Source organism: Pleurodeles waltl, chromosome 2_2, assembly GCF_031143425.1.
Source record: "Pleurodeles waltl isolate 20211129_DDA chromosome 2_2, aPleWal1.hap1.20221129, whole genome shotgun sequence".
NCBI classification, from domain to species: domain Eukaryota; kingdom Metazoa; phylum Chordata; class Amphibia; order Caudata; family Salamandridae; genus Pleurodeles; species Pleurodeles waltl.
Genome location: NC_090439.1, coordinates 992602204 through 992674292, shown reverse-complemented (window position 1 = coordinate 992674292; position 72089 = coordinate 992602204). Strand labels below are relative to the sequence as shown.

General features: G+C 43.9%; 1 long non-coding RNA gene across 1 annotated transcript; it reads left to right on the top strand.

The window, feature by feature from the left end:
* The first annotated feature begins 40605 nt into the window (after positions 1 to 40605).
* On the top strand, positions 40606 to 44232 carry LOC138282808 (uncharacterized). The gene is made up of 2 exons (XR_011201003.1): positions 40606 to 41814; positions 43255 to 44232. It is a non-coding gene; the product is annotated as an uncharacterized lncRNA (long non-coding RNA).
* The last annotated feature ends 27857 nt before the right edge of the window (positions 44233 to 72089 follow it).

Genomic DNA, 72089 nt, shown 5'->3' with positions numbered 1-72089 from the left:
AGAACCATAAAAAGGCTCACAGTTTAGTCACTTAGTAGTATCATTCTGTGTCTATGCATTACAACTGAAAATGCATAGAAGCTCTTTACATTGCTCTAGCCTTCAGGTTCCTGTAGTGCTTCACTGCCTTCCTCTGGGCGTGATGCTGAGGCAGACTGCTTCCTTGGAGTAGGTAGCTTTTTAGGGAACTGCAGTGCACTCCTGGGGTCAGCGAATATGTTTGTCTGCATGCAACCTGGCTGGATAAAGCATTGCATTCTCCAGGTTAAGGTTTCTGAATGTTTTCTTTACTGGAAGAATTTGCCTCCTGGTCTCCTGTACCTGTGGTGTAAAGTCTGGGAAAATGGACAGTTCCATGCCTTCATAACGAAGCGACTGAAGCTCCCTGGAGCGTCATAACACAGCATCCCTGTCTCTGTAATTCAGGATCCTCGCAATGACAGGGCCATGGCGAGCCCCCGGCACGGGAAAGGTCACCAGTGAGCTCAACCACAAAGATGTTTGAGAATGTATCACACACCAGAGTCTCTATAAGGAGGCGGTACACAAATGCCTCCATATTTCCAACCTCTGTGGACTCCGCCAGTCCTATAATGTGTAAGTTATTTCGCCGGGAGTGGCCCTCCAGCTCCTCTCTCTTGGCCTGCAACTCCAACACAGTTTTTTGTAGTTGCTTCTGTGCCCAAGCCGCCGTCATGTGATAGTCTTCAAAGTCCGAAATACCACTCTCAGCCATTTCAAGGTGCTCACCTTGTTTAGCAGTGTGCTCTGATATCCTTTCCATTCTGTAGGACAAAGAGTCAACTTTGCCGTTTATTTTGGCTTGGCTTTATTGCATTGTTGCAAGGATATGCAGTAAATCATTGCTCATTTCAGGTTCTGTGGTCCCTAGGTCCGGCGGTGCAGTATGCAATACTTCATCATGTGCTTTTGGAGTCTTTTGTTGTTTGAAGTGCAACTTTGCCTGAGCCTTATCCGCCTTCCTCATGGTGACAACAGGAGGCAGTCCACAACACCAGGTGGTCACCAGAGTCAGTCCTCAAACCCAAAGCCTGTCATAAGCCAAAGTAGTCCAGGAGCAGAAAGGAAGGCCCACACCCAGCAAGGCCGCGGCAGGGCACTGGAGCTCCAACACAGCTGCTGAAGGGTGCAAAGGCCAGCAGTCCACACCTCTACCACCCAGTGAGGACCCTTGTCAGCGCGCTAGCAGCCTTATGTAATACAAATGTTGCCACCCTTTGGGGCATTGGCAACAAAGGCAATGTCTATCTCCACGCACAGTATCTCAAAACTCATGGCCATAAGCAGCGTCTTCCAAGGCCCTGGAGCACCAGTCACTGTCTGTCTATCATATGTATTCACTAGCATCAATACTGCCATTTAGAGTATGCTGGAAAGTTGTCAATAGTAGCAGAGGTCCTATAACACTGCCACACCGGACGGTCTCCTATCCTGAATGTCACGTCATCCATGTCTTGAGCACCACACCTGCTTGACGCTTACAGCACATCCAGCATGCATACCGATCGGGAGGCACACTCTCCACACTGCCCGCTCCCTGAATAGAGATGACGGGTGGCACTCGGGTTAAGTCAGGCCAGCGACACCAGAGTTCACTTGTTGAGCAGATCCTGTGCAGAGCACACCACTATCATGTGACCTTAATGGGGCCCACAGTCAACCTCCGTACCCCCGGCCCAGCAGACCTCATCGGTTGGGTCCCCACCGGCACCTTGTCAGCATCTGCTGCTCCAGTGCCCTCACCAACAACTCGTTCCACGCACCAAGCAAAGCTACACTTGCGCTCCACAGGAGCCCAGGCCCCAGAATGCCCCAGCATGTGCGACCGCAGCCTCGGCACGAGCCGACCACCGCCCAGCGCCCCAGGCCACGCAAGCTCCTGGCAGCCAAGACAGAGATAGCCCCACCAGGTCCAGCGGTCCCCAATCACTCTTTCCAAACCTGAGTGCGGGTCGGGAGCTGTGCAGCTATGTCCCGCATAACAGTTAACGCTGTCCAGGTAGTAAAATATGTGTGTTGTAGCAGGATAATGGAGGGTTTTATGTAGCGGCTGCAGGAGCCTGCCAACTAAGAGGCCATGTTTAGACCAGGCAAACTTCGTCTCCAGGGCAATAGTTATAGTTACTTGAAATAACTATAACAGCTGAATTTGTTTGTTTTAGTGTATTTTTTGTGTTACGGGAGGGTGTGAGTGTTGGGTGGCAAGGGTATTTTTAGTGTTTAGGGTGGGTATGGGTTTAAGGTTGTGGGTTAAAAAAGTAATAAATATGTGTATTTTTATGAGTGTGTATATATATATATATGCACACACACATATGTCTGCTTCTGTGTGTATAGATAGTTAGGTTCTGAATTTACTTGTACAAAACCAGTGAAAGTCACCAGTTATAGTTATTTAAAATAACTATAACTTGCACCCTAAAGTAACTATAACACTAGCCCACACAATGCATCATTCTTTCTTTTTTGTTTTAATTCGACTGCTAACGCTTCATTTATATTTTTAATAATGTTATAGAAATTGTCATGAGTGTAATGTCTGAGATAATTAGCAGTGCATGGCGAGGGCACAAGTTATAGAAACCATAGATTCCGAGTTATAGTTTCTTGAAATAACTCTAACTATAACTGCTGAATTTTTCTGATTTTGTATGAGTAAATTCAGAACCTAACTGTAAAGTCCCTGTAACCTTTGTTATTTTCAGTGAATTTCTAGTTTTTTTTTACCATTAAGTAATTTTCATTATTATACGTTAATCGATCCATCACCGCGCAAGACCTTCGGCCAACCCCTATAGCAAACCAACCTTGCACTGCGCAAGTCCATTGGCCGTGCACAGTGGGGGCTGCCGCAGGGACTGGCCTGCGGCCAGTACCTGCAGCCAACCCCTATAACAACCAAACCCCTCACAATCCCCTCTCCCCAGGCCTACCTCTGCCCTGAGGACCCCTGTGCCTAGGGCCCAGCCATGTGACCTGGGTGCCCCCCATGGCACCCTGTCGCAAAGTTGGGGACTGTGGGGGGAGCCTGAAGGCCCCCTCAGTCCCAGCTGACTTCCCGCTTCCTGTGGGAGCCAGCCTTGCTGTCACAGAGAGGGAGCTGCTCTCTGCCTGCATCTCCATGGGCAAGGAGTTCCCTCTCTTTGAGAGCAATTCTTTCCTCTGTCTCCCTGCCTGCATCTCCATGGGCAAGGAGGCAGAGGAAACGCCTGCTTGCAGTGAGGGAAAGCTGTTTGACAGCTCTCCCTCATTGTGAGCAGAGTGTTTGCTGTGACTTAGCGCCAGCCGTAAAGCTTCAACCAAGCCACAGCAAACAGCTATGTCCTGGGGTGGGCATCCCAGGACATAGCAGGAGCCGTCCCTCTGGGGTGGCGGTCCACAGGGCCATCATTGGCTCCATGAGGGGGGCCACATGGCCCCCTTCCAATGGATAGACCGGGGTGGTGGCAGTCCCCAGAGCTGTAAAGCAGACCTCCTTTTTGTTTTTTTAATGTTTGCCCCTGTGAGGTATTGGTTCCCGAGGCTGCAGGGGGGGGAGGGTCATGCAGCCCCTGCATACAATTACATGAACGCCCCAGGGAGGTGGTGGTACTCGAGGCTGCAGGAGGGGCGCGTGGCTCTCCTGTATACCATTACAGGAATGCCCCGGGGTAGTGGCGGTCCCCAGGGCTGTACAAAGCCTGGGAGGGGCGCCCAGTGCACCACCTCCTTATTTATCACATGCCCCCGGGACCTGGCCCACCCGGGGGCTCTCAAAAAACAAGTGCGGGCCCATGCTTGGTTTTTTCAAAAATGTTTGCTTCAAATCCGTGAATTCGTAGGACCCCGACACCAGAGCTAAGGGGTCAGGGTGTCTCTACTCCGGCCTGCTTCTTTTTTTTAATGCTTTTTTTTTTTAGGGTCTAGGCTGAAGCCAAGTCCCAAGATGGTTGCCAACACTTCCTGTTTGAAGTGTTGGCAGCCAATCAGAGCTGTGTATGTCCCTGCAAGAGCTCGTCATTATTTTCGAAAGCTTTGCTGCCAGAGATATATACATTTAGATTTCCTTACATTTCTCCAAAACTACTGAATATATTTACACCAAATAAGTGAAAGCATAGTCTGTGTACCGAAAGCCAGCTTTCTGCCAAATTTGGTATAATTCTGTCCAGTGGTTAGGGCTGTAGCCTTGTTTAAAGGTCCTGTGGGAATTAATGTGGGAAAAGCAACTTTTTTGACCACCCACCTCCCCCTTTTTCTTGGCCCCTGCTTGACAGATGACCCCGAAACCTTCTGTGCACAACAAGAATCACCGGGGCACTTAAAAAAAAAAGTTGTGAAAATTCGTCAAACTGTGCCAAAGATATAGGAAAGGCAAAAAACTATTTTTCTATGGAAACATGGTCCTAACTATAAATACCTAGTGGGGCGACCTCCAATAGATAATATGTATATATCTTAAAAAAAAAAAAATATATATATATATATATATATATATATATATATATATATATATATATATCTATGTATTTATATATAGATATACATACAAATATATTCACACGCATATAATTATCATTTCAGAATGCTCCTCCATGCCGACCATCACATGAACAGGTACTCGTTACTGTCGGGCAGACAAAAGAAGCAGGCAGCACAGCCAAGTCAGTTCCTGAAAACCATTTATTTTGATTTGTCATAGTTGGACTCTTGCTGTAGGCAAGACTGCTGGTTCAGGGGTGCTTTGGTGACGGCCTCTAAGGCTGGCGGGGGGTAACGACAATAATGCATTTCCTTGGGCAAGTAGCCTTTCCTTAATGACAGCCATCTGTAGTGCAGTTAGAATTTGTTCTGTGGATGCAAAGTGTTCTGGATTGGCATATAAATGTGATTTCTATGCTATGGACACTGTGTTGCCTTTGTTAAAGGTGACGTAAGTGAACCCAACGGCACCAGCAATTGTTCTGATTGCCAAATTTTGTTTGTTGTCACTGTTCTGTGTTTTGCTTCTAGCATGTCCTGTTGCAATCCTCTAAAGATGCATGTGTGTTCTACTGTCCAGTGTCTGCTAGAAAAGTCAGGGAGTATTAAGTCATAGAGTGGCTTGATACGTTGTGCATAGTCAGGAATGTAAGTTCTGCCAAAGTTGAAGAAACCAAGGAAAGACACTGGGTTCTTGATATTATTTGGTGGCAGGAGTTGAGCACATTTCTCTAAAAAGTGCGGGCCAGACTCCTGCCCTCATTTGATAGCTCATATCCCAGGAACAGTACGCTGAGAAAGGCTATTTTAGTTTCCGTAAAAATTACATTTACAACCAAGGGCTGTTAATCCCAGAACGATCCGATCGACCCTGGCAAGATGAGGTTGTCATCTGTGAGATAGATGTCATCCACATAGGACAACGCCTCGGGATCACTATCATGCAATAATAATGTTACTCTGGCTGAGAACAGCACTGGGCTGTACTTGTAGCCTTGGGGCAAATGACAGAAGCGTTTTTGTGAGCCAAACGAGAATGCACTCTGGTCCCGACTTTCGTGTGCTAAGTTTTGGCAGAAAAGACTGTTGGAGATATCCAAGGTTGTGCTGTATTTCTTACGCGCTATTTTGTTAATGCTGTGTTGTGTGAACTTTGTATTGCGTACTTGCGTGTATGACTGTTTAAGTGTCTATAATCTAAAACTATTCTGTATAAATGGTCAGATTTCACAACAGGGAATAACTGGTTATTCATTGCAGAGACCCAGGGCTCAGTCACTCCCTGGTACTCGAGTTGATTAAGGATCTCCCTCACTGAAACTTTGGTTTCGTGTTTAACAGGATGTTGTGGCTGAGGCTGGGGTGTAGACCTAACGGGTATTACATGGTAAGGAGAATCCCTGTCCCAACCTACATGGTTGCTGTCTAGTGCAGGTGTCTACGCTAAAGCCCAGTTGACAGCGCAGGCTTGTTTTACCGTTTCTGGAGCAAGATCAGAGAAAGAAGGCAAAATGACATCTTCCCCATGTGGGAGCTTACAGACGTGCTCGGGTGGCCAGTCTCTTTCGGCCAGCAAGATATCACAACTAAGTTCATCAAAGAATATCACGCTAATGGTGCACTCTATGTCTCCCTCAATTTGGATATTTAAATCATAAACCCTGTTGGGTTGGAGAGCGAGCCCGTCCACAATCTCGACTGCAATAAAGTTGCTAGTTGCTGTTGCATCCAGATGATCTTTCCGACTCTAGCAACATATAGTGACTTCTGCCGTGCTGTCTAGCAACGTCACTGCCCAAGTCTTGTTCTTTACCAATGTTCTCAAGTTTACTGGCATTTGCCACCTTTTTCTTTTTAAACTGTGGCTTTTGTTGTGGGGACTTGTCTTCTTTTTTGTCTAAAAACCGCAGTGAGTCTTTCTTATGTTTCACGGAGTCAGGATGTTGCTCTGACCGGCTCACTATGTCTATCTGGTGCATCCTGAGAGGGACTTGAATCAGTATGTTTATCAACAGCTTTTATATTTTGTCTATTTCTGACATTATATCTCCTTTCGGAGTTCTCTGGGTGTGGAGAATCTGCTCTCTGACTTTAATTTGTTTTTGTTTATCCCAGTGCTTTTTAGAACCCTCCTGTGCTTGTTTGGTACCTTCCTTAGGGGTGGTGCCCTGTATTTCAGACTTTTTCGGCTTGGCTCCCAAACTATCCAGTCCTATACTGGTAAAGATATAATAAATTAATTTTGGTAGCTGTTTCTCCTGTTCCATGTGTGGAATCTCTCAGAGCCGCTGGCGTATAGCTAATGCCACCGCTTCCCCTTAAATGTTACTAAGTATTATTGAGGAGACTGCGTTGAAGCTATGCATTAATTTCATCCCAAAATCTAGGGCTGGTGCAGCCCTGTGTTCGTTCTGAATTTGTTTTAACACTTCTGATAAAGTGGCAAGTGTTGGGGTGCCATGTGTGGTAGTATAAATTGCAGCAAAGACTGCAGTACAGTTATCCACTGAGGGAACCATCCTGAAGGGCAAGCACACTGTGAGAATTCTATGTTTTTCTTGTGATCCCGTGTGGAGAAACACAACTTGAAGCTGATTAGTTTTCTGGGCTGTCCAGAACGGGATTGTTTCTCATTCCATGGGCACATTGCCCATGATAGAATGTACTGTTTGTGAACTAATCCCAGTACTGACCAATTAGTATCCAGCAGTAGCTGTTGGTGCTGGATGTGCTGGTGTTGTGTTCAGAGTTACCTAAGGGACCTAATCTCATGGGTTGTATTATGTGTGGTAGGGCGCCATTAAATAAGTTGTGATGTTCTCGATACGTGATCGAAATTTCAAGATACTAGTTTGCGTGGTACTGTTGTGGTACATTTGCAACTCTGTATGTGTGGAATGTGAATGATCTAAGGTCTTCCTCAGGAAAGGTGACCCAGGAGTAAAATGTTTGTTTGGTGAGCTTCACTAGCTTCTACAATGAATGTGATATCCCGCCCTCTTCTGTTCAGCCATGCGCTACTAGGGGTAGTGTTATGCTTGTCTGCCATTCTCAAGAATGTCTATGGTGTTAGCCATATGGTGAAATGGGAAAAGAGATGGAACACCAAGTGGGGAGAAAGTCCTTTTAAGAGTTCGAGCTCAAACAACCTACAGCCTAATTAGGTGCTACCTGTTCAGCTGAGGAGGATCTTTCCAAAGAAGACCACGGCCGTCTCCGTATAATGGTACTTAGGGTATCAGTTGTGTGTGAGACAGAGATACTCAGGGCATCCATAAATTAGTGCCTAAACACCATGGTTGGTGGCGCCATGTCGTATTTAGACTCTTGCTCTGGGCAAGACTGCTGGTTTAGGGATGACAGTACTTTTGTTTGTAGGCGACTAGGCCAGTCCTACAACAAGTCGCAACTATCGGCCCAACCCTCCCGGCTCAATAGCAGTACCTCACCAAAAACCCAAATAGTAAAAGGTGAATTGTGGCAGCCTTTACGCGTGGACTCAACAGTGCGACATCACAGGGGAGTCATGGTTAAACAGAGATTACAGTTTTCTCACAAGAGAAACACGTCTCAGTCACATACAGGCAAAGAAGGAGATGCAGTAAAGCTTTCAGTGGGTTTTATTAACAAGACTGCAATCTACTGTAAATTGCATGGGCTGCAAAAATTAGGATAATGAACAATGTAAGAAACAGAGCTGTAAAAAAGCGAGTCATAAATATAAGGAGCCCCACCATTTTGCAATAACATGAAATATAAAATAGATGTGAAATAGGCCCTAATACCCTAACCTGATGAGTCTAATCTCTAACCCAAAGAGAGCTAGGTATGTTAAACCGAATATGCGAATACCAATATCCATGAGAAGAACACCCTCAACCCTCATTATTGTGGAATGAGGTCTCTAGATTAGACTCCGAGGTGACATGAAGGCTGGGTCTGCATCAAGGAGACACATAGCATAGATAGCGTTGATGGCATCTGGTAGGAATTCCTCTGATAACCCTGTCTGAGTGAGATGTATTTATACAGATCTTGTAGGACCCCTGATTCAGGTATGTTCCCAAACAATAGATAAGAAAGCATTCTTGGGGCGGCAATTATCTAAACAATTCCCTGAAAAGGTACATTATGTTACAATCACATTGTAGTGGGAAAGTACATGACGTGAATACCTACATATCTCATTTGTCTTTGACACTGATAGTGGCGCCTTCAGAGAGTGGCACTGATAACGTGAAATAAAAACATCTTCTTAACTATAAACATAGCATCCATCTTGGAAGAAATAATTAAATAAATGTGCTAAAACAGAGCAGGCTAAGAAGGGGAAAAGTCACTAGGTGACGGGGGCACAGACCTGCAAGCCAGAAGGCTACGCTATCTCCTGATTCCCAATAAAAACTAAATAGGATCCACTACAAGTTCCTCTAAATGTGTGAATGGTACTAACATGGCAACGCATTCCAGCCAGAGGTTTTAACTGGCCATAGAGTTGCTTAGGTTCAGAGGGTCTTTCAAAGGGACACTTCCCAATCCCCACCACCTACATTAAAAGACTAGACTGCTTATGTCACTTTCAAAAAGTGCTTGCGCGCCCTCCACCATCTTATTATTACTGCGGTACTCAGGCAAGGGATCAACTCATATACAAGTACACAGTATTCTGTTTCTATTACATAATGGTAAAATACCCATCTTATGAATACAAGCCTCTTCCATCGAGCATATATGCATTTGATCAATCTTATATGACAATACGTTTCTTCTGTTTGCTGTCCATCACAACATAATATTTACGGACTGACAGGCTCTTCTATAGTGATCAGTGATAGCCTTCCCTCAAAATAGCATGATCCAATTTGCTGATCGGGCTTTCAAAATCATGGCATGTGTAGTAAAGGCATATGCGTGGTAAAAGCTTGCCTGTTTAAAGGCATCCATGGTAAAGACACATGCATTATAATTATGGGGTTGTAAAGGCATGTGCGATAATGTCAAGCATGGTTCTGTCATACAACCATCGAGAAGCACTGATTATGTGGCTATCCAAACAGACCACACCACTGATGTCTTTATTAAGAGTCAGCCAGTGCTGGTCTTTCTCTACATTGATGGCAATTGCAAGGTAGTTGAAGGATTTTCTTATTTCACACATCTAAAAGACTCACTGCAGAAACAATTGCTGCAGCTGTTTTTAATGAACTAAACATTGTTTTCCCAGAGCAATGTGGTAAAGAGAAAGTAATCGCTCATGGTACAGTGGTGCCACTGTTATGCAAGATGAAACTGGTAGGTTGAAAAAGAAAATCAGGGATGTGTACGCAAATGCACATTATATTCACTGCCAAGCCCACCAACTTAACATAATCATGGTGCAGGCTTCCTCAAAAACATCCAGAGTCAAAATTTTGTTTTCAGATGTGAATGGTGGTACACATTTTTTTCCATGTTCCCATAAAAGGACTGACGTTCTTGAACAGATAATTTCAAGAAGACTTCCAAGAGGGTCTGCAACTCCCTTTAATTTCAATATTCAAGGAGAACAGAGATAACCTTCTTGAATGCACAACAGCAGTGATTTTGAGTCGAATACTCTGTGATGCTCATGGATTTACGAAAACATCAGAGGATAGAGAGCTTATATTCTTTCTAGTTTATTTCCATAGTATAATACCCCATATTGATATTTTAAATAATATGTTACAAAAGTGAGACATTGGCATTGTATTTGTTCAGAAAGTTGCTACAGACTACCACAGTGCCACACAAATCTAAAATTGTAAACTGGAGACTACAAATAAATAAATTTGTTCAAGAAGGAAAATAAGTCTGTGAAATTCTTGAGGTCCATGTCAGAGAGGTCTTTGCATTCACAAAGCATCTTGTCAGTGTAACACTATTGCGAAGTGAACTTTTTAAAATAAAGATTTGCAAGATCTTTTCCTGCTGAAGCACTTGTCAAAACAGGGCAAACATATCCTATGCTAGACAAAGCAATATTGCTCAATGAACTTTCAATCCTGTATAGAAGACGTGACTTCAGATAGGCTACTGGTGATGCTATGGACTTATTTAGCTTTTAATGTGAGAACAACTTACAGAAATCTTCTTCTGAGACCATAAAGCTATTAAGAGTTGTCATCATGCTTCTTCTGATAACAGTAGAGTATCAGCAATGTTTCATCACACGGAAGAGGTTAAAAACATTTTTAAGAAGCATAGTGACTCAGGTTCGACTTAATGCACCGTCCATGGTATAAATAGAAAATGAGGTAAAAAACAAAATACCAGAATTCAACAAAGCAACAGTTGAAAAGTTTGTTCATATTAAAGATCAACACGCAAACTTTCTGAAGGAATTAAAAATGTGAATGTGATGTGTGATTATTGTTGAGGTATGTATAGCTAGGGCTTTTTTTGTCTTGTAACCTTAGGGAGAACTGTAGGACACTTCGTCACTTCCTTTAATGCTCATATAGTTTATTGGAAGATGGGAAGGGGAGATCCATTTTTCCAATAAACTATACGAATTCACAGCACATTGGAGTTGTCCGGGCTTTCCTTGAACATAAAGATAATTTTTGCATTTGTGGGATTTCCTTCGGAGGTCAGACTTGCTTTGCAAACAAGAAATTCCATTAAATATTTCAAGTGCTGAAGTGTTTGTTGATCAGCTGAAATTGTCAGCATTCAGGGTACGTTTCTCCCATATCCTATTAAGGTTTAAGTTTAAGCCAATGAGGTGGTGGTTGCTAGAAATGATATGTTGATGAAGATCACATCAAGCGTGTGTCTAGTTCTTAGCCCAGAAAGTGGAAGTTGGGAGCATAGAAATTTGAAAAGTTGTACCTGGTTTGAAGCAAGTCTATTTTGTTGAACCAAATATTCAGATCTCCCAAAGTGCAAATTGTTATTGGTGATGTCAATAATGATTGTAAAGAAATAAAATGCAAACTGTGGGTTTTTTGGTGGTGGCCTGCAGATCAGTAGAAAAGAGCACAAGTAGGTCAGTTTAGGTTCAGCAGAGGATGGGTATAAGTTCACATCCTCTAGTTTTGATATCTAGGTTGGTAAAATGTCGAACATCTTGAGATACTTTCTTAGGATATTCAAGTAGCCAGATAAAATGGCCTCATGAAATGCAGGAGCTGTATTATCTCCAAAACAGGTTTCAGTGATGAGGAGATGGTCCTGGCTGATCTCAGATGTTGTTGGGGATAAGGTTGTTTCAGTCCAAAACTTTAATCAGTGCTTAGACCCTCAAAGTTATTCACATACACATAAAAATGCCTTAAAAAGTCAAAATAAAATCATTATAAAAAGTGAGCTGCCAGTGCGCCCCTGATGCCTGCTCAGAAGTTTGACAAATTTGATCAACTAAACATACACATCATTTGTCCCTCATTGACTAGTCTTCCTGAGGGGAAAAACATGACAATAATTCAAATTCTTTGTATCATTCTGGTTACTGTTAGATAATAGTTACCAAACAGTGCATGCAATATAATACTCTTATTCAGAGTTTCTTATACTGACTGGTTTATGTTGTTCACAATTAATAAATACTCTACTACGATGACATAAATAACTCCATATAACAATTGATCAATGTTAATCACATCAGCATATACACAACTATAAGAACAATATAAATTGAAACATTAAATACCCATACAGAGGGTAAAAAGCAGCAATTGATAATACAACTAAAACAAGATCAGGTTGTTATAACGCACATGTTTTTTGTTTATTGACCTTGGGGCAGATGGTAGGAGGTCAAGAAGGTTTTGTTTGGTAAAGCGTCAAGTTGATGGTGCAGAAAAAGCAGAGGTGGTAGAGATATCACTGGGCTCCAGAAGATTGAAATGTGGTTTGATGAGTTCAGAAGGAAAGGTGAGGGTTGAGAATGATAGCGAGGAAGGTAATAAGTTATAGGAGAATGATACAAAGGGAGAAGTGAAGGTACAGGTTAAGGAGTCCCCATCAGGCTGTACTACGTGGAGGAGCAATTTGATGAACTTTGGAGGAAAGGGAGAAGGAGAAAAAGGATAGTTGAATGTGGAAAGAAAGTCAATAGTAAGGGAAGTAGAATGGGATGTGGTGAAGGCAGGGTGGAGGCAAATGGGAGTTGCCTTTCTCTCTTGAGAGGAGGTTGACTAGATTAGGCATGGGTGAGAGTAGGGGGAGCTTGGCTTCTGTAGAAGCCTGAGCAATCTAAATGAGGGGCAAGAGGAAATGAATGAATGATGTACAGAGGAAGACAAAAAATTATATTACAAGGCTCAAGATGGGAGAAAGGGGTCTTTTAGTGATGGGTTGGGAAAGTAGGTGAGACAAAGAAGAGATGAAGGAAGTGATATAGGGAAGGGCATTGTTGGGGAGAGAGTGAGTTGGTTAATGAGGTAATAGTAGTAGATGGGTGTGATGAACGAGGCACTAACAGTAGATGAAAAAGAGTATCCCAGGGGAAATGATGAGCCGATGATGCAAGCAGAATAGTCTCTGTTGAATGATCTCTCTGGGAAGCGAGACTGCACGCTGGAACAATGTGAAGATAAGAGATGCTTACTGTCAGAGAGCAACAAAATGGGGACTGGAACAGCTGCTGGAAAATTTGATGATAGCTAATGTAACCACCTAGAATGCATTTTCCTGACCACTGTGTTGCTTTAGGGCGCAGCTTAAAAATAATCAATTATATGAGCAGCCTATGGGGTCCACTCAGGAGGAGTGGTGAGATGCAACCACTGGACAGTGCAGCTTGTAAATAACATCAGATTGTAACAGCCAGCTTTAATATTCTCCCAGGAGTGCTAATGGTATGATTCTCAGGAAAGCCTGGCTTCTCAGAAAGCTACCATTCTATTAGGAGTTAATGGGATTGATCAAGAAGTGGTGGAGGTATCAGACACCAGAAAGTGCAGATTTCAAGAACCACAAAATGTAAGAGTGTGTGTGAATCATCCTGAATTAACAGATGGGTGCCTCCTTGAAAAGAACAGCCTCCAAATAAACAGCAGTTATGATAGGAGCCTATAGGGTACACCCAGAGTGGCAAAGGAGTAGCCTACTAGAAATGGAACTTGGAAAAAACCACAATGTGCAGAGGAAGTCTCTAGGTCTCTCAATGGTCCAGAGGATGTTTGTCCTCTTGGAAGGCACAGCTTTGAAAAGCACATTAATTATTGAGCTTTTGGATCCAGCTAGGAGTTGTGGAGGTGCTACTCACTGGACGAAGCAGTTTTAAAATAACCACTTCATGTAAAATACCTTTCTAGAGTTCACTCTGGACCACAGGAGGTGGGTCCCTTGGAAGGCAGAACTCCAAAATTGACAAATTATTGCCATGGTGTCCACCTACGATCAGCAGATATGCAACATACTGGAAGATGCTGCTTTCAAATCAAAGACTAATAATGACTCTCTGGGAGAGCTTAAAATAAGTGCATATGAGACAAAGGTGTGTGTTACACTGAGGAGGTAGGATAACAGCCCAGAAGACTTGGGTCTTGTGTTTAGCTCAAAATACGTGAATTCTGTGGGGAGGGACGGTAGGGATCGGAGTTCAGCCAGAGAACTGGCACTAGTCCCTTCCAGGCTCCAACATGCTCAAATAAGCAGACCTCACAGATACTGTTAGTCTGTGATGCCCTTACCTTGTTAAATAGGAAACAAGGGAAGGAGGAAATAAAAATAGAAGCCTATCCAAGATAGGAGATGGAAGGGGTACAGAAGTCAGGGGTGCTGGGGAAGGACTAGTGTCTTTAGTTATTTGAGACAATGGAAGTAGCCAGAATTGAGGGTCGTCTTCTGCTTTGAGAAACAATGAGTGGGACAGGACACCACTGATTTTTGGCTAGGTTTTAGCTATAGAAATACTACATACATATTGTTAGACATGTCAGCCTTTCGGTGGTCTTCCCCCAAACCTTTTGCCTGTTTGCCTCAAATGTTTGCTGATTTATTTTTGTTGACCCAAGAACTTTGAGCGCTTTACTAGTGTTGACCAATGTTAAAGTGCATGTGCTCTCTTTGCCAAACATGGTTTGATTGGTACATCCACAATTGGCATATTTACTTTACTTATAAGTCCCTAGCATTCCATGTGCCCAATGCCTTAAATAAATGCTACTATTAGGGCTACAGCACTGCTTGTGTTACACATTCAAGTAGCTCCGAAACATGTCTCATGCCTGCTATTGCAGAGCCTGTATGTGCAGTTACCTTGCCATGTTGACTTGGCATTTAAAACCTCTTGCCAAGCCTTAAATTCCTTTTTTATTACATATAATTTGCCCCCAATGTAGGCCCTAGATAGTCCACAGGGCAGGGCGCTATGTAGTTGAAATGCAGTGCATATACTTTTAACATTTACATGTCCTGGTAATGAAAAACTCCCACATTTGTTTTTCACTACTTTGAGGCCTACTACTCTCATAGGGTAATATTGGGCAGTCCTTATCACATTTGATAAGCTGTAATTCCTAACTGAGAAGGAGTAGACATTTCATGTTTACTACTTATGGAATTGTAATAAGAAATTATCTTTAATGGTAAAGTTGGATTTATTGTTACAATTTTGAAAATGCCACTTTTAGAAAGTTGGTGTTTTTCCTGCTCTTAGTCCTGTATGCCAGCAGCCTGTCTCCATTATGTGTCTGGGATGGGTGACAGCTGGACTTTGTGCATTTCCTCTGAACAACCACACACAAAGGGAGCTTAGGTATGAATGATGGGCCATCAACATCCTTATGGGCCATCCTGGGCAGGATGGGAGTGAGGAGCTGACACCTACACCTGAAAAGGGAGTGTCCTGCATCACAAAGGCCTGCATACCCCCTGTAGTGAGTCTGGAGCCAGGGCAGGAGGAAAGGACCTATGTGCACTTCAAATACCCTTCTTTGAATTGCCCCAACTTCAAAGGCACAACTAGGTATAAGTACTGGACCTCTGACCATACCAGCTCAGTATACTTCTGAACCTGCAGATACTTTACCAGGAAGGAGGATTGTTGTGCTGCTACAAGGACTGCTACTCTGGAAGAACTGCTTTTCTGCTGTGCTGACCTGTGACCTGCTGCCCTTCTGGCCAGGGAAGAAGAACTGGACCTGCAACTTCATTTTGAACCCAGGGCCCCAGAGTGACTCCAAGGCCTGGCTGGCTTGCCTCCTGTTCTTCTGAAGTGTCAGGGACACAAAACACTTCCAACTCATCCACAGCTCCTCGACCTGCCTTCAACCAGCTCCTGAACCCCAAGAGGTGCTTCTCAGGAACTGGGCCCTTGGAAGTGGTTTTTAGACTTTAGAAATCAAGAATTTGGGCACTTCACATCTGTAAATGGGACTGTTTGCTCCGGAACTGCGCCACTCACCTGAAGAATCAGCGAAAGTTGCCGCAAGTTCATCTCTTCGCACAGCAAGCATTACTTCTCACGGTCATGAGTCTTTACTCTCACTGTCTATGCCACCTGACCGACTCTTCGCACCTGCAGACCACTGCCAGTGACCATATCCTTGCTCCTGCAGAACTTCTTCCCACGAACAAGACTCTTGGCTAAATTGTTGAGAAGGTAAAACTTTAACTGAACTTGTCTGGGACTGTATCTGACTTGCCTTCCATCGCTATGGGCCTGAACATTTGTATTTAACCTGGTCTAGCGTGACCAGATAGCTCCGGTTGGTGCTTTACACTTTTAAGCGCTACACTTCAGTTTATTCTTTAAAAATTAATATCTCAAATTCTAGTAATTGGTCTTTTATCATTGGGGTCTTGTTTTGTTCATAAAATTTAATTCTATTTTTCTAACCTGATGTGGAGTCTTTTTGTAGTCTTGTCACTGTGTTACTGTTTGAAGTGTTGCACAAATACTTTACACATTGTCTTTTAGTTAAGCTTGCCTGCTCTGTGCCAGGCTAGCTTAGGGTGAGCACAGGTTAATTTATGGTGTATATCTGACTTACCCTTACTAGGACTGTGATTCCTGCTTGGACAGGGTGCATGCCTCTGCCAAACAGAAGTCCAGTTTCTAACATACATATACATAAGTGCATACACGCATGATGTTCAACTACTGAATCAATAACTCTGTGGAAGGACGACAATTATAGAGCAACACAAAGCACAAATAAGGTACATTAATGCATACAAGTGAAGGTGCTGCTGCCCACTCACCATCATACACAGCTTGCATGGGTGGTGGCTAGGTGAAGGCCACTAGTTCGTGACAAAAAGCAATGCGGGCAGGTATTGACCGTGCCTGAACGGTTGTGGAGGGTCCTTGCTCTCATCCATTCCATAGGATGATGGGCTACTGGGCAACCGATGCCGGGGGGGCTGAACAGCGGTGCAGAGATTATTGGTCATGCTATCTGGTGAGAGAAGAGTGGGAGTCTGTAACTAATCTTCCGAGCAACACCTGCAGACAGAGGTCACAGTATTCACTAATTCACTGAGGGGCCTGTCTGGTGGAAGGAGAAAAAAGGTAGAAAGTGGCAAGTTTAATTACAAACTAAGCCATTTGAATATCACCTGTATTTGACGATTGAGGGCTTGAATCAATTGGCACACTGCCTGATGTCTGGATGGGCAAAAAGTAACAGTCAGCAAAATGACAATTGGGGCAGACTCAAATTATGTGTTTGATCCCCTCTCCTTTTCTTGTAATGTTGTCAACGCATTTTAGATTCATTTGTTTTTCTTTACGGTATTGTATACACAAGAAGAAAACAAATAGCATTGCTGGGTGGGAACGCCAATTCTTTACATAAAGAGATGTAGCACATACTTAAAACCAAATGCCATTCTAGATTAAATTGAAAATACAAAAAGTATCTTCAGTCAATAAAAAATAGTTAGATGCTGTAATATTAAGAGTTTTAAAAAGATATGCTTCTAGGGAAAGTGGCAAATATATTGCATTTCCACCTTCTGCATCAACAATATTTTAAAATAGAATTTACAGCACTAGATGGAACGTATCCAGGCATACACAACAAAATCCTTTCAACAGCTTCTACATCCCTAAATGTATTTTAGTTAGTTTGGCTGTTTTAATGGTGCTCATAAAGCAGTAAATAGTGATATTGGCACCTTTTAAGACCCCTCTGATTACACTGGGTTTCCCACTGGGGTGAATGGTGCAAAACCCCACCAGCCCAGAAGAAGGAAGGAGGAGATTGGCAGACTGACTTGCTGCTACATCCACTAATAGGTCCAGCAAGTCTGGAACACCACAGCATTGTATATACATGCTAGCACAGACATGCACATTCAAAAACATCTGGGCTTACTAGAATGGGCATCATCAATTAAGCCCCAGTGCTGCATGTCTAGTCAAGTGATTATACGGCAGTATTGAGAACAAATAGGTATTGCCAAACAATTGCAGTTTTTCCACAGGCTAGCCGTGTGAAAGTTTGGTACCCTGAGCCGTGATAAAAGCCAGCAGAGGTCCCTGATGCCTACCGCCTCTTCTTATTGGCAGTGCATTTGGAGTGTCTGCCAACTAAGCAGCCATTGTTTCATGCTTGCATCGCTGGGCTCGGCACTGGGTTCCTCCTCTGTCCTTGCTGTCCCTGACATTTTCCGTTAAACCTGTTCATGTGATTTTCCAGGCTGTCATTCCCTGGCCTCTTCCCTGCATCTGTTCTGTGTACGTGCTGGAGACCCCTTAGGGCTTAGGGCTTAAGAGACAGTGAGCTGCAACTTTACCGCTTGGTGCAGGGGCCCGTCGCTTTCTCCACCAGCTTGTGCCCGCACTGTGTGGACCAAGGATCACTGCAGCTACTTACTATTTATTAAACAGCAGCAGTAATCCTGGGGAAGGGCAGTGGCCTGAGAGATAGAAAACCTATGTGCGTGCACTTATGGGTGATCCCCATTATGACAATGGCAGTAAAAACCACCTACCACCAAGCCAACGGCAGCCAAAAGACCGTCGCCACGGCTACCATACATCTGCCATAATATGACCACAGCCGAATTTCCGCCACAAGAAGGGTGGAAATCCGGCGGTGCCCATACTGGCGGATGGTGGTAAGGTGGCGCTGCTACCATCAGCAGCGCCACACCAGTAGACCGCCGCCAGCCGTATTATGAAAAATGATACGGCCTGGCGTTGTTGTGCTGGCGGGCGCTGCTGGCGGTAGCAGCGCCCCGTCCCCTGCCAGAAGACCCCCTGGATCCAGGTAAGTTGGGTTTCCGACAGGGGACGGGGGTGTTGTGGGTGTGTGTGCGTGAATGCGAGTGTGTGTTTAGTGTTGTTTGCATACGTGTATGAATGTGTGTGAGTGCGTGTATGAATGTGTGTGAGTGCTTGTATGTATGGAAATGTGAATGCATGTCTGCATGTATGTTTTGATGTTTGTGAGTGAATGAATGCATGCATGTTTGTATGTGTGGATGAGTGTGTGTCTGCATGTGTGTGTGAATGGGGGGGCGTGGGTTTAGTGGGGCTAGGGGGTGTCTGGGGAGTGTTTGGGGGAAGGGGGCCTCCTATCAGTGATAGGGAAGGAATTCCCTGTCACTGATATAGCCTACTTCCATGTGTTTCATGGTGAAAACCATGGAGGTAGGCAAGGTCATGATACCGCCAGCGGCACAATGGCGGCTTCTACCGCCATAGCGGTTGGAGTGGTACATTGGCGGATTGGCTCCAGCCAACCTGTAATGTCATAATGTGGCGGTACTACCGCCACATTAGCTCCGACCGCTGGGGTCATAATGACCCCCTATGTGTTTATGGCTGGATTGTGTGAGTTAAGAGGTGGGAGGAGCAATCCTCGTGAAGGTGACCTTGGCATGGTATGGCCCTGGCATATTGTTGCAATGTCTATCTTTATACTAACAGCATTTGTGCCAATGTTCTCGCTATCCTGAATAATAGTAGCCCACATTTGATGTTTATAATGTCCCCTATTTAATACATTATGGACATTCCTAACAACGTACTGTCTGTTCCTGGCATAATGATACGCCATCTTTAAAATATTGTAGGCAATTCCTGCCACTGTCTGGGCTATTCCTGGCCAAATAGTGACCCATTTTAGACATCCTAGGGATCCCTGCTGCAATAATGCTTCATCCATTTCACATTATGGTCATTTGTAGAGCACTCTGGCTATCCCTAGTATAATATTGGCCAATACCAGACATATTGTGAGCATTCTTGACCCAACTCTGGCTCTCCTTAAGAAACATGGTGATGGAAATCCCTGGCGCATGATGGTCATCCCTGGTATTTAATAATGATGAAGAGGCAAGAAAAGCAGAATATATATGTTTGGGCACAGAAGCAGGAAAGCGTTTGGAAGAGGCAGGGTGGAAACATGAACAGACTTGGAACTTGGAGATGAAGAAAGACGTTTTGAACAAATGTTAATCCATATGAACCGCACATCCAGATTTTTTGAACGGCATGCAATACTTATAGCTCTATAATCAATTTTAGGGTACGTTTGTTGAAAATGCACTGTTTTCCACACTTTTTGCCCACCGTTTTTTATGGTAGAGTGAACCCCAATATCCCTTAGGAAGGCAAGTGTCAACTTGCACATTATGAAAACATACGAGTATTTCATTAAAACACAGGGCTCATTATGAGTTTTGTGGTCAGACCGCCGTCTCTGCCAGGATCCTTGATCTCGACGGGGTGATGGTGTTCTTAGTTGTAGTCAGTCAGGGCGGTGCAGAACTCAGTGCTGACTGTTTGAGTACAACCTTGTTTTCTGCCAGCCTTTTCGTGGTAGTTTCCCCCACCATGAAAAGACTGGAGGAGAACAAGTACAGGGTCCCACTTGCCCATCAGAATGCGCACTGTCTGCCCCTTTTGTGGTACGACATAGCACTTACTCTAATAAGGGAGTTGAGTGCTATCTCGTGGCACTGTCCCTGCTGGTCAGATCAGCAGGAACCTATTTCAAGGTTTCCGCAAGTTAGCCAGGTCATGCCGGTGGAAACCTTGTAATGGGGGGGGGGGTTTCAACCCCTATGGCTATAGCGTCCTTCCTATGAGTTTGGCGGTCACGCGTTGGGACCGCCAAACTCGAAATGAGGCCCACTGACTGTATATAATCACCATAATGTAATACATTTTTTATTCATGTAACCTTCCACCTAGAACTGCACTATGAAAGTGGGCCTAATTCACAAATTGCATTTTGTAGTATATAGATACTACAATAGCGTTACTTACTGACTACAAAAGGCAATTCATAAACTTATTAGTGTAAATATCCATCTCTCCATTGCTATACCCAAAAAGCACTTCTAAAGTTAGCACAGCCAAAAAGAACCTACAATAGTAGTAAATGTACTCCAGCACAGTGCTAGAGAAAATCCAGCACAGTACACACAACAACCTCTCTTTAAAAATAATGAAGGTAGAGTTTTAAAATAAAACCCCATTTCAAATAATGGCAAATTAACTTATTTAAAATAGTTAAAATATAAATAAATATATTTTAATGTTAAAAAATATCTAATTAATTAAGCAATTTTATTTTGTTTTAACATATTTTAAAAACCTTCTTAAATTTAAAAAGTAATGTACCATTATTTTTATTAACATATTATTAAATCACGTTTAATTCATTCTACACACCACATTTATTAAATATTCTATTCACTAATTTTATAGAGCGCATGGCTACCCGAGATCCAGGTTTCCCAGCTCTATCAAACTGGTTGGAGTGAGTGAATTAGAGCCCCTAAAAGGAAAATTCGGTGAAAAGAAATGCCTTTAATTTTTTTCTGAAGCTCATAAAGTTGTCCTCCATTTTAAGGCTTATAGGCACAGTGTTCCAAAGCTTGGGCGCAAGATAGGGATAGCTCTCTTGATTCTGGGGACATCAAGCAGCTGAAGATTGTTTGATCTCAGTTCCCTATTGGCCTAAGGGGTAGCCAAACACCAAGGAATAGATGGCCCTGACTTGTGCTTTGCCATACGTAAGATGCAAAATGCTTAAAATTTTACTCTGCAGTTTAAATGAAGCCAGTGAAGCGTTTTGAGCACCGCACCTACTGACTGTATTTTCAGAATGCCTGCCAATATCCAGGCAGTGGCATTCTGGATGATTTGAATCTTAAAGGGCATTGCCAGTGTCCAGGCTAGAAAGGATCACACCTTGAATCACAATCCTACGTAACTTAGTACCCCCACCTTAGCCACCTTAGTACCTCTTTCTAAGCTCTCAGGAGGCCGAAGCACCACTTCAGGCCACCTTTTTCGCTTGAGAGGTCATGGTTAGCTGTTTGTCCAGGACTATCCCCAGGCTCTTTACTACTGCTTTAGGGGATGGACGTTCTCCCAGGGACAGTGCCAAGTAGTTTGATCCCAGAATGTTGGATTGTGCCCTAGAACCAGTACCTCAGTATTTCTCACCGTTCAGCTTCAAACAGCTGACTTTAATCCCCTTAGACACCTTCTCTAGACATCTATTTATTCTTAAGGAAGTGGAGTCTATGGACCTCATTATGAGGCTGGTGGTCTTAAGACCCTGGCGGTCTGACCACCAGGGTATTGCCGTCTCTTCGGGATAGATGATCCGGACAGAGTGATGGTGGCGGAGATCACAATCAGCGGGCGGCGCTGCATGCAGCACCATCCTGCTGATTATGACCTTGTTCTCTGCCAACCTTTTCATGGTGGTTTTACCCATGCACTCGGAATGGGCAGTGCAGCCCCCCCCCCCACTCAGCACACTCACAATGCTCACTGTCTGCTGTGCTGTGCAGACAGTGAGCATTGCGAGGGTGCTGGTGCACCCTTTGGGCTACAGCATTGCTGCCGGCTCGATTTCGAGGCGAAGACAATGCGTCTGCCAGTTTCCCACTAGGCTGATGGGCGGAAACCTCAGTTGCAGCCCGTCAACCAAGCGGGAAATTCGGAATGGGTAAGGCGGGGAGGTCGCCAGTGTGGCAACAACTTCCTCGTTGGAAGTTCAGCGGGAAACCCATCATCCGAACTCCTAATCTGGGCCAATGTCTTGGCGACAGCATAGCGATCAGCAACTCTCTATACACTATTGAGATCTCTGTCTTTTTATTATTGTCGGAACTGATTTGCATAAAGCTTGCTCCCATCTGGCAATATCCAATTGGACCACTGCTGCGAAGTTCTTGAATATGTGTTTCTGGCTGCATACTGTCCTATTTTGAAATCGAAAATGGGATGATGTAATCATTTGTCAAGACTGTTGGCAGAGGAGCCTTTACTGCCATATTAGGTAGGTTTGAAGAAAATTGGGTCTAAGGTATGACCATTTTCATGTGTTGGAAATATTAGGACAGAATAAAGAATATAGGTGGCCTTTGTTTTTCTAATTACAACTTCAAAAAAATTATTTTAATTGCGTATTTAACAATAATTACATTTAGATTTCAGGTTAAATAATAATTCTGTATTTTTTATTGTGCTCTACATTTAAAACAAATGTATATAATTATTTATTCAATTAATGGTGGACTTCCCCACTTGGCCTAGGGGTGCAGTGTATACCTACCCAGCCCCCCTACATTTTGTTTTATTTTCTACTATAGTAATGCCTCAAATTCTGTGAAGGCTGCCAGGAACATGTTTCTGATGTTGCTGGTAGCAAATCAAAGCACTGATTCCTAAAGGAACAAATTGGCCCCAGGGAAATAAACTCCTTGAGCCAATCAGAATGTTCCATTTTTAAATCTGTGCTCCAGCGAAAGTCTCTTGAGCCTCTCTCGGACCCAGTCATCCAATTATACCAACATATTTGACCCTTAGGCCTCATCACAAGGCTGGCGGTCAAAACCGGTGCTTTTGTGGCCAGGGTTCCGCCAGCACCACCAGAATCCATGATCCCGATGGCCTGGCAGTGGCAGAGATTGTAATCCGGCAGTGCAGCACTGCATGCAGCGCTGCCTTGTGGATTACAATCTCGTCATCCGCCAGCCTTTTCATGGCAGTTATGCCGCCATGAAAAGCCGGGTGCAGAACAGATGCAGGTGGCCACAGGGGAGGCACTGCCCATGCACTTGGCACGGGCAGTGCAAGAGTCCCCCTGCCCAGCACCCTGAGGGTTACAACATTGCAGCTGGCTGGATTAAGAACTTGAGACAACACTGTAATCTGTTTCTGCTAGGCAGGTGGGCGGAAACCAAGGTTTCAACCCGCCGACCTAGCAGGAAACTCCTAATAGGTCTGGCGGGGTGGTTGCCACAAAGGCAGCCGTCACCCTGTCGGGAGTTTGGGGGACGGGCTTTCCCATCCGCCAAACTCTTAATCGGGCCCTTCATTTCTGAAAAGCTGTTGAACAGATTTACACAAAACACAAAAAGCACAATCTCTGGACCAAGGTGTAGCTTCCTGACAAATTTGGTATAATTTCACTCATCAGTTTTTGCTGTAGCCTTTCCAAAGAAGTCTATGGAAAATGCATCGGGATTTTGCATTTTGGGACCCCCTTTTATCTTAGCCCCTGCTAGAAAGATCACCCTAGTTCTATCCATGCACAAACTAGTCAAAATGTATCACCTTTTAGGAACGTTTCATGATGTTCATCAAAGGGGGCCAACTTTATTAGCAACACAAAAAAGGCTTCTCCAGTGGAAGGTAGGTAGTTATAGTTCAGACCATGTTTGCATAGAAAAAGCATTTTTTGACTTGCCTATACCTTGGGCGCAGTTTGACGACTCTTCATGAAACGTTCCAAAAAAAGTGTTTCCCAGAATCTTTTAGTACATGGAAAGGTACTGGCTGATCTGTCAAATGGGGTTTTGAGAAAAAGGGGAAGGGCAAAAAAGTGTGTTTCCCATTATAATTCCCTTGGGGATGGTGAAAAGGAATTGCAGTCCAAATTGCTGGACGGAATTACACCAAATTTGGCAGAAAGGAAGCTTTTGGTCCAGAAAGAAGCTTTTTTGTTGCTTGATGTAAATCAGTTCAGTAGTTGTTGAGATAATAAAATAAAAACAAATGTAATTATCTGGATGAGTAAAGGCTTAGGGAATATTCCAGAACTCACTTTGAGATCTGATTGGCTGCCAACACTTCAACCAGGAAGTCTCGGCAGTCATCTTGGGACTCAGCTTAAGCAGAGTCCCAGAAAAAATGTTAAAAAAAAGAAAAGGGGGCAGGGGCCTGGCCCCTTAGCTCTGGTGCCTGGGTACAAGAGGGACTTTCACCAAAAATCACAACAGATCCGCAAATCCGGTGAAAATAAAAAAAAAACCCACAAAACAAGTACTTGTTTTGAATAAAGCGCCCGGGTGGGGCAGGTCCCCGGGGCATTTTTTTAAAAAAAAGGAGCAGGGCCCTGTGTGCTCCCCTGGGCCCCAGGAACCACCACCTCCCCGGAGCAAAATAATAATTTATAATGGGGGAGGCCCATAAGGTCTCCCCCGCAGTCCCAGGGACCGCCACCTCCCCGGAGCAATTTGTTGCAATTAAGAGGGGCCTCGTAGCTAACCCACAGCCCTGGGGACTGCCACTTGCCTGGGGCTTAAATAACATGATGAAGGGGTCCTTGGCGGACCCACAAGGACCACCACCTCCCCCAAGCTAAGGAAAGGTTGCAGGAGGGCTGCTTGGCTCCCTTCTGGAGCCAAAAATGGCTTCAGACACTGCTGCCCCCCAGGGCAAGCTGCTGCTATGTTCCTGGGTGCTCACCCCTGGACATAGCTGTTTGCTCTGACTTGGCAGGAGCTTTGACAGCTCCCACCAATTCAAAGCACTATGCTTCCAGCAGGTGAGTGCTGTCAATGTGCTCCTGCCCACTGGAAACAGAGGTTTCATCCATTCATCAGAGATGCGGGCAGGGAAAGAGATGAAACTATTGCTCTTGCACACAGGGAGCTGCATGTTTACCAGCTCTGTGTGTGCAAACGCAATGCCCGCTCCCGCAGGAGGTGGGGAGCCAACTGGGACTACGGGGGCCTTGAGGGTTCCCCTGCGGTCCGATTGCACACTGGGTGCCCTGGGAGGCACCCAGGACATATGGCCAGGCCCAGGGGGTGGGGTCCCTGGGGCACAATTGGCCCCCTCCCCTACTAAATGAAGGCTGGGCCCTGGGGGATGGGGTCTCGGGCCAAACTTAGCCAGGGAAAAGGGCCACGATGCCCCCCTAAAATCCATGGGTCTCCCTTTTTTATCACTGCATGTAAACAAATGTGCAAATCACCCGGAAACAGCACCCTTGGTAGTATGAAAAGGTCTTCCTGCCTTTTGTCAGGATGATCAATAGCTGGGTTTCCTGCCAATTTTGGTGGCACGTTCTTGATGCCGAGGAATATGAGGACTTCTCCACAAAACAAAGAAGCACTTATGTCAAATAGATAAGAGGAAGGACCCTTGTTTGGTGGAGATTTGTCTTGGTAGTCTTTTTGGCCTCTCTATAGTAGGATTCATGTTGTCACGGAATTCTGGAGAAAGAGGCACGAGGAACAATCACATTGCTAAAGAGACACAAAGCTGCCTGGAGATATTTCCATGTGGTCCATTATGCAGCTGTAGTGTATAATACACAATGGACGTTTAACCTATGAGATAGCACTCACTAACTCACCAGTAGAAAGTGCTTCAGTTGGGTAGACATTTTGTGCAAAATGGTGGACTTTTGTTAGATAAATGGGCAGGTGCGGTTTCTTTGTGGCCGAGTCACTCACGCAGCTACTTACACAACCACACAGACACTCACAGACCCACTCAGGCTCACGCGTCCACTCACAGACCCACTCAGAGACTCATGCACTCACTTACAGACACACTCAGAGACTCATGTACCCACTCACAGACACAATCATAGACTCATGTACCCACTCACAGACCTCCTCAGACACTCATGCACGCACTCTCAGTCCTACTCGGAGACTCTCGCACCCACTCACAGACCGACTCAGACTCACGCACCCACTCACACACCCACTTAGAGACTCAGACACTCACTCACAGACCGACTCAGAGACTAACACACTCACTCACAGACCCACTCAGAGATTCACATACCCATTCACAGACTCACTCACAGACCATATTTACTCACACAAAGCCATAGAAATTCAGCAGTTATAGAGTTATTTCGAGTAACTACAACTCGCGCCCTAAGGTAACTATAACTCACACCCTCCCCATGCACTGCTAATTACCCCAGATATGACAGCACTCATGATAACTTTTATAACATCAATAAAACTATCAATGAAATATTACCAGTCAAATTATTGAAGAAAGAACTGTGCATGCCTGGGGCGCAAGTTAGCTATCTTAGGGCACAAGTTATAGTTACTTGAAATAACTCTAACTATAACTGCTGAATTTCTATGGTTTGGTACAAGTACACACAGAACCTAACTATAACATCCTTGTAACCTTAGTTTTTTTTAAGTGACTTTCCATGTTTTTTAAAATTCTATTTTCTAATTATTGTTGCTGTAATCTTTGTTTTTTTCAGTGAATATATATATCACACCTGTAACTCCACAGTGGAAATTGAGCCAAAGATCGTTTATTCACAAATTTGCAGGTATGTAATGGATTCGCTAACACCCAATGCATTTCAGCCATTACATGGCCTTTTCAGAGGATATTCTTTGCAGTCTCATTGTGTTTTAAATATCATATCAGAAGTGCATCACTACTTGTCTCTTTAGGATTCCTGGGAAATATCATTTCTAACCCCAAATTGGTGCAAGAAAATGATAATGTGTGATTAAAACATAATTAAAAACAACTTAACATTGATGTGAACAGAGTGTCAGGACTATTTTTAACTTAAAGGGATACAGCTTAATATATAATGGAACTACTACATCAAAGATTTCACTCGTAATGGTTCACCATAGTTAAACGTCAGGAGGTTACACCCACCCACTGATGTTCACACTCTCATCTTGGACCAGATGTACGAAAGCTACTGAATTGCGATTTCTTTTTTTTTGCGATTCGCAATTTGGTAATTGCAATTCACCATGTGTGTATGGTTGCCTGTAGAAAATAGTGACTCGCAAATGAGTCGCTTCCTTATTATGGAAATCGCAATTAGAGATTACCTAAATTGTGAAATACGCTTGCAAATGTGCGAAAATACTTCCTGGTTCAGGGTGATGACCCCACAAACCGGAAGAGCTGCAGATGACAGCAGAGCAGGCAGAGGGAGAAGGGGAGAACTGCTGTACAATCCAAGTGACCTGGGAAATCCAAAAAGTGACAAATCATCACAAGAATGGTCAGCCAACAAGCAGAGAAGAGGGCAGAAGGGAAAAGGCGCAAATTGAAGTTCCCCCAAAATAACCGGAGATACTAACTGAGGATTGCCACTACAACCATGACCAGCTGTTTAGCTGGGCATCTATGACTCGGCCTGAGACCCAGAAGCACAAAATCTGAAAGGACATGCAGCATAAGATAAATGCTGTAGGTGTGGCACAGCGCTTGGTCGAAGAAACATGCAAGAGGTGGTATGACCTCTGGTCTTGCATTAAATAAAATGTTGCTAGATGCTTGGGTGAGGCCTGGGCAACAGGAGGTGGTCCCTCAACTGTACCCCCACCCACTACACTGGAGGCAATTGTGAAGACTACCCTGGAGCCAGAAGCAGTAGTTGGTTTTGGCAGCCTTGACACTTCTGCACCTGCACAATCAAATAGTAAGTGTACATTTTTTAACTGTCTACTGCATGCATGTAAACATAGAACTGATAAAGGCAGATCAGTATGAGATCATTCAATGTTAAAATGTTCCCTTAAGATGCATCTTAGGACTCTTAGTCAAAAAGTAACACACTGTAGTCAGTGATAGACATTTATTAAATCATATTGTACAAGTAAAGACAAATTGGTTCCCTGCATAATAACATTAATAGCATGCCCATTTGTCACATAGATGCACCTGAGGAAGCAACCGAATGTCCAATGGATGAGGGAGAAGAACAGGCACAAATGGTAGAGGAAGAACTAGTATTGTTGGAGAGTCAGCCCACATCCCCCTATGGGCATTTGAGCGGCGTGTCTTTCTCCCCACAATCACCATCATATGAGGATGAGGATGCCATCCAGCCGCTCACGCTAATCCTCCCACCAGTTGTTAGGCCCTGTCAGCAGCGTACCACAGTGCATTCCTCTAGCGCTTGATAGTCCACATCTACATCAGCCTTCTGGGTCCTAGGCAACTGCAGAACAATAAGTGTTACTTGGTGGGTTTGAGACGTCCATGCTGCAAGTTCAGCATCTGCAGCACAAACAAATTAAAATTGTTTATAGGAAATTACATAACATGCAGCATGCAATCTCTGTGGGTTTCAATACAATGGCCACTAACATCAAATCAAATCAAATCAAATCATTAGCATTTATAAAGCGCGCTACTCACCCGTGTGGGTCTCAAGGCGCTAGGGACAAAGGGGGTGGTTATCGCTGCTCGAACAGCCAGGTCTTTAGGAGTCTCCGGAAAGCGGAGTGGTCCTGGGTGGTCCTGAGGCTGGTGGGGAGGGAGTTCCAGGTCTTGGCCGCCAGGAAGGAGAAAGATCTCCCACCCGCCGTGGAGCGTCGGATGCGAGGGACGGCGGCGAGTGCGAGGCCAGAGGAGCGGAGGGGGCGGGTGGGGACATAGAAGTTGAGGCGTCTGTTGAGGTATTCCGGTCCCTTGTCGTGGAGGGCTTTGTGTGCGTGGGTGAGAAGTCGGAAGGTGATCCTTTTGCTGACTGGGAGCCAATGCAGGTGTCTCAGGTGTGCGGAGATGTGGCTGTTGCGGGGTACGTCGAGGATGAGGCGGGCTGAGGCGTTTTGAATGCGTTGCAGGCGATTTTGGAGTTTGGTGGTGGTCCCAGCTTAGAGGGTGTTGCCGTAGTCCAGACGGCTCGTGACGAGGGCGTGGGTCACGGTTTTTCTGGTGTCGGCGGGGATCCAGCGGAAGATCTTGCGGAGCATGCGGAGGGTGAGGAAGCAGGCGGAGGACACGGCGTTGACTTGCTTGGTCATGGTGAGAAGGGGGTCCAAGATGAAGCCGAGGTTGCGGGCTTGGTCTGCGGGGGTCGGTGCGGTGCCGAGGGCCGTGGGCCACCAGGAGTCGTCCCAGGCGGACGGGGTGTTGCCGAGGATGAGGACTTCAGTTTTTTCAGAGTTCAGCTTTAGGCGGCTGAGCCTCATCCAATCTGCGACGTCCTTCATACCCTCTTGTAGGTTGGTCTTGGCGCTGGCGGGGTCCTTGGTGAGGGAGAGTATAAGTTGGGTGTCGTCGGCGTAGGAGGTGATGATGATGTCGTGCTTGCGTACGATGTTAGCGAGGGGGGTCATGTAGACATTGAAGAGTGTCGGGCTGAGTGATGAGCCTTGAGGTACGCCGCAGATGATCTCAGTGGGTTCTGAGCGAAACGGAGGGAGGTAGACTCTTTGGGAGCGGTTTACGAGGAAGGAGGCGATCCAGTCCAGGGCCTGGTCTTGGATCCCGGTGGAGCGGAGGCGGGTGATTAGGGTGCGGTGACAGACGGTGTCAAAGGCAGCCGAGAGGTCGAGAAGAATGAGGGCGACTGTTTCACCGTTGTCCATCAGGGTTCTGATGTCGTCTGTGACTGAGATGAGGGCGGTTTCAGTGCTGTGGTTGGTTCGGAATCCGGTCTGTGAGGGGTCGAGCAGGTTGTTGTCTTCCAGGAAGGTGGTCAGCTGTTTGTTGACGGTCTTCTCTATTACTTTGGCTGGGAAAGGCAGAAGGGAGATGGGGCGGAAGTTTTTCAGGTCGCTCGGGTCAGCCGTAGGTTTCTTTAGTAGGGCGTTGACTTCGGCATGTTTCCAGCATTCGGGGAAGGTAGCAGAAGAAAAAGAAGAGTTGATGACAGTCTGGAGGTGCGGGGCGATGATGTTGTCGGCTTTGTTAAAGATGAAGTGCGGGCAGGGGTCCGAAGGGGCGCCGGAGTGGATAGAGTTCATGATGGATTTGGTTTCTTCCGTGCTGATGTGGGTCCAGTTGTTGAGGGTGATGGTCGGGGATGTGGGTTCGGTGGTGTTAGGTTGGGTCTGGTGTCCGAAGCTGTCGTGGAGGTCGCTGATCTTGCGATGGAAGAAAGTGGCGAGGGATTCACATAGATCCTGTGAGGGCGTGACGGCGTTGGCGTTGGCGCTGGGGTTGGAGAACTCCTTAACGATGCTGAAGAGTTCTCTGCTGTTGTGGCTGTTTTTGTCCAGTCTGTTGGTGAAAAAATTCCTTTTGGCAGTGCGGATCAGGTGGTGGTGTTTGCGGGTAGCGTTCTTGAGGGCGGTCATGTTGTCAGCGGTGCGGTCCTTGCGCCAGGCTTTCTCAAGTGCGCGACAAGTTTTCTTTGATTCTTTGAGTGTGTCAGAGAACCAGAGGGGTTTCTTCGTGTTGTTCTGTCGCTGCGAGCGTTTGAGGGGAGCAAGGTTGTCTGCGCAGTTGGAGATCCAGTTTGTGAGGTTGAGGGCTGCGACGTTGGGGTCGGTGGTGAGGGTGGGTTGGTTGGCGGCGAGTGCGGCGAAGAGCTGCTCTTCAGGGATCTTGTTCCACTGTCGGCGAGGGATGGGTTGAGTGCGGAGGTGGCGGGTCTCGCGTCGGAATGTGAAGTGGACGCAGCTGTGGTCGGTCCAATGAAGGGCGGAGGCGTGGCTGAAGAAGACGTGTTTGCTGGCGGAGAAGATAGGGTCGAGTGTGTGTCCGGCGATGTGGGTGGCAGTGTTCACCAGTTGTTTGAGGCCGAGGTTGGCGAGGTTGTCGAGCAGGGTGGTGGTGTTGGGGTCGTTGTTTTGTTCCAGATGGAAGTTGAGGTCGCCTAGGAGGATGTAGTCCGGTGAGGCGAGGGCGTGTGGGGAGATGAAGTCGGCGATGGTGTCGCTGAAAGGGGCGCGAGGTCCGGGAGGACGGTAGACGAGGGATCCTCTGAGGGTGGTCCTCGGGTCGGTGCGAATCTGAAAATGCAGGTGTTCAGCGGCAAGAGGGGAGTCTTCAGTGGAGGTGGTGACGCTGATGGAGTCTTTGAAGACGATGGCGATGCCTCCTCCTACTTGGTTGGTGCAGTCTTTCCTGGAGATCTTGTAGCCTTCGGGGATGGCGGTGGCGATGTCTGGAGCAGAGGAGGCATTCATCCAGGTCTCCGTGATGAAGGCGACGTCCGGTGCTGTGGAGTCTAGGAGGTCCCAGAGTTCAACGGCGTGTTTGTGAACGGAGCGAGCGTTGACTAGGATGCACTTGAGGTGGTTGATGGCGCGTGGGCTTGTGGTCGTAGTTGTTGCGTGGTGGAAGATGCGTTTGCAGGAGTTGCAACCTGGACAACCTAACAAGCCTCCTAGAGAAACTATACACACAGATGGAAGAAGAATTTACCAATCAAAGGAGGAGAGAAAGGAGCAGTAGTGCACAAAAGGATGCCTTAATAAGGTCCATTTGAAGGCTTGCACATGCCACCTCAGCCCTCTCTAAGCATAAGGTGACACTACAAGTTGAAATGGGTCACTTCAGTGTGGACATGTCGAGGGGCCTTGGCCAGATTACCACTGCAGTGGAAGCCATACAGACAACGTAAACTCTAAGTGGGGTGGGTTAAGAGCAACCATACAGTATAATGAGGAATTGTCCAGTATCAACTGCATCTCTGCAATAGATGCAAGTGTGCTGTGATGCAGTAGTTGCCGTACTCCTGCACCTCAACATAGTTGCATGTTCCATTCTGGAAGTAGTTATGAGAAAAATGAGGGGCACCAATCAAGGAGTGCCTATATTTGTTTGTTTATTTGATGTTGGTTTTGGAACCAACTTACATGTTGACTTCATTTCCCGTACATTTATGTGTAAGACAGGGAAGACCTGGCCTAGCAGTTCGGGCTGGACTGTTCCCATGGGGAACAGGGTCAAGACTGATTTGCATATGGCTGGGCCCAAACTGGAATGGCATGGGCAGCAAAAAACCGATGGATTAAACCCAGATCTGTGACTGGGGGTGAATGTTTGACAATGTTCAGCATTCCGTCCATCACTTGTTGTTTTTGCATTTGTCGCCCTAAGTGGGAAGGGTATGCCCAGACGTGGGTCCCGTGCTTCCCATGCCACTGGATTCAAGCTAGCCTGGCTGATGAGGGGTGAAACCCCGAAACTGGTCCCAGGATGCTTGTTTCCAGTCCAGGGAAGACCTGGCCTAGCAGTTCGGGCTGCACTGTTCCCATGGGAAACAGGGTCAAGACTGATTTGCATATGGCTGGGTCCAAACTGGAATGGCATGGGCAGCAAAAAAACAATGGATTAAACACAGATCTGTGACTGGGGGTGAATGTTTGACAATGTTCAGCATTCCGTCCATCACTTGTTGTTTTTGCATTTTTTAAAAAAAGCTGATAAGCAAGATCCCTGACAAACAGACAAACGCCAACAAACGCCTCTTACTAGGGTAGTCATATGTCTAACAGAAGAAGAAACATTAAATGCATATATGTATAGACTGATCATTGAAAGTACACAAAGTCACCACATTTTTGTGCTCCAAACTTTTGAGAAGCTCTTAGAAGCCAGATACAGATGAAATCTAAAATGAACCAACAGATTCCTATTTTATAGGCTGTACACCCATCCAGAATACACTTCCAGCTGTGTTAATGACAGCATGGGATCTTACAGTGTTTTTCCTAGATCCTCCAGTGCTCTATTTAGGTCAGTGCCAATACGTAATAATGCAAAATGCTCTCATAAGAGGGAGTTATAGTATCTGGCTGAGTGTTATCTTTTTGCAATCTGCTCACAGTGTTTACATTGGTTAATGCACTGTGATGAGAGCTGTAAAACACTTTTAAATGCTTGTCCTGCAATAATGATCCTGTCATGAATGGAAGGTTGTGTAAGGCAGATATGTGGCAATTAATAGAAGTTAAAGTTAGTTTGGACTTGGTATTTATTTTGGCCTATTGTATAGTTCTTCATTGACCTCAGGGTGTAGAGCACTTTACTTCAAACATGTATATCTGAGGATTCTCAGGTGTACAACCAGATTTGCTATCACCAGCAACAGTTCTGGTGAGAATGAGACAGGTTATGAAAACAAAATATAAAAACTGCAAGAATACTTGGTTTAACGTTAACCACATCAGTGAATATAAACATCTAGGGCCCTCATTACAACTTTGGCGGTCCGAGGACTGCCAAATCTGCGGTGGCAGTCGGATCACTGCACTCCTGGCGGTCGGACCACCAGATTACGACCCTGGCGGTCAGACCGCCAGAGAACGGCTGCCGCTGCCAGGACCATAGATCCGGGTGAGGTGGCGGCAGTTGGAGTCATCGTCAACCACGGTGGTGCTGAGTTCAGTGCTGCTGTGCTGATCATGAGCCTCTTTCCTCCAGGTTGGTGGAAAGGCAGTGCAGGGCCCCCCCCTACCCAGTACCCTCAGAATGCGCACTGTCTGCTATGGCTAGGGGCCACCCTGGGCAATGCCATTGGCCTCAGCTCCTCATGGCCAATGCCCCTGCACTGTTTCATCTGGGCTGATCGGCAGACACCTAATACGAAGGCTTCTGCTGGTCAGCCCGATAGAAACATCATAATAGGGCTGGGGGGGGAGACTGCCAGCTCTGCAAGCAGCATTCTCCTTCCCATGGGGGCCGGCTGGCCAACAGTTGACCCATCAGCTTCGTAATGAGGCCCTAAGTGCTGTTTGATGAGAATTTTTTAAATATTATTTTCAGAAAGCTGCATTGCTTTCTTCACGCCCTGTCTTGTCGAGGAGATAGTTCCAAAGTCTGGGGATCTGCACCGGAGAATGACTTGAGTAAAGGTCAGTTGGATTTAAATACCACTAGTGGTATTTTTATTTTACATGCAGCTCTCATTCCCCGGGATGATCTCATGAAGGGTGGTCACTTAGTGGCCACAACCATTGCTTATATTAAGAGGTGGAAGCACTAGTCATATACATCTAATTGGGCATTTACATTGGGCATAGATATCGATCAGACCTCTTTGACACTCGTGGACACCTGTGGACTGGTGAGATCATTGCCTTCATGTTGAGACATGAAGCATCAGCTACTAGTCAACACTCGGCTTACTTCAGTGGTGTTCCTGTTAGCAAAAGATCATGAGACAGATAGAATGCAAATAACACATTGATTTTGCATAACGGATTTTAATGGACAGTCTGATCAATCAGGCTTTCCTGCCATCCAGCTACCATCTCAAGCTTTTACTCAACGGTCAGCATCTTCTATCACAGGAAAATAGTGGAACCAAAGCAAGAACAGCTTTTGCTCGAGAGTAGAATATGGCTATGTTCTGTTTGTGAGGAATTTGAAAGCTAATGGCAATAAGCTGCAAGTCCTCAACAAAAACCTTGCTGTAAGAACAGATTGTAATCTACAGAAGACGCCCATGTTTCTTCAGCCCATCTGGTCATGCTGTCCTTGCCCATCACTTCCCATATCCAATTGAAGACTCTGATTTGAACTAAGAAACAATGTATGCATGACTCCCACCCTTTTTTTAAGTATATTTTGACTCTCAATTGCCCCAAAAGAAATCAGCTGGTAAACATCTTGTGGTACCCATTGACAATGTTAGGAAAAAGGCTGGGGGTAAGTCATTCCCATTCATCACAATTTCACTGTGGAACTTGTTGCCGGAGGACCCTAGACAGATCAATCATCTATTACCATTCATGAAAGATCTAAAATGCTCTTGTTTGAGTAGCTCATTTCTTACATTTTTTAGTCATTCTGTGTGGGGTTTAGGGCTATCTGAACTGACAGCAACAAATTCATCTTCACAGTATTAATTAATAACAAAATACTGTAGCTGGTTAGGGCCAGTGATATAATATCATCTACCTCAGAAGGCCAAAGAAACCCTACAGTCTCACCATTCCTCTTGGTGCAATCTTAGCTCCCTATATATATTCATAGATTAAAGGAATGATGTTACAGGAAAAATATCTACAGGAATTTATCTTTGCATTTTAATATAATAGGTTGGACATACTCTCTTGTATCTCACTTTTGTGGACTTCTGGTATAGGTCATTGACAGACGTGACTGCAAGCTAGTTTCTACACATGTTCAGCTGCACACGTGTTATGTGTTTAGTGTTGAATATACTCTAATAACAGAATGTTTGTAATCCCACCATCACTAAAGTTGTAAATACAATTATGCAATGACCACAGGCACCAAGAAATTGTGCATACTGGAACTATAAAACAATAACAAAAAAACTGGTGTGCACAATTATATTTCTGAAACTATCAACACCTCAGGCTCCGTTAGGTAAGTGTAATTTTTAAAAGAACTAGTCTACGCAAGTTGTAGGAAGCCCTTTATTGGTCACAAAGCCTATGATTCATTAAATAACAGGCAACTACCAGATAGCTTTTTTTAAATGTAGTAACCCCATTTTGTAATTCTGTAGCTGTTTACCGAATCTCAAAATGGGTTTAGAAATGCTTTCTGAATTGCAATTTGGAAGGAGCGTGTTTAGGGCATCCCTTATAGATTGGAAATTCGGAATGCTATCTATCAATGGTCTGTGACCGCAATTTCAGTCGCAAACCATTAGGTTACTGGCTCCACAAAGGAAGTGGTAACCCATTCACAAAGTGAATGAAGAACACATGTTTGTGTAGCGGACCAATGCCAACTCTTAAACTTTTTTAAAGTGTATTTTTTCTCAAATGCAGACTTGTATTATTTAAGGAAAATGGGCTGAATTTAAAAAACAGTAGTTTATCAAAATTCTACAAACATGGTGCTCTGCTGACCCCAGCAGGCCACCATCCCTTTGATGGCATTCATTTGGAGTCAGTTTTGGAGTAAGACCTGTCTCCTAAAAAAACTAATGAGGTAATTCAAATTGTGACCCACTCCGAATGGTGATTTTGTGAAGCAATCTGTTAGTATATAGGTAAATTTGCACAATCAGACATTATTCCTGAAAAAAAAACAGCACACAATTTGCAACCAGTTTTTTTTAAATCAGTTCCTAATATATCTGCTCTCTAAATTGGCATCAGGATAAGTTAGATTCTAAAACAGTTAACTGTGGACCAGAAATACTAAACGTTTTATACAGTCACAAGCCGTCCAAAAGTCCAAATCGCTCATTACTACACAAAAAATATTTTTTACATTGTATTAAAGACCTTTTTGGTAGTCAGTAAACCTTTACTTGCTCGTAAAAATGGGTTTGCAACTCCATCCCAAATTGCTGTTTGGAAGAAGTGTGTTGTGGATGTCCTTCCAAAAAACGACTCAGTATGAGATGTAACAATGATTTGTGACCACAGTTCGCTATTGCCCTCCAAGTTTTGGTCGTAACACCTTTACTGAAGGGAAGTGGTCCTCTTTGTGAATGTTGAAAAAGGTTTCAGGGAGAGTTGGCAGTGCTCCACACAGCTGCTGCCAATCTTCAGTGAAACTTGTTTTAAGGGAAATGTACTGCATTTTGTTTTTAATGTTTTCATTGTGACCCACTCAGATTCAGAATTTTGGTCCGTTCACAAAATTGAACACTGTTCTAAAAAAATACTGGTCACAAATTGCAACCAGCTTTTGCACCACTGTGAAAGAACATCTCGCCATATGTTATTCTATGATGCCTAGAATTAATTGCCATCATTTCTGGTCAATAGGTACATCCTGAAAAGCTGCTACGTTATCATAATAGTTATAAACTGTTTCAGTTGCAAAAGGAAAATTTACGCACAGCATGAAAACAAGCCTACCAGCATGTGTCTGCGTGCATGCAATTCATATTGTGAAAATGAGCCTGCAGTCACAAATACACATCAGCACCATGCTGACTGATTTATACTTTTATGCTCTTTCAGCTCTTGAAATATAGGCCAGGCAGGCTGCCTACAGACAGCACTTAATCAAACAGCTCTTTCTAATAGTTACTAGTAAAACTGCCTTAGAAAAGTATACTTAACTTTTTTGGCATCAAGAAAACATACAGTCTAAAGATACCATGAAGATGAGAACATCTATTACCCTTCTTGCAATTTTTAGCCAATTAGAATGTTGCATAAGTTGAAAGGAAACTGAGTTGGTGGAGCAGCTGAACTCCACGGGGTCATATCCTCTCTCTGAGATGACAGGTGTGCATATTAGGGTGTATACATGGACTGGCCTCCCCAGTCAGACCTCTCTATCAGATGACAGGTGTGCATAGTAGGGTGTGTGGATAGACACTGGCTTCTCCACTGACATCTCTGTCTCAGATGACAGGTGTGTGTAATAGGGTGTGGGAACAGAGACTGACCTCTCTGCTGAAACATCTCTCACAGATGATGGGTGTGCATAGTAATGAGTGGAGAGGGACTGGTGTCTCCTGTCAGATCTGTCTCTCGGATGATGGATGTGCATAGTAATGTGTGCACATGGACACTCCATTTGATGATGGGTGAGCGTACTAAGCTGTGTGGAGAGAGACTGGCCTCTCCACTGACACCTCTCTCCCAGATGGTGGCTGTGCATAGTATACGCTGTACAGGGTCTGCCTTGCCTGCCAGAGCCCCTCTCTCTGATAATGGGTGTGCATAGTAGGGAGTTGGAAGAGATTGCAGTCTACTCACAACTCTTACCAAGCTAATTAGTGTAAGTATTAGACTCTGATAAACACCATCCCCAGGAAGACTCCTTCTGACAGCAGCAAGTGTGCCTTCTACAGTATATTCAAAGATCAGCTACTGATTTCTACTCTTCATGATCATGAACATTATTTTGAAATAAGAATTATCAACTCATCACAGTACTTTTCTCTTACACACTTCCTCTTAAAACTAGCACCGCAATTTCCATTTTTACTAATAGAATGGATTGTGAATTCATTTACTCATTTCCAGCAAGATCATAAAAATTAGTTAAAAACAATATACATTTATTATCTTCACAGTAGTTATCCCTTGACACCTCATCTCTAAATCTAGGTGGTCAGCAAGCCTTTCTGCTGTCCCTTATATAGCTTTTTTACTTCATTCCCACAACACACCCACTTTTTCACAGTAAAAAGTAATGGTGCCATTTCATTTCTAAGATTCCAACAGCCAGCCAATCAGAGTGCTCGCAGGATTTGTGGGAACCTCTTGCTCCCACGACAGCATGAAGGCTCATGGAACAAACTGACCTCTCGACCGATCACAGGGCTCCATTTTAGATTTTTGCGCTCTCATGGGAGCCTCTCAGGACTATTGCAAGCCCAACTGTCAAAATATACAATTATTTTCCATCCTCAATTACTTAAAAACTACTGAAAGGTTTTACACCAAAGCACAAAAAGCTCAATTTGTGGACCAAAATCTAGCTTCCTGCCAAATTTGGTATAATTCCTTTTTGCAGTTTTTCCTAAAACCTGCCTTAGAGAAGTCTAAGGAAAGTATATGGAGATTTCGAGTTTTGGGCCCCCCCTTTCTCTCAGCCCCCTCTTGACAGATCACCCCACAACTTTCCAGAAAGGAGGTGGAGGAACTTTTTTTTGGAAGGTTTTGTGGAGATATGTGAACTGGACCAAAGTTTTTAGCAAACCATAATACGCTCTTTCTATAGAAAGCAGACCTAACTATAACTAGCTAGTGGCAACTACCACTAGGTTACATATATATATATATATATATATATCCTCATTCCCTTCACAAATACAAATGAAGGAATGGCATACTGTGTGTGTTTCTTTCACTTTTATTACAAAATCAGCTCATCACAGGGAACAGAGTGTGTTTAGGCAGTGAACTGCCTTTGTCAACCTGAATGCCATTATTTTGTTTAACTTTTAAATACCCTCACGGGATCCTTCACCATGTACATAATCATAGACATGGAAATCACATTCAACAGAACATTTAAAGAACCATGAAAGTTTGCTTATTCTCACATGTCCTTAATTAAAAACTTGCTGTTTCCAACTCTTCATTTAGGGCATGAGTTACCGAGCGCTCTTAACATTCTTCCATTTTCAAAACTATACACATGATTTCTTATGCACACTCGGCGTTCGCCTTACGACTGTCTATACTTACAATAAAATATAAACTAAATACAACATTCTTTTAAATATCAACATTAGTGGGCTGGTTTCTCAGAAAAATATATATAACACTCCCATCACATTATGCCCTAATGGGCTAATAATTAACAGCCCTGCACAAAACCTGCATCTTCTTGGATAATCTGATAGAAAATAATAGCTCATTTGCATCTCCTGTTCCTTGTGGCAATCAGAAACAGCTTCTGAAACAAAAATAAAAACAGTATTAAAATCAACAAAACAGCTTTCCCTTCAAAGCCTCTTAAAAACTTTCAAGAATCAGCCGTTTACTTTCTCTCAGTATTCTGTACACTATGGGCCATATGAACAAACACTTTTTCCCATAGACACAGAATGGGCAAAAACCTTTGCTACATCTGGCCCTATGTTACAAGTAAACATGCATTTCATTGCTAACATTCAACCCTTGTAGTTTCTTTCTGTTGAAAGCCAAGAGGTACCTGGATTCCAAAATCCTCAACTTTTATTCCTGGTTGCCTCCTCTAACATCCTTGCTTATGCCATCTATAACACTGTACCTCAAATCTTTCATTTCACCCCCATGAACCTCATGACAGTGTGGAGCAACTGGGTATGAGTTATCGTGATTTTTAATTGCTCTTAAGAGTTGCAGCACTCTTTTATGTACTTACAGCGTCATGCTGACAACATATATTTCATGGGTACTCACAAACATTTTCTCGGGGGCCAAAATTGCAGTATGGTTTGCGGCCGAGGGCCGCACTGAAGTGACAGCACCATCTGCACACTGCGCCATCTGCTCCCATCCCTACCCCAGTAACACACACAGCGCCATCAAAATGGGGAGACTGTTTGCATGATTTTATAAGGTATAGTTAAGAGAGAACGGTTAGTAGACAAAATTGTGACTAATAGTGGGCTAGGTTAGACCCTAGTTAGGTGGGATGCCTTATAAATCGGGTTTATCGGTTAATGGCCGTCTCCCGGGTCCAGTAATGGCACTAGTACATGCGTGTCAGCTCTGTCGCCCACTGGGCCTCCACTCTGAAAATCAGTTTGTTGTGAAAGCATCGGGTGGGGGGAGGGCCTTTCCTGATGGTTATGGGTCGCAGCCGAGGCTCACAGTGTTCAATTAGAGCTGGGATTTCACTACGATTGGTAAAGAGGCTGTCCTGCCATTTGATAAAGTTTTGTTTTGACCAATGACTTTGTGTTTCACCACTGCGCATATTAGTTGCTCAATGTTCACCAGTAGCACATGGTATGTTTTGTTCAGTTTAGCCGCCTATGGGCTTTGACATTGCATTAGTCATTACATTCTGTATTGTGCCTATTGGCTTTGACATGGCATTAGCCATTGCTTTCTGTATTCAGTTTAGCCGCCTATGGGCTTTGACATTGCATTAGCCATTACATTCTGTATTCTGCCTATTGGCTTTGACATGCTGTATCCAGTCTAGCCGCCTATTGGCTTTGACATTGCATTCCTATTGGCTTTGACATGATGTATTCAGTTTAGCTGCCTATTGACTTTGACATGCTATTAGATATTCTGCCTATTGGCTTTGACATGATATCATATATTACATTTTGTATTCAGCTTAACTGCCTATTGGCTTTGACATGATATTCAGCTTAACTGCCTATTGGCTTTGACATGATATTATATATTGCATTTGGTATTCAGCTTAACTGCCTATTGGCTTTGACATGATATTCAGCTTAACTGCCTATTGGCTTTGACATGATATTAGACATTGCATTTTGTATTCAGCTCCGCTGCCTTTTGGCTTTGACATGATATTATACATTGCATTTTGTATTCAGCTCAGCTGCCTATGGGCTTTGACATGATATAAGACATTGTATTTTGTATTCAGCTTAGATGCCTATGGGCTTTGACATGACACTAGACATTGCATTTGATATTTAGGTTAGCTGCCTATTGCCTTTAACATGACATTGCATTTGATATTTAGGTTAGCTGCCCATTGCCTTTAACGTGGAGTTCTGTATTTTTCCAAGCTGTGTTTTTGCACCAGAGAACCAAGATGTTTTGCTCTCACAGTAGACTAGACCTGATAAGAGAGAGTACATGGGCGTCGTTTCTCTTCCCTTGAGCTTGGGAACAGGAGTAGTCTTGGAGACCTGGCCAGTCTCCAAAAGGCTTGCTCAGTTTCCCAGGTCTGAGAGGAGGGGGCACACCTTTGTAACGAATGTAACAGGCTGCAGAGAGTGAGATTCGAATCTGCCGGACCTCGTGCTGGAGCTTGGCGCCAGCTGCCAGCATCCCGTGTGGGTAGATGACACTCTTTCTCGCGGCTGACAGGGGTCATCAGCTTGCAGACCTTAGAAAGATGTAGCTGTAAATAGTTCCTACACGGTGAAGTATTTGTTTTGCTTTGCATTCAATATCTTATAAATATAACCTGCTGTGTATATTGCAAACTGATATATTTTGTTTGATTAACGCGGACTTGAAAGCTACTAATTCGTCATTCATTCATAAACATTGTGGTTGGGGAAGAATAAAATAACAATAAAAGTCTTCTTTGACCTCAGAAGTGCATTTCTGTTGTGTTATGTTAGTGCTTAGAAACTAAATAAGAGGAAAGCACTACAATTGGTACCTGGAGTCGTGGGGTCGGTCATTAAGAGGTGATTAAAGGGGTTTGACGAGTTAGTAGATTTCTAAGTGCACACTTTAAAAGTGTAATTGTTTTTTTGTTGTTTGGAGAATTACAGAAATTGTTTTCTGTTTGGAGAATCACAGTAGCACGGCAGACCATGTCTGAGAATACATGTGTTGATGAACTGCCTGATGGTGCTAAGAAAAACTGTGAATTGTTTTCTGTTTGGGGAATTACAGAAGAAAATGCATGTGTAGCTAAAAGGCCTGATAATGTTTTGAGAAATAATTCCCGTTGTATATATGTAGAAAACGTGTGTTTTGGAAGTAATGATGACAGAAAGGTCTGGATACCTTTATCTGCTTACAGAGAAATGCAGGAGAAATGTAGGAAGTTGGAACATGAAAATAGGAATTTACGTGAGCAAATTAGCCAGGATACGATAATTCAAAATAATGCTGAAAGTTATAAAAATGAAGAATCTTTCTTGTCCCATTCCAATAATGAGGGGGTTAAGACAGCTCCGAGCTGCACTGAGTTTCCGTGTGAGCCAGGGTTTTTGGCAGCCAAAATGCATTCCTTAACTGATAACACGGATGAGAGAGCTCAGAATGTGATTTACGAGTTACCGTTGCAAAATGCACAAGTAAAACGAAGGATTTTAGAGCAAGACACCCCGAGTTTCATTAGCTTGTTTGATTTTTGGAAAAAGAATAGCCCTCATTTGAGAGAAATCCTAACACTTTTGTATATGGTCACTGTGAAAAATAATATGCAGCTGCGCGCTTGTGATTTGGCAAATGAAATAATGCAGACTTTAGGTTTCTGCGCAGTGCAAGAAGGAAATACTTATGTACATGTAATTCAAGAACAAGGGAAGAAAATACTGCCCCTAGCTAGAATCATACAATGGATCTGGTACTTGCAAGACAGGGCTAGAGTACCACAGGTAAAAGAATTATCAATGAAATTGTGTGCACCATTTGAATTCGTGTCTACTGAAGATAAAAAGCATGTTTGTTTTACTAATGATTCATTGACTGAAATGTTGTTTTCTGGCACAGTAGAAGGAACAGCGTTGTATAATGTGTGTCAGATTTTAAAGCAAGAGCTACATGAGATGTGTCATTTTTATGCTGATTTTTGGTTCTTTGATAATGTTTTAGCACCTAACTGGTTCAATTACCTTGCAGATGTTAATGAGAAAAATGCAGAGAGAGAAGTGTTCACCCAGAATTCTGCCTTAGTGGGGATGGCTATGTGGGTGCCCCAGAAATGTGAAAAGGCCACTTACAGGTGGGCAGAGATGAGAGAGATGCACATTCCCCTAGATTTGATAAAAACTGTGCAGCACGCACAAAAGCAATCTGTCATGCAAGCAGTCACAGAGCAGTTGGGGAGAGGAAAGTTACCAGAACAGAAATGGCAAATTGATCAGGTTTTAGGGAAAGTGATTGCTGCAAATTACCAAGGAAAAATCGAAATTCTGCTGATACCTAGAAAAGAATTTGATTCATTCATACAAATTGGAGACAGAATGGCCCAACTTGACAAAAATGCAGTGAATGGAGGTTTGGTAAAGAAGGAGTCTGCCCCAGCCCTTCTGACAGTGCAAGAAAAGGGAAGCTGTGGTGCAGCAGATAAAAACCTCAGTGCTGATGTGTGGGCTGACGCCCCAAGTGATCCTCCAGAACCTGCAGTGAATATAACAAAGGGCCCCAAAAACGTCCTGTTGATTATAAAACAGGGAAAGAAAGAGGAAGGGTGCAGTTTAAATGAAAAATGTTATTTGCAAGAAAAATCATACTTGTTTCTTTTGCAGATCCGACCACGTTTCGCCGCTGTCCCTGAGTGTGCTGTGTGGTCCCCCTTCCGGTGTGTGCGTGTGGGGTCGGGGAAGGGACCGAATCCCCAACCTGAACCTGGCTGAGTAAAGTGCCAGCACCATGGATCCATTTTGCGCAAACTGCACCTTCAGTTCAAGTTCAACTTGTTTGCTGTGTTTTTTTTTTTTTGCCTCTCTTATGGAACTCTGACTTTTGCTTATCTTCCAGCAAACCTTTCAAGTGGACCGTGCATCTTTACATGAGTAGAACTCATGCCACATCAAATTGCTAACACTGTTGAATTAGAGACTCATTCAGAAAAAAAAAAAAAAAAAAATTGCCCAGTCTTTTCTATGTAGATGTATCTGATGTGAAAGGTTATGAGATCAATGTGTTAATTCACTTCTATTGCTTTACAGGGATTGCTTTGATCATTGAAATTTGATTTGATCATAATGTTTTTTTTTTGTGCTGATGTTTTTTTTTTTTTGAAATATGAGATATGTGAAACAAAAATTCATTGGTCAAAGGGCGGAATGTCCTGCCATTTGATAAAGTTTTGTTTTGACCAATGACTTTGTGTTTCACCACTGCGCATATTAGTTGCTCAATGTTCACCAGTAGCACATGGTAAGTTTTGTTCAGTTTAGCCGCCTATGGGCTTTGCCATTGCATTAGTCATTACATTCTGTATTGTGCCTATTGGCTTTGACATGGCATTAGCCATTGCTTTCTGTATTCAGTTTAGCCGCCTATGGGCTTTGACATTGCATTAGCCATTACATTCTGTATTCTGCCTATTGGCTTTGACATGCTGTATCCAGTCTAGCCGCCTATTGGCTTTGACATTGCATTCCTATTGGCTTTGACATGATGTATTCAGTTTAGCTGCCTATTGACTTTGACATGCTATTAGATATTCTGCCTATTGGCTTTGACATGATATCATATATTACATTTTGTATTCAGCTTAACTGCCTATTGGCTTTGACATGATATTCAGCTTAACTGCCTATTGGCTTTGACATGATATTATATATTGCATTTGGTATTCAGCTTAACTGCCTATTGGCTTTGACATGATATTCAGCTTAACTGCCTATTGGCTTTGACATGATATTAGACATTGCATTTTGTATTCAGCTCCGCTGCCTTTTGGCTTTGACATGATATTATACATTGCATTTTGTATTCAGCTCAGCTGCCTATGGGCTTTGACATGATATAAGACATTGTATTTTGTATTCAGCTTAGATGCCTATGGGCTTTGACATGACACTAGACATTGCATTTGATATTTAGGTTAGCTGCCTATTGCCTTTAACATGACATTGCATTTGATATTTAGGTTAGCTGCCCATTGCCTTTAACGTGGAGTTCTGTATTTTTCCAAGCTGTGTTTTTGCACCAGAGAACCAAGATGTTTTGCTCTCACAGTAGACTAGACCTGATAAGAGAGAGTACATGGGCGTCGTTTCTCTTCCCTTGAGCTTGGGAACAGGAGTAGTCTTGGAGACCTGGCCAGTCTCCAAAAGGCTTGCTCAGTTTCCCAGGTCTGAGAGGAGGGGGCACACCTTTGTAACGAATGTAACAGGCTGCAGAGAGTGAGATTCGAATCTGCCGGACCTCGTGCTGGAGCTTGGCGCCAGCTGCCAGCATCCCGTGTGGGTAGATGACACTCTTTCTCGCGGCTGACAGGGGTCATCAGCTTGCAGACCTTAGAAAGATGTAGCTGTAAATAGTTCCTACACGGTGAAGTATTTGTTTTGCTTTGCATTCAATATCTTATAAATATAACCTGCTGTGTATATTGCAAACTGATATATTTTGTTTGATTAACGCGGACTTGAAAGCTACTAATTCGTCATTCATTCATAAACATTGTGGTTGGGGAAGAATAAAATAACAATAAAAGTCTTCTTTGACCTCAGAAGTGCATTTCTGTTGTGTTATGTTAGTGCTTAGAAACTAAATAAGAGGAAAGCACTACAGAGGCTACAAGCGTTTTCCTTTTTTTGTCAGAAAGCTACCCATTTAATGTTATTAGGTGTGGTATGTTGGATTTACGAATGTATTGACTAGTGCCTGCAACTCTGTTAAAATACGAAAAGAAGATCGGTGCAGGCCCTGAAGAACAAAGCGATGTATCTGTCCTCGGATTGTTCCTAATGGGGGTACATTATTCCGTGTAATACCAGAGTGGCACTGTGGAAGCAGTCAGTGTGTGCCTTGAGTTAATGGCAGCACTGCTTTGCCTTTTATTTATACAGAGTGCAGCTGGGTGCGAGCTGATGTGCCCCGGGTCATGGCTCCAGTGAGGAGAGACAGCACGCGCTGGTGGTAGGGGGACAGACTCTGGTGAAGAAGCCGGGCGGGGGCACCTGCTGTGCCATTCGCCCTGTGACTGTGGGCTGCGAGTGTGACGTCACAAGTGCCCGGTGATCTGAGTCTCCCATTACTACGTCATAAGGCACCTACCATGATCATTTCCATTATGCATTATTCAGTGTCCGGTTATTTGAAGACTTTTATCTTCATTAAATTTCCAAACTGTAGTTGCCGAGGCCCAAAAAAAAAAAAAGAAACATATTTGCTACAGGAAGTGGTGAGCGAAAATGTCCAATTGTGTGTATAATGCTTGATGGCTTTTTGGGGTGCAAATTTAGTAAAGTGTGAGCACGTTTAAGCTAATAATGGTGTACAGTGGAATCGTTTAACCGGTATCAAAATAAGATATGTATTTTTAACATCTTAAAGCGCGTGACGTCAGAGGTGTAAAATGAAGGCCATGTGCACATTAAAGGCTGCTGACGTACGGTGAATTCACAGGCATGGTCTAAGTTGTTGTGCGTCTCGCGGGCCGCCAAGCTAGGTCCGTGGGGCCGCTGGCGGCCCGCGGGCCGTACTTTGAGTACCGTTGATATATTTTGGGACAACTACATCTCACAAAAATTATGTTGGGTGATCTTATTGCACACAAAATGTAATGGTATAGAAGCCCATTTTTCACAAGGAGATCTGCAAAACAGGACCTATCTCATTGTCCCCTGTGAAATATGGATTTCACAATGACAGCAAAAAATCTTTTGCAGAGCTTTACGCCTGTGAGTGCTGTTAGGGCTAAGCACCCTAGAATTCTGCATCAAGATTAAATCTAAATTAGGGGACAAAATGCATATTATGCAGCACAATCTCTATCAGTATTATTTTTATCCATTTGAACAGTATTTTTGTGAAATCTACAAATTATGCTTGTTATGTGGCAAATTAGAAAGTGCAATACTTGTGCGCGGGGCCTGTAGATTAAATGCTACTAGTGGGCCTGTAGCACGTTTTGTGCCACCCAGAAAAGTAGCCCCCTTAGAATGGCTCAGGCCTGCCATTTCAGAGCATGTGTGTGCAGTTTTGTTGCCACTTCGATTCGGAATTTAAAACCCGTTGCCAAGCCTTAAGCTGGCCTTTTATTACACATATGTCACGACTATGGTAGGTCGTAGGTAACCCATAGGGAAGTGCACTGTGTAAGTAAAAGGTGTGGTATGTATTTTGAAGTTTTACATGTCCTGGTAGTGAAAAACTCTGAATCGTTTTTTACTACTGTGTGGCCTACCCCTTTCATAGATTAACATTGGATATTCCTTATTACACTTTTAAACTGTAATTCCTGATTGAGAAATAGTAGATATGTTGTATTCCATATCAATGGAATAATAATGATAAATCGTCTTTGCTGGTAAAGTTGGATTTAACATTACTAGTTTAGAAATGCCTCTTTTAGAAAGGGGACATTTCTCTTCTCTTACAACATTGTGTGCCTGCAGTCTATCTCCAATACACTTCTGGGGTGGGTGACAGCTACACTTTGTGCATTCCCTCTAGACAGCCACAAACACTGAAAGGTTAGGTGTGTCAAAGCACTCACCTGCATTTTACTGGCCCTTCATAGGCAGGAAGGGAGGAGAGGGCTTATACTTACACTTGAATAGGAAGTGCCTGTTTCCACACAAAGAGCTCATTACACCCTACTGATCGTCTAGAGCCAAGACTGGGAAGAGAGGATCTCTGTGCACTTCAAAGACCCTTGTTGAAGTCACCACCCACTTCAAACGCACAACTAGGTATGCGTACTGGGTATCTGATCCCAACAAATAAGTACACTTCTGGACCTGTGAAGACTGTGCCAGCAAGAAGGATTGCTGTGCTGCTTAAAGTACTTCTACTCTGTTGGATCCCTGCCTTGATGAGAAGGGCTAGACCTGCATCACTTGAACCCAGAGTGACTCCAAGGGTCTGCTGGCTTGCCTCCTGTTTTCTGAAGTCTCGAGGACACAAAAGACCTTCAAAGATCCTGCTGCAACCAGTGGACTCTTCTAAATGTGAGTCGTGCACTGCCAAGTGGTGCCAACTCAGTCCTGGGCCATTGGAAGCAGGTGTTTCTGGTTGTTCCTGCAAAGAACTGTGCATTGACCTCGCTGCACCATCCTGAACTGAGGCATCGCATTTGCCATCGACTCTTCACTACCACATCGCAGTTGCTGTGAGGATTGAGGACACAGAATCACCGTTGATGACAGCATGCTGCTGCTGACTGCATAACTCATTGTCACCTCTGTGTGGCCCAGAATCAACGCATTGCCTCCATCCTCTGGATCAATCCCAATGTATCACTTCATTGCTTTTTCAGCGCAGATTCAGAACCAGCCCATCGACATTGTTGTGCTGATCAGAACTGACGTACTCTTGCTCAGAGGACCTTGTGTGGGTTTTGTAGCCCGCCTGCGATCCATATCGGTCGGCCTGAACTTTTGACTTTGACTTGGTCTAGCGCGACCAGAGGGCCTAGGTTGGCACTTTCTGCTTTTAAGCACTGCAGTTTCACGTATTCTTTTAAATTTCATATGGTGACTTCCGCTTATTGGATGTGTGTTGTTTTGGTCTTGTTTTGTTCATAAAAATATACTTTATTTGTCTAACCTAGTATAGAGTATTTTTATGGTGTCTTCACTGTGTTACTGCTTGGGTATTGCACAGGTTTAACCTGACTAGGATTGTGGTTCCTACTTGGACAGAGTGCATACCTCTGCAACTAAAGACCCAATTTCTAACAATATCGTAAAAGAGGAATGTCACTGAGTTGCATAAATCCACTGGCCCGGACCGTTGTCCATTGTTTATTAATAATTTATTCATGAAAATAAACAAAATCTTAATATTCTAATTCTGATCAGTTCTCACTGTTAGCTGCACTTGGAAGAAAACATCTTTTTTAAACTATCTACCCCAAAATAAACATGTAACATACAAACAAACATAATGGGTACCATGTGGAATCTGGCCCTGTATTACTATTGGCTCTGGTCACATTTACAGACAACTAAGGCCCTGATTATGACTTCGGCAGTGTTTTTCAAAGACCACTGAAGCTGCTCCAGCCAACAGACCGCCACTGCTGACGGTCTGCTGACCGCCATATTAGGAGTTGTTGGAGGACTTCTGCCCATTTGTGGGTGGAAGTCCAACTCTGTCGGCCTGGCCGGCGTAGTTGAAGAGGCGGATGCATCGGCAGCACCGCCACACCAGCAAGTCTCTGCCCACCGTATTACGAGCTGTAAAACGGCTTGGTGGAGTCTTGCTGGTTTGGTGGTGTCATGCCATGGGTTCCCTCAGCGTCCCCTGCTCGGGCCGCAGTGCGTGCATGTGTGAGCAATTGTATGTGGATGGGGTGGGGGGTGAGTGAGTGTTTGTGGATGGGGGAGGTGGGAGGGTGGTTGTGTGTGTGCATGTAATTGGACAGGGAGAGCGGGTGAGTGTATATATGCAGCGCGGGGATAGAAACAAGGGTGTGTGTGAATGTTTGCAGAAGGGGTGCGTATTTGTGAGTGGGGGATGTGTATGTCAGTGTGAGAGCAGGTGGGGGTGTTTGGATGGGTTAAGTTGGGGGGTGTTTGGAACTGTGTGGATGGGTGGGGGTTGTTTTTTAAGTGTGTAGACGGGTGGGGGGGGTGCATGGAGGTGTGGGGATATGTGTGCATGTGTGTGCCGGTGACAGGAATGAGGATTCCTGTCACTGGGTGCGTTTTCACCAGGGTTTTTTGTGGCAGGGTGACCGCCATGGAAAGCTTGGCGGTCTGCAACCTCGTAATCCTACCGGCAGGCTGAGGCCTGCCTCCAGGCTGGAGGTGCTCACCGCCGGCCATGTTGGTGCAACCGCACCGGCGGGCCAGGTTGCATTGTTGAGGTTTGGCTTCTGCCAAATGCCACAACTTGTAATGTGGTGGTCTTTTCTGCCGGGTCCGCAGCGGCAAGACCGCCACAGCAAGGCTGGCGGTCGGATGACTGCCAGCCTTGTAATGAGGGCCTAAGTCTTTGGCTTTATGGTTTATAATGTCACCAATACTCCTCAAAGGTAATATTTTACCATATTAGATCATTATAATTGGGTTTTAAAATAAGGTAAAAACTAATGTTTAAAAACCAAAACAACTTTGAAATTCATCATTTGCCATTTACTGAGCTAACTGTACCTTGGACTCCATCATGCACCGGTTTTGACCTCACATATTTTATCAGTCGTGACATTTTAAATGACCGCATTGATGACATCACTGATGACATCTCAAATGGCCATGGAATGACTCGTCTATCAGATGGGTAGAGTGTAATATGCTATTTATTACCATTGTTAAATAGCATATTACAATCTGCCTGTTTTGGTGGGACTCTGTGCACTTTACTACTGCTAACCAGTGCTAACATGCTTGTGCTCACTCCCTAAAATGTGGTAAAACTGGCGTGCATCTATCTGTAAATTAAATGCTACTATTAGGCCTGCAGCACTTACTGTGAAAAACATTAAAGTAGTCCCATAAAACATGTTCAAGTGCCACTGCCAATCTGATGTGGCAATATAACCACCTTGCAAGTCTTACACCACCCTTTTATTACATATGTCACCCCTAAGATAGACCCTAAGCAGTCTATACTGCTCGGTACATTGTAATTGAAAGGTTGGACATGTACATTTAGGTTTTACATGTCCTGGTAGTGAAAAACATGGGGTTGCCTTATTTCATTTAATGAGTGCTGACGTCTGATTGGGAGCAAGTCAGAAATTCATGTTTTGTGTCTAATAAATTGTAATTTAAAGTCCTCTTTAATGGTAAAATTGGAGTTTAAGTCACAATTTTGAAAATACCACTTTCACAAAGTTTTCAAAAAATGTATTTTTATTTTTATCTTATGTTGAAACAAAACAACGTGCAGGACTATTACAATTGAGTATTCATTACATTGTACACATATATCTGGTAGCTTGTTAACAGAGCTTAACAAGTCATATCAACATTTTACATCGCATTAACGACAGCCAGCTTCAATGAACTTTGTCATTTTGACATATGATGTGCAACCCCTTGTCTTCGGTTCCTCATCCCCACTCTGGTGCTGGTGCTAGGGAGTATCCTGGACAGCAGTCAGTACTCCTAGGCCTTAGTGCGTCCTCCACCAGCCTCATATTTTGTCAAACTTACAGGGGCAGCCCCTGTTGCAGTAGACCACTTTTTCCGCAGGCATATACATATCCATTCCTGCTCTCTACTTGTGTATGTTTGCCCCTCCGTTGCTCCCTAGTGTCTGGCCATATTCTTCATTGCTGCTACAAGTCCCTGTGCACACAACAGGAGCTTAAACCATGGGATGTCTACCTTGTTCGGGATTCCTAATAGGACATATTTTAGTTGTAGCAGGATCTGTACTTCTAGTATTATAGTGAGTTCCTATGTTATCATCCTCCAGTATGTGTGAATATCTGGGCATTCCCATAGTGTGTGTATGAAGGCACCTATGTCAGTCTCACATCTCAAGCACAGCAGGGAGGGGGCTCACCCCATGCAATGTAATTTTTGTCTGTCGTAATAGGCTCTGTGGAGGATTTTGAATTGAATCAAGCGTAGGCAGGATTTGATAGATACCTCTCCAGGATGCATAAGTGCCGACTCCCAGTCTAGGTCCTCTAATTCTCCCAGGTCCTGCTCCCACTTAGCTCGCAGAACAATAAGGGTATCCAGCATATTGTTGTTTACCGTTTTGTATGTGCAGGAGATCGCTCTCCTGTCAGAAGTCACCCCTCAAGGAGGGCATAGTCAGAGATGTCCGCGTCTGCAAAACCCTGGGTGTTCCATGCATGACACCGTTGTGCATATTTCAGAAATTGGGACTTGTGCATATTATATTCTTGTTGTAGGAATGTGAAGGACATGATGTTTCCCTGTTGGAGGATAGCCCCTATTTTGGAAATTCCTATCATGTCCCACAGCTCAAAGCCCCTTAGTTTTGTCATTTGTCATTTCTTTCAGCCAGGTTCTGTTCCACAGGGGGGTCAGTCTGATAATCTTTTGTGCCCAGCCAATTATTTTGGTGGCCTTCCTCCATCCTAGAATAGTGACTCGTGTGTCCGGAGGGAGTGTGTATAACCCTGGTCCTCCATATAGACAGCGCAGTTGTGTTTTTGGGCCCATAAAATCGTGTTCCAGGCGGTTGGTCAGGTGGTCCTTTTCCAATCATTGATAGCTATCAGGTGAGCTGCCCAGTAGTAGTTCTCCACATCCGGAAGGAAAGGTCCCCCATTTTACAGATAGCGTTGGAGCATTTTAATGGCTATCTGCTGGTGCCCATTAGCCCATAGAAGGGTTCAGAGTGGTGTTTATTATAAGGAATCTGTTTTATGAAGTTGGGTAGTAAGTTTTTTGTAGCACGCATAGCAATTTAGGAAGGGTAATCATCTTAAAAATGGCTGCTCGGCCCATGAGGGTAAGGGGTAGCCTTTTCCAACGTACTATGCCTGCCTGGAAATTTTTTATTACTTTACCTACAATTTGGGTAGTGCATAGGTCAGTTTTGGTTGTCATAAAGATTCCTAAATATTTAAAGCCCTCTGTGGTGTGTCGGATACCCTATGGTGCCAGCAGAGAAGACTGTAGTGTAATGGGAGTGTATAGCACAGATTTGTCCCAGTTAATTTTGTGGCCTGAGTGGGCCCCTTACTCATGAATAATTTGGAAAAGCAGTGGAATGGTGTTCATGTGATCAGTGATAAAAAGGAGTACATTGTCCGCATAAAGTAATATTTTTTTTCATGTGTGTATCCATGTAGGGTCTGGAATCCACATATTTCTGGATGATGTCATATCTTGTTTGCTAGGGACTCAATAGCAAGGGCAAATAAGAGAGGGGATGGGGGCAGCCCTGTCTAGTGCCTCTTGCTATCGGGAATTCTCTAGAGGTCAATCTGTTTATTTTAATTGATGCCGTTAGATTTCAATATAGGAGCGCCACCCAGTGTCTGAATTTGGGACCAAACCCGAATCTGCACAGTTTCTGTTCTAGGAAGGGCCAGTGAACTGCGTCAAAGGCCTTTTTCAAGTCCAGCAATAAAAAGATGTGTGGTGCATCCTGGGATTGCACTGTAGTGAGTCAATTATGTGTCCTCCGAATAGTCTGTTGCGTTGATCTCTACAGCATGAAGCTGGATTGGTGCCAGTGTATCAGTGTCTTTATGAGCCGCTGGAGACGCAGACCAGGATCGTGGTGAGTATCTTAGTCTCTGTATTTAGTATGTGAGGTATGATGTACATTTGTCTCTGAGCTTCCCTTCCTTATAGATTGTAATGATTATGGCTCTTCGGAAGTCAGGGGGGAGTTTGCCTTTCTCTCCTGCTTTCTGAAGCTTATGCAACAAATGAAGCCCTAGAAGGCTGGGGTATAGCTTGTAGAATTCTGCCGGTATACCATTAGGCCAGGGAGTTTTCACAGGGTGGAGTTTTGCCATAGCTGCCTGTATTTCAGTGAGTGTCAAATCTTGTTCACGATCCTCCGTGATTGTGTTGTCTAGTGTCGAACCTGAAATCGCCACCAGGTAGCGCATTATAGTTTCCGAGTCAGCGAGGGACTGGGCACTATAGAAGTTCACATAGTATTGCGTGAATTCCCTCAGTATCTTAATATCTGTGTCGTATGTGTTTCCCTTGTCTGACTGAATCGTCTGAATCCATCTGGCCTCTTGTTCTTTTTTGCTAAGCCACGCCAGTATTTTCCCTGCATTGTCCCCTGTTTCGTATAGCCTGTGATGCATGGCCTGTATGTGTTTCATGGTCAGGGAATGTGACAGGTCTCTTTACTCTGCTTGCAGGGACTGTATCTGCCACACTATAAGAGGGTCAGTGGTTTCTCTAAGTAAACCTTTGAGCTGCAATATCTTTGCCTCGAGGTCTTCTAGTTCCTTAGAGTCCCTTTTCTTTTTACCTGCAATTGGATTTTGTACTGTGTCCGACAGGACAGCTCTGTAGGCCTCCCAGGATATGCGTAGTGGAAGGTAGGGCAGTGAATATGTCAGCCTGGGTGGAGGCTTGGAGCCTTGACGGAGCACATATACTCCATACTGTTATCTCCTTTCAGCCATAGTGGCCGTGTCCCCCCACAAATTAGCCCCCCAGGATCTGTCCATGTCTTAACCACCTGGAATGGAAGACTTATTTTTACCAGTATGGCCACTCGGCGAGCCCCTATAGTGAAACCTGCATGGACCAGAGTGTAGTATACTCCCCGCCCCAGAAAGCAGCAATTCGTCCCATGTAGGTGCATCTCCTGGAGGAGGACCAGGTTGGGTTGTTGTCTTTTAATGTACTGCATCACTAACCCTCTCTTAATCTTGTTGCCCAGACCAATAACGTTCCACGTGAGGACCGCGGAGGGATAGGTGTCACCATCATGGGTCACTGTGGGAACTGGTGGTATGATTTGTCTACACTGTCATTAGGTTCTGCCCTTTCCCATGTGACATCAGTGTGTATGCCCGCAGTCCCCGCAAAAGTCTCTCCCCTACCCCCTCAAAACCACAATCAAACTGGTTTGCAGCACAGGTAATGTGCACAAAGAGAAGGTTTGTCCTCCCTCTTATAGGAGTTTTAGGGACTCATCGGAGAATGGGGTTTCCATGAAACATGACCAGTCATAGTGTGCTCTTGTGATGGCCCAGTTTATCTATTGGTAGTCCATTACGCCCATGGCTAACAACGTGTCTCTTTCGTGGGAGGAGGAATTTTGCTCGTATTGTTCCATATCATCTATCCTGGTTAATAGGGAATGAGTGTGTTCAGACTCTGAGTGTGAAGTGTTGGTGGGGTCCTCAGAAGGGGAATTGCCTTTCCCTAAACCCTGTTTGGTCTTCTTCCCTCTCCTCCTGAGTCTGAGGACACATCAGGATGGTCTGGTCAACATGTATTAGTCTGTGGTGTTCCATTTCTTTGTCATTGTCTTGACTGTTGCTGCTCTCTCCAAAGCCCTTTACCTTCCGCTTTCTGACTTTTGCTACTATGGGAGATTCCGTTAATGTTTTTGGGTCTCGTCGATGGTCCGTCCTCTAGCCATGTCGAAGCCTCCTCTGGCAAGTGGAAGAAGTGGGCCCGGCCCTCAAAGATGGCTTTAAGTTTGGTGGGGTACAGCAGCATGTATTGTATGTGTAGGGTCCTGAGCTTGGTCTTCAAAAAGTATCAAAAGTACGGCGCTGTTTCTGGACCTTTCAGGAGTAGTCCAGGAAAATCAGGATTTGGGATGGACCGTCAAGAATTTCCCCTAATTGTCTTGTTTCTAGTAGGATCATGTCCCGGTCCAGGAAATTAAAAAAAAAAAGTGGGCTATTACTAGTCTCGGTGGGGGGTAGTACCTTGGGTCCATCTTCCCCTGTTTCAGATCTTTATCATTAGCCATTGTGGGAGTACCAGGGTCTCAAGGCCTTGGTCAACCGCTGCCGGTCGACAGTTGTAGGTTTGGTGGGAACCGTGCCTCCCCCTCTGTAAATCGCAATCTAGGTGTAGAGTTATGAGTCCTTTAGGATTGGTGTTCAGGGTTCCCCTGCATTGGTCTTAACAGTCCCTAAGGGTTTTCATCACCCCTCTCCTCAAGCACCAGCTTTGTCTATATAGCTTCTCTGATGAAGGCGACAGGGCGGCGAGAAGGAGCAGGGACTGGGAAGTAGTTCTGCTGCATTTGGTGGCCAACAGAGCCCTCAGTTCGGGGAGTATTTGTTGTCCCGGGGTCTTCCACTATCAACATGTCTCCGCCCTCCGCTCGGGGTCTCCATTGCAAGTCCAGCACCCTTTACCATTCCCCTCAAGGGGGGGAGGAAGGGCCCCCCACTCCTCAACCTTGTTCTGTTGTCCAGTAGTTGAAGGAAGCCCGCAGGCCTAGGGCCTCCTTCTTAGGTCGGGTCTAGCGGCGAGCGAGGGCCCAGGAGTGCGATCACCCCAGAAGGGATGTCCGGGGTCGAACTCTGGCTCTCCAGATCCAAGTAGCACTACCGTTCAGGCACATTGGCCTTGTCTATCCCACAGCTCTCAGGCCTCACCACCAGGGTATGGCCCCTTCCCTCGGCAGAGTGCGGTAGGTCTCCTCATTCACTCCTGCCCTTGGAGGGGCCTGATGTCCAGGAGATGGGAGGTGCTCCACCACCTCAGGACTTCTCCTCCATCCTAGGACTGGGACACTGAGGGCCAGCTTCACGTCAGATCTAGCGATGAGGGGGGTGGCTGTAGAGCATTTGTCTTGGCAGGGTCACCAGGTACTGAGATACAATGCCCCAATTTCAGATGCCGTCCACACACTGTCTGACCCGTTTCATTTGGCTCTCCACGGTAGGACATTCTTCTTCAGCAGGGCGTGACGCTCCCACGTCGGCCCGGAGCTCACCCTTAGCCCAAGGGAGGGCACCTCACCCTTCCACCAAATCATGGCATGCTGCTTCCAGTATGCGCCCCGTGTCTGTCTCGGGAGGAGCTGCGGCTACACTTTCCTCTCCATGGTCGCTGCAATGTTGCTGCCGCCTGTCATGCCTGCTTTCCCCTTTTGCCGGCTTATTCTTTGAGTGCCAGGCCCCAGGGTAAGTTTTCTTGCATTTTCTTGGTCTTCAGTGTTTTCTGGCACTCTATATTCAACAGATTGAGTTTAAAGTTTCCAGGCAGATGGCCGTATTATCATCAGATTATGGCTGTTCCACCGGATCTGCCGGCAAACACGTCTACATGGCCATCTTGCTGGCCACGCTTCCTCCACTTTTACAAAGTTGACATTTTCCTGCCCTAGCTATTTTGTGCCTGTAGTCTGTTCCTGGGACACATGACTGGGTGTAGTTGGCAGTTGGACTTTGTATATATCCTCCCAGAGAGCCACACAATAGAGGGATGAGGTGTGCCTTGATGGGCCATCACTGGCAGGATTTGAGGCAGAGCTGGACACAGCCCAACTTGCAAATCAGTAGGCTGCGTCCTGCCATCACACAGAGGAGTTCACACTACCCCATTGAAGCCTGGGCAGGGGAGGCAGGTAATTCCAAGCACAATAAAGAGAAATCTCTAGAAACTTCTACTTCAACGAAGGCACCAGGTATAAAAATAAAACCCTCAGACCCACTATTCAGTTCACTTTCTGAACCTGGCGAAGGAATCTCAAAGGACTGTCTGCTGATGTGGCTTGCTGTGTGCTTCAGAAGACTGATTTGCTGCACCTGGAAGGAATGCTATGCTGCCTGAATCCTGCCTTGAGCCCACATAGGCCTGCCCTGCTGCTTAAGCTCTGTTCCACTACTTGAACCTAGCACTAAAAGAGTGACTGCAAAGGCCAGTTGGTCGGCTTCCTGATCAGAGCCTCAGGGCCAGAAAAGGCTCCAACCAGGACCTGATTCAGATCAGGGCCCAATTCAGATCTCAGTGGATGGAATACTCTGTCACAAATGTGACAGCTGTCCCGTCCACCGTATTATGATCTCTATAGGATATAACTGGTGTAGCAAGGTGAAGGTATTATATGTTATGATTAGGTAGTCTTAACATGGAATACCAACACAATACCCAGTAGTGGATCTCAAATTCACTCTCAGCGAACCCTAGTTCAGTCCTGGTAGTGTGGCAAAGAGCAGTCGGGCTACTTAGGGGAACACGTGTAAAGCATTTCACATTACCAACATGGACAGTAAGTAAATGACACAACAGAACACCGACACCAATTTTACAAATATGTTTGAATTTAATCTTAATTTAGACACCAAAATTAATTTTGTAGCTTTTGTACAACCGGAGTTGTACATTTTTACGTCTTTAGAAAATACAGTACTTTGTGGATTTAAAGGGCTTCCATATGGGGAAAATAGCACTGTGCAATCTGGCACTTCTATGGTGAGTTCTGATGAATTTAAGGTTCTGTGGGGGCCTAGATTGAACAGCCAGACTTTTGTTACCTTGCCAAGGGAGTCTGGTTGCAAAGGTGACTTGGCTGTCCTTGATGCTGAACGGTCCGCAGTGGCTGGTGTGTTTTGAACTCCGTTGCAAAACTGGACTTAGGGTAGACTCACACTCTATCCTTCGGATGTAGAGGTCTTTAGGGGGCCAGGACCAGGGCCAGGAATCAACAGTTGGATCGTCACCACCTCGTCCAGTGGCTGTGGGTGCAAAGGTGGCTTCTAGTTGTCAGGCGCTGGGATGGTTGTACCAAAGATGCTTTGCTGCTCCAGTCAAAGTTGCTTCCTTCAGGCTGCAGTCCCACCGGAGAGGGGTCACTGGCGACGTCGGTCTCTATGCTGGATGGGGGGTGCCCTGGAGTTGGTGAATGCCATGTGGTCGTCGGTTTCCGGGCAGGTGACAGACAAGCCTTGGTAGCACCGGCTTTCTGGCGGCTGGAGGGCGTTTGCTAGGGAGTAGAGGCTTGCAACTTGGCACTGGCCTCACTCCCAATCTTTAGCTGCTTGGCACCAAGTTTCTTTAGGCTCAGACATGCAGAGTCTTTCAGGTCCCAGTTTTTCGATCTCAGCCCACCTTTACTCTTGCATTTAGAGGGGACTGGTAGCACCAGTCAGGGGAGTCTTCATTGGCTTCTCAATGTCCACTGGGTTCCCTTTTGCTGGAACCAATGCGTCTTCACCTTGGGCCCACGTCGGGCACGCGGTTCCAGTACTGGTCTCCTTAGGTCACTCTTCGTCCTCTTCTTTGCGCTAAGGCCGAAGTCTAGGTCCTGTTGTTGGTGCAGATGTCTCTTCGTGCTTCTTTCTTCTTTTCCAGGTAAGATCTAAGTTCAGGTGCCACGCCTCATGCATAGTGAATTTCTTGCCTGCCTCGCCCAGGAAGGTGGGAAGGGCTTTGTCCTCCTCTGGGGGGGGACAGCTACTTACATATTAAAGGCAGGGGAAGCCTTTGAGACTCACCGCCCTGATGCTTAATCTCACCAGCCAGCCTGGGTGGGAGGAGGTGACCTCCTTCATGCTCAGGCCCACAGACTCTTGTCTGTGGTGGCAGTGGCTCAGGAGATCTGCTTTTTAATCCTAAACATGGGCATCATGTTCAGGGTTAAAAAGCATACTGTTTGATACCAAACACAACAGGATTTGACAGGGCCATTGCAGAGCTGGACATCTGAAAAAAAAAGAACCCCTAACTAAAAAGATATTGGAGTGGGACAGGAAAAACTGCAAAAGAAATTTTTTAAACGCAATCCTGGCCCAAGTAACCGGCGGTCCTTTGGATAACATGGGCTGGCATCTGAGCACTGTTCAGATGTCCAGCTCTAAAAAAGAAAAAGAACAATACCCCCACCTCCAAGATGTGGGTTCTAATTAAAGAATCCACCTACAGAAGTACCTTTGATCACAAAAGATCTGATTAATTTGAATTAGACAAGATTATTTTCTACCAACATTAATCCATCAGAAAATCACAAAATATGCCTGTATAATGTCCTGAGAGATTTCAGGCACCCTCCCAATTTACTTTAAAAAAAAAACATCATTCATGCCACAACATTCACACCTGATATCACACATCATATCCTGCTTCCAAACCTTACCACATAGCCATAACATCCATTTCCAGCTAAAATTAAATAATCAGTTTAGCAACCCTATGACCATTATTGTATAGAGCCCAATATTGACATCTATTGCAAAACCAGTAACAATACCCTCGTAATCTAATAATAATATTACGGTTACATTTGGAGGGCCAGGGCCAGGAATCGACAGTTGGATCTTCGCTACCTCATCCGGTGAACGTCGTGTGGCCGTCGGTTTCCAGACAGGCAACACACAAGCCTTGGTAGCTGCAAAGGGTGGTCCATGGGCTTTTTAGCAGCTGGAGCTTGTTTGGCAGGGAGTAGAGGCTTGAAACTTGGCACAGGCCTCACTCCCACTCTTTAGCTGCTGGACACTGAGTTTCTTTAGGCTGAGCCTGTTGGGTCGCAGTTCTTTGATCTCTGCTCACCTTTATTCCTGCAGTTTACCGGGGAATGGTACCACCAGTCAGGGCGTCATCCTTGGGTTCCCGGTGTCCCCTGGGGTCCCTCTTTCTGGAACCAACGAGGGCATGATATGGGGGTTCCTTTACTGTGGGAAGCAACAGCACAATTGCGGCACCTGACATAATGCTGGACATCCTTTGCATAATGTAGGCATCTTTGGCATTATGGTGGGCATTCCTGGAATTTTGGTGGTAAAACTTGGCCATGTGGGTCAGAATCTATGTAATGCATTTGTACTAGGGAAATCACAAACTGCTATATAGAGACCATGATTGAAATCTGATGCATTTTGAGAAACTGATATGCTGATGTTCGAAAACAAAATAATTGAACATCCAAAATACATTTAAGCTTTTCTTTAAATGATAGATCTTTCCAGGTCTTTGACATTTATATCTTTTCGTCTTTCCTTTGTGAAAGTAGGCTATGGTTGTTATTTCACTAGCCATGTGCAGCCACTTTATTAAAATTAAGCTTGTCCTGACATTGATGTTAGCAACGCTATCTTATGCATTGGGATGTTTGGTGTTTTTCTACAATATCAATTGTAACTTTATATTGGTAGGTACAGTTCTATTTACATTCTTAACTCTAGATCTGTTTATCTGGATTAGATCAATTTTTTTCCAGATTTATATATGTCAAGGTTCATAGATGTGGTGTTCAGAATAGTAAATCAATGCTGTGATTTTTTTACCTCACTCAATTTTATGACCTACATTTGGGTGGTCACTACTAGTAATCCTGCAAGGTGTGGTCATTATTGTGATTGCATCTAATGTTGACACTATAGCAGAAGTTGTCTAAATCATTAGTAGCTTAGGAGTATTTTCATCGATAAGAAGTAGCTCTCATTACAAAAAAGGTTGGAAACCCCGGATTCAGAGTATGGCTGCTTGATAATCAAGCCAATGGAGGGATATACTCTCCTGACCAGCCGCAAGACATTCCACCATACTTACAGATCTTGACCAGGCAGGCAGAGATCTCTGTGACTTCAGCATAACGGCTGCTGCAGCAGCTTTTCTGAAATCAGTTAAGATGAGTGTGTGCAATTATCAATGCTCCTGCACAGTAAAGATTTTAATATTTAAAAACTCCCAAGAAAAAACAAAACAAAAATGTCCCTGACACATTTGGAGTTTTTATGTGGGGGTCATTTTTTGGTTTCCTGTCCAGAACCATTTGGCTTTCCAAGATGGTCCCAAACAGGAAAAATGTACATGGGAATGTCTGCAGTTGGTAATGGGATAGCAGTCAAAGTTGCATTGACCAACGGCCCAGTGTCAGACGAGCCATCTCTGAAAGGCATCTGCCAGCCGAGCCAGGTTTGGCTTCACCGTCAGAAACATGGTGTTTCCACTGACTCTAAACACCGTACGGGAACCATGAATTTGGACGATGCCCCATGTTCACCAAACTGTAGTAGATGCCTTAGTGTTTCAAATCAGGATCCTTTTAAAAAAGGATTTAAAGTAATCTTGTTGTTGGACGTGAGAAAGAAGCAGCAATCAAATCTTCATAAGTAGACAGCAATTCCTTTATTAAAGGCATGACCTGATGACAGCTGAAAACCTTTGAGGTTCCGCAAAGGGCTATTCAGACCAATCCCCACACATCTCCCCTTTTCACACAATTTTACAGCAATAAATTGAACACAAGATAAAGAACTAACTAGGCATGCACGAAATAACAATTGACATGCATTGAAATATACAACTTTACAACTATGATAACATGAACATAAATCTAAAAGCAAAAGTAAGCATTTAAGAAATTACAGATATCATGCCTACGGAAACTGCTGGACTAGAAAACACATATCAGTCCAACAATTTGAGAGGACATTTCCTTACTCTAGTTCTGGGACAAAGAGACGTGCCACGATTATCCTCGAAAAGCTGAGGATCAAGAAAGTTATCGTAATTAGCTGTAACTGAATTTCCAGGTCTAACCCTAGCTAACCTCCAAACGTGCCACCATTGCCCTCCTTCCACCTTTGCTGCATTTCCTCTTAACTCAAGAATTTTTACTGGTTCACAAAAATTTTAAAGACCCTTCCTCAACAACAAGGGCTCCTTAATTCCGACAAAATTGCCCACCTTCGGACTCTAACCCATACTCCTACAATCACTTAAGTGTCATGTTTGGTTAGACGTGATGACTTAGTTAAGTCCTGGCATGAAAAGTTTAAAGATGTTTTTAGTAATCACCTGTGTCTCATACAAAACTACAAATACGTTATTAAGGTTTAGAAAGAAAACACCCCTGGCAAACATAAGTTGCATAATGTCCCCCTGAGTGTACAAGATGATCTAGAGAAACACATTCAGTCCATGTTGAATGACGGAGTCATTGAACATGTTGATGCTACATTTGGTTGTCTCCGTTAGTCCTAGCACAGAAGAGAAGTGGCAAGGTGCATGTTTGTGTTGACCTTGGGAAGCTAAATGAACCTCTGTAAGTTGAACCCTTTCCTCTTTCCAGATTAGAGAATCTGTTATCTCAAGTGGGTCAATCCATGTTGTTTACAAAGCTAGACCTTGGATCCCATTATCATCAAATCCTATTGCATCCCAATTCTAGACACTACAATGCCTTCATCACACCCACTGGTACCTAACAATTTTGTTGCATTCCCTTAAGATTGGCATCTGCAGTGTCAGCATTTCAGAGGGTCATTATAAATATCCTGATAGGGGTGCTGTAATGCAGGCAGAAAAGTGTAAGCTTTTATGCCCAGGTCCACAGCATGTGGTGAAAGCTGTTTGTAAAGGTAGGAGATGCACAAAGGTTCTCTCGTGGTGGAAACACAAGCAGGTGTGGTGAGGGTTGAAAAACCATGACAATAGGCGAAAAACATCGATTTAAAAGTAGAAAGATGCGCTTTAGGAGCTAAAGTACTGAACAAAGAAATACATCTGAATATCGGAAAAAAAGTGCCAACAGACATTTCTGCAGTACTAACAAGACCCGGACATTGAGGATCATGCCTCTGAAGAATTTAATAAAGGTTACAGGCATGGCTGTGTCCCATCCTTGGTCACCAAGTGAAGTAATCTTGTTGTTGGACACGGAGAAAGAAGCAGCAACCAAAGCTTCTTTAGCAGACAGTAATTCTTTTATTTGGCAGGACCTCATGACAACTGAAAAAGACTTGAACCTCACTTCTCCCTCACTCTTCTGCGGAACATTTCCTTTGTCAAAGCATAGCATTGTGCTGATGGCAAGGTGAGGTTCTGCAAAGAGCTATTGTTAACGCTGAGTTTACTAATATTCATGTATTTAGAGTGTTGGATTTGTGTAGAAAATGTATTAACTTAGAGAAAAATAATGCACACATTTTAAGGTGTACCCACCAGAGTGGCGGCCAATGTTCACAAAGTGTGCCTATTAACTTATGTTTAATTAATGTAGTAGTATATCATATTAAGGGTGTTGCAGTATGTCTTAGCTTTATTAATCGTAGGCCTTAACTTAGCGAGTTCTTGGCCTAGTTGCACGGCCTCATGTCAAGCTGATGCTTAAGCGTTTTATAAAATGGATGCTTAGAGAATTAAATTGTGATTTTCCACTGTTCTGACCACGTGCTTGTAGCTGAAGTTAGTTCTCATGAGAAACTTCTTGCTAGAAGATGTTGTACTTGCTAGTGAAACAATGTTTAATGTAGTCTGTGTAAGACTGACATTCCCAGGAGGAGACAATGGATGCACTCACTGGAGTATAAGCTGCAACAATATTGATACCTGATGAGCCGAATGACGGGACTTTTTAATTTTTTTTAAATGCATCCTATTTTCCTGTAAGAAAACCGGTCTGCATTTTAAAAAAAATGCTTTATTGAAAAGCAATTACAGACATGGTGGTCTGCAGACCCCAGCAAGCCACCGTCCTGCGATTTAGAGATTCCCAGTGTGTTGCAAACCGAGACCTACCATAATAACATGCATGAGGTAGGGGTATTTGCGACCCACTGGGAATCACAAACTGTGTCAAAGATCCATTTGTACATCGGTGCTCGCGATTACCAATTACTGAATCACGAGAATTTGATTACCAAATAGCGAATCACAAGAATTCACTATTTGGTAATCTCAAAAGATTACCTTTGTACATGTGGCCTCAGATCTGAAGAAGAACATCCATTTGATCCTGCATCGTACAGGCTCACAAGATGACCTATGATACAGCTCACATATCTGCTCTGTACACTTTCGGATTCCCAGTGTCTACGAATGCGTATGTGTATGCGTACCTCGGCAGTGGGCAGTGCACTCGACCACTGCCTGCTCCCCAGAGGCCACCCAATGGGATTCCCAAAGGAGAAGCTTTCCAAAGGGCAGCTTCCCCTCTGCAAACCGTTTATCCTCTCCTTTGAGGAGGCTATATCAAGTGGCACAAACTAGTTATTCATCTCATACCAAATCCCTATGGGGAAGCGCTGCCCTATGTCTAACCTTTCCTAATTGCGATTTAGAAAGAGTCCCAACACCTGTTGGGACTTGGAAAGCCTTTTGCACATCGCAAAAGTTGTTTAGTAAATGCTAAAATGTTATATTACGTTTGGTCCATAATCAGAATTTGTTTTGAACCATCAGACTAATACCAGTGATTAATCTTGTCTAGAACTAGATGGCTAATACTAGCCTTTATAGAGCAGAAGAACACATATTTGGTAGATGTTTAGAAGGTGAAACCGCCTTTACGGTTTTAGTTGTAAAAAATTGTCAGTATGAGCTTCCATTGTACCTTTATCAGATTTACGGCCCAATTTAGATATTGGCGGAGAGCGAGCTCCTCCACAACTGCAACAGAGTTCCCCACCCACCAACATAATGGTCCCCCTTTCTGATTTAAATGCTGGGGGACCACAGCTTTGGCTACGGCAGTCACTACTCCATCACTGCCACAGCCAAACGCCTCTGATGGCCTTCAGAGAAATGGCTATATGTCTGGCCGCACAATTAGGATGGGTGGACATTTAGCCATTTTTTTACTGTCCATCGCTGCCACCAAACCTCGTTGGTAAGGGAGAGTAAAAAGCAAAAAATGCCCCCTTGACATGGGAGATGACTAATCGCAAGGGGGCGCTTCGCTATTCTCTTTTAGACAACTAAAAAGAAAACTGTTTTATGTATACCTCCGTCATTTTGACGGAAATCAAACTGCAAAAAGCAATGACAGGAAACCCCATGTGAAGGCAATTCCAGGCAATGCTTTTTAGAAATGACCACCTGCTTGGCGGGCATTTCTAAATCTGGCAGGCGGCATCTCTGCCAGGTCAATGGAATCATTTACTTTATCACCCTGGCAATAGAAATCGACCTAACTCCAATATATAAATTTGGCCCTTCGTATGCAAGAAATTGGCTAGGGAAGGGGAGGGATCTGGATGCAGTTGCAGAACGTAAGCACAAAAGTGCACTATCCTGGAGGTGCATCACTGTGCAGAGAGGGCACCCAGCCATTCCTTCATGACTACTCCCGGAAAGGAATTCACTAAGAAGAATTAGAATTCTTTGTGTATCTTCCAAAAGAAGTGAAGAGGCGATTTAGTCTCCGTAGCAATGGAATACAAACGGATGCACGGATCCTTTGGTACCAACAAGATGGGGCATGGGGTCGGGTATTGCTGTCATACAGTGCTGGAGTGGCCCTAGAGGTGTGGTGATGGCTCAGTCAGAGATCACACAGCAGCACTCGCAACATCTTAGCCAGCTAAGGCGTTATCGATGGAAGCACAGTGGTCCCTTACCTCCTACTGGCCATGGCAACACAGAGGGTGGGGATGGGAGATCTGTTATTTTTTGTCCGATGCCTCTCTTTTGCTAACCTCTAAATGATCTCCTTTAGATTAGAGACAAACCACAGGACAGTGTCCATAAAGCTGCCATATGGCTACAAAAGAAAAGAGTTTTCCTCATGGTTGTGTATGTAGTCCTTTCTGTTATACACGGCCCTCCAATCTGCCACATCCTGGCCAGGTCATTGTTATTCGTGTTACGTACACATCATTTCACAAAGGAAGGTACAGACAATGGACTGCTGACCAGAAGGCTTGACTTCGCCTTCCGCAACATTTTCAATGCAGGACTTTGTGACATTGATTACCCAAACCTACTGAAAGTGCTTTAATGGAACAGGCGAGGCAATCAAGAAGAAAACAGTATTTTTATTTTCAAAGTTGCAGTTTTGATAATCTACCAAACTAATGCGATATAATCTCAAATTCTCCAGAGGCATTCATAATGTGGAAAATAACTTGATATCCAAGAGACAATTGTGAAACTGAGAGACTTTACTTCGGTGAGTGATAAAGTAAAAATGCAAAAATATAATTGCTCTACAGCATTGTCTAGTAATAGACAAATGTGCTTTGATTCTCATGCCAAGCGTTTGGAGACAAACACTATAGTTTTCAGGCTTATTGTTCACGCAAGCATTGCATGCCAATCCTCATCAAAATAGTAACAAGCATTTGCAATGCAATAGGTCTCGCCTTTGCTTGTTAGAGCTATTGGCATTGTGAATTCATAACTGGACTTTTCTTGCCACATAAATTGGTCAACACTGCTTCATAATGTTGTCTTTTCCTGCCATACTATTCCAGTGTTCCTTCATATGACTAAAGCACTTCCATTTACATTCTTCCTCTATCTGCAGCAAAATTTGAAAATGTTGCCATTGAGCATCCTAATTTAAATGTGCCATGCTAATTCCAATAAAATACCACTTTCACCACCTCACCACCAGAGTTGCTGATTGGCTAACACAATTCTACCAAATAAGACACAAGACAGCCACATAGGAGAAATAAACTAGAAGGGTCACCCAAACATATCAAGAGTGTTGAAACAGTCATAGTGTAATACGGATGTTAAATTGGCCTGAATTATGGTCATGATTGTAATAAAGAGAGACCTCAGTGCAGAACTTGCTCAACAGACATACAAAACAAAACAAACTTGCACACCAACTAGAATACTTAAGACCTGTTTTATGTCCTTGTTCTCTTCCTTCCCGTTATGAAAGATACCCTATATTGTAGATCTGTACTATGAAACTGACACATCAATATCCAACTTGCAGTTGCATATTAAGGAGTTTAAATGTTACTTAAAGTTAAGAATGAATACTAACTTGTGGGTACATTCTTAATCTCTTATAATGAATTCCTGCAGTGCACTAATAAACGAGAGGATAATGTGTCCTTGTTAGCTCATGACAGCTTTTCACAGAAAATATTTCAGAAGAAAAAGCTGAACATTTTGATATTTTTCATAGTTTGATCAGTTATATTCTGATCAATGGCCTGTCTTTTGCGCTTGTTTCTTGTCTCTAGCAAATGACATTATTATGACACTACTCTACTGCATCATTATTATTGTAGAGCAGTAGTGCATTCGTATTCCAATTGTTTAGTATTGTCATAACTAAATGTACTAAGAAAATATAATTTGTTACATGCACAGGTGTGAGGCACTGACTCTTGTTAATAGACCATTTACTGTAGGGATTGTGTGAAGCCACTGTCGCCCTTTGCCAGGTCCATTGATGCATATGCTGTGTAATGCCACTGACGCTCATTATTCAGCTACGTTGCACATTTACTGTGCAGGGCACTGACATTAGTTACCATGCCCACTGATGCTTGTAATGTGTGATGCCAATGACCCTCATTACCAGGCTCACTAATGCATGCATTAGTGAGGGGCCACTGATGTTCTTTAGAAGACCTATTGATGCATGTTCTTCGCAGGGATACTGATATGTGTTGTAAGGCTCATTGTTTCATGCACTTTGTTGAGACACTACTGCTAATTACTAAGCCCATTGATGCATGCACCCTGTGAAGCTATAATTATGTATTATTAGGTCATTTTATGTATGTACACTGTCAGGCTACTGATTATTCTAATTAGGCCCTCTGGTGCATTCACTGTGTGGGGCTACTGATGCTGGTTCACAGGTCCACTGACATAAGTTCAGTGTGGGGCCTCCACAGCTTTTCACCCAGAGGCACTGACGGGGCTACTTACACTCCTCAGTAAGCCTATTGATGCAGGTAGGTCAATATACACTCTTTATTAGGTCATGCACAGCGTAGGGCCACTAACACTCATTATCAGGTCATTGATGCATGCACAGTGCAGGGCCACATACTCTCCTTATTAGCTTATTGATGCATGCACTGTGTGGGGCCACTAACACTCCCTCTTAGGTCATTGATGTTTACACTGTGTCTGGCAGCTAATACCCGATATTCAGCTAATTAACGCATGTACTGAGAGGGGACCAGAAAACAATAGTTACAATGAAACAGGATCTTTAATGCTCTTACTGATCTAAGCAGTACTTGAAATCACTAAAGCAATGCGTTTACTAACACAGAACTATTTTAAATGCCGCAAACATGTTGCTTTAGGTGTCTTGCTTGGCTTACACCAACAATACAAAGAGAATAGCAATGAGAGAGACCCTCGTCTACTGATTGTTGTGAGTTTAATGAGCACACATTGCAGGCATCGTTTGTTGTAACTTTTTTTCATGATAAATGGAGCATGTCCTCGTTAAAAACATACACTGTTCGATTAGGAGTATGTGTTCGCTGGGGCAGTGCTTCCACTGCAATCTATGGCCGGTGAAGTGCCCTGCATGTTTGAAAAAACTGGCTGACGATGCCACGTGTGACATGATCCTACGTAGAAGCTTTGCATTGGTGCAACATTAGATCACAGAATTGGGCCTAGTATCTGCAACATATGTCATGGTAGGGCTCACAACAAACAACTCCCATCTAAATTTAACCACAACTATTATCTTTGCCAACAAATCATTCTGATGTGACTCTTGTTTATTTTAAAATAAAAAAGGATGAACATGTTGTGGAAAGGCTGCTGCTTATTTGGCACCAACTGCGACAGGCTCGCTGGCTCTGAGAGTTACTTATCAGCAGAGAGGCATTAGTACCCTTAGCAATACAAAAACTAGGGGGCATCTTCACCGCTCGGATCGGGGAAATACCTTTTCGCCGATGCAGCATTGATGTCAGAGCAGGGGGTGGCTTGGAGGACTAAGCCCTTACCATCCTTACAGCCTGAGTCCTCTAAGAGGCACGCCGATCTCTGGGAAACCCCTCAGCACACAGGTTTTGCCAATAAAAAACAAACACTATAGTCAGTCCCTGCTTGTGCCCCGGGGGCACTGTAAAGTGCACGCTCGATCGGAGCAAAGGAATGCACACAAAAAAAGCATTTGGTACATTTACTAGCAGCTTTACATCTTTTAAAGGATGGCTCATTATAATGTTTTCATTACGAACTGGATAACACTAGCTATAATCCTGCTCCTAAAAAACGAACACCGTGCTGATTCGCAAGATCAATCATACACATATTTTAAGTCAAAGCTGAGAGCACGCAAAATCATTTACACTCAAGCCATCTTGAAAAAATTCAAACTTACACAACTCGAATAAACACGTGGGTCGTGTTTTACAGTGACCTTTAAAAAATATGCATGTGAAACGGAATCATGTTTACACAAAATAAAAAGCGAGGGGAGAGAAAGCTGGCCCTCGAAAGCCCCCCTCTGTTTTTATTATGTTTGCAGAGAGAGCTGGTTGGGAGGAGGGACTGAACAAACACCCACAGTGTAGAGAAACAGGCAAATGCTAAAGAAAAGTCCCCTACAGAAGAGATAAACAGGACATTGCATAATTATACAGTACTTGGTGCTGCTCCCAAAGAGAAAAAGGCAGGAAAAAGAGGCAGAACTGGCCACTAGCAAGCAAGGATTTTTGAAGGACTCTACAACTAACAAATCAAATAGCTTTGAACCACAGTATAAGTATACTAAAAGTATACAACAGGTCAAATGCTAACGCTCAACCTAAAAATGAAAAAAAGAATAATGGAAATTCCAAATGAAATTATACGTTTAGAACGAGTTCCAGAACTGATGGAATCTGAAAACATGTAATGTATGTGGCCAAAAACATACATAAATCACCAAGGTCTGTAATGGTGGAATCTCTCCTCCCAGAGTGGTTGATCCAAAGCTTTAACATGCTTTACCCTGGGCATGGTATTTTAATAATGGCTCCCAAATATTGATTGACAATCATGTTGTGGTCAAATATTGGGACTATAAAAATATTGAGGCATATTATGTAGACCGAAGTATATTGTTTTTTCAGTACTATTGATGTTTAAAATATTAAGTTATGTTTATTTTTATATTAAATACTTATTTTTTTACTTTATTTTTTGTTTTTACTTTATGAATTATTTGTTTTGGTGTGTGGTTTATTTTGGAAGATTAATTTTTGTAAATGTTTAGAATAATTGTAATTTTTTTTTTTAAATATGTCTTTATTGCATTTTCATGTAGCAACATACTTTTTAAACAATCAACAATTACTGCATTGGCTTGGGATACATATTGAGTCAGCAATAACTGCCAAATCCACAGTATAAACCCCAATATGCATTCCAGCTCACCACCCCTAGAAGAGAACAGCAATACAACTGCCCGCGTATCTACACTGGGCACTTGTTCTCCATGGGATTCAGTGAATGCTTCTAGACACAAAAACACAACCATAATAATTCTAATTTATTAGGTTACATTTTTAGTTTTATAAATAGGTTTCATAAATTGGTGTTTTTACTTTAGACAATGGCTTTTATTTTATTTTATAATATTTGGTGCTCTGGCATTTAATGGGTGTTGGGACAGTAGTGTTTTTTGGCAGGGGGATTCCAGTCTAATAAAAGAACTGTTTTTTTAAATGGAGTACATTTTGGGTCTCAAACTTATTAGGGGTAGTGTTCTTAAACATTTTAATAATGTGTTTAAAATTCTACTATTTTATAATATTTTGTGTAAAATGTTACATTTAAAAGTTAATTTTTTCCAAAATGGGGTTCATTTTTGGGCTGTACTCATTTAATTGCACGTTTACATTATTGATTAAGAGGTGTAAGGGTGCCTTTGGTGGGGATGTTTTGAACTAATATTTTAATAATTGTACATTTTTTATTTGAAACTTGTCTTGTGATTTAATTAAGTTAACTGATTTAAAAAATTGGTTATTTTATTACAGGTAGCTATTGTATGTCATTGCACAAACACAAGTCCTGTCCTCACTGCTGATCACCAGTGTTTAGTTGGCAAAGATATTCACCTTTGTCCTAATAGAGACCACAATCCTAGTTAGGGTAAGTCACACACAATCCAAATTATCCTGTGCCCACCCTCTGGTAGCTTCGCACTGAGCAGTCAAGCTTAACTTAGAAGGCAATGTGTAAAATATTTGTGAGATAAATCACACAGTAACACAGTGAAACAAACATAAACATATACCACACAGGTTTGGAAAAATATAAGATATTTATCTGGTTAAATTAAGGTCAAAACAATAAAGATCCAATAATCACAAGTTGAGACATCGCTTTTGCAAGATTAAAAAGAGTCTTAAATATTAGAAATCAACAGTTGTCTCTTGTTTGCAAAAAGTATCTGGTTTGCGTCTAAATTACCACGCAGGAGGAGATGCGTGGAAAAATAAGGTGTGCGTTGGATTTTCCGACGTGGCACAGATGATGCGTTGTTTCTTTCCATGTTGCAAGGGGCTTTGCACCAATTTCCGGCACGCAGTCTTGAGTCCTCACTGCGATGCGGGCATCTTTGGACATCCAGGGATGATGAGGGTCACAGGCGATGCGTTGATCCAGTAGGCAATGCCTTGAATTTTCTGTTGCATGGCAGGCGCTGCTTCAATTCTTCCCTCAGGAAGTTGGGCTGCATTGTTCCGGCTCAGCTGTGCATCGATCCAGAAGGGCAGTGCGTAGAATTTCTGGTTGCAA